This window comes from Adiantum capillus-veneris, chromosome 15 (genome assembly GCF_014529385.1).
Source record: "Adiantum capillus-veneris isolate H3 chromosome 15, ASM1452938v2, whole genome shotgun sequence".
NCBI classification, from domain to species: Eukaryota; Viridiplantae; Streptophyta; class Polypodiopsida; order Polypodiales; family Pteridaceae; genus Adiantum; species Adiantum capillus-veneris.
The window spans coordinates 53,166,015-53,238,103 of NC_140945.1; the positions used below are offsets into that span (position 1 = coordinate 53,166,015).

The window sequence follows — 72,089 nt, forward strand, 5'->3', positions numbered from 1 at the left end:
AAAAGATTATTAATACTTAAAAATGTATAACTTTTACCCTCGCACCTGGTCTTCCTTGTATCTCCACAACTCACAATTTGGCACAAAAACACACAGAGTTGAAACGCCTAGACTCATTCCTCCACATGGCCTCCCTTCTTGAAAAAGAGTGAGCCGATGTTGGAAAGTGGGAGCATCTTTAAGGATTTTGCCTAATTTTTATTTCTCAAAATTGTCCCTTCCTATGGCTACTAAAATGAGTATTTTGGTGATTTGTTCCTTTTATGATAAAATTGCAAGCCCAACTTGAAAGTGGGTCTACATTAAACTCCACACACGCAATTCCTTTTCTCCCTAGGCTACATACCAGAAGCTGAGATAGCTATGGCGGGGACGTATGAGGGTAGAGGAAGAAGATGGAGGGGGGTGCACAAGAGAACTTGGGGCAGGTGGCTTGCAGAGATCAGAAAGCCTCGAAGCACGCAACGCATCTGGCTTGGCTCCTATACAACTGCAGAGGAATCTGCACGCGCTTATGATGCGGCAGCCCTCTGCTTGCGAGGTGATGGTGCCTTTCTCAACTTCCCCTCCTCAATTTCTCCGAATCCTTTGTCAGGAATTTCACCACCTCAGGTTATGTCAAGGAGACAGATTCAATGGGTTGCTGCAGCCGCGGCTTCTGCCACGGCCACATGTGTTGCACAAGGCGTTCATGGCTACTCGAACATGCAGACCAATTGCAACATTCAACCAGCACGGGATAGCCCGGTGCATGCTGCCGTCACATCGCATCCACATGTTGTAGATGCTCCGGACACTTGTCTCTGCGGAAATGGAGTTAAAACTAGCCAGCTGGTTTCTCCTTGCAGTAATATTGCCGAGGAGAATATGATACTGGAAAGCTCAGTGCAAAGCTTATTATATCAGAAAATGCCAGCTGAAATTGGGGTGCTCCTAGCCCCAAGTCAAATTGTATTGCAACAGCGAGGCAGCTCTGTCATCATCGATGGATCTCAGGTGCATCCATCTCATGATGCTTCAGAGAGATCCTCATTTGACGTAGATTTTATGCACATGCTTCATTCCAACTCGCAGTTTGCCATTCCAGCAATGGCTGAGCACTTACGCCGCCGGCGTTTACACCGAATGGCAGACCACTCCTCAGGACTGCATCCAGATCTGCAGGGCATTTTCATCAACAGGAATCTACTAACGTCTACTAACATACTATGGCGGCGAAGTGAACTTGCCACGTGTCCGTTTCTGCGACATGAAGGCTTGACGACAAAATTTGAATTTGATTGCGGCAGCTCTACGTCAGGCTGTTGTGCGACGCTTTCAAGCCTAGAGGTGGCGGCTCTGCCTGGCTTTCAAGCCATCTTGCAAGTTGCAAGCTCATAGAGCAGTTGCCAATGACTCATATTCGGAAGCACGCGAGCTCATAGCCATATTTTCAACCACGAAAGAGAGAGAGAGAGAGAGAGAGAGAGAGAGAGAGAGAGAGAGAGGAGAAGAAGAAGAAGCAGCAGGTAATTGGTATTGTGTGTGTGTGTGTGTGTGTGTGTCTTCGACAGTTGCTCTCTCTCTCTCTCTCTCTCTCTCTCTCTCCCCCCCCCCCCCCCCCCCATGCATGTTGTGAGACACAGAGGAGAGCGTGCTATCGTGGCAAGCGTCGCACCTGCTGCTGTTGTAATATTGGCAAGTGTCGCAGGCGTATTGGCAAGTACTGTCGCAGGCGTGCCCACCTCCGGCTGCTGCTATCCGGTTGCTATTGCTGTAAGTGTCATAGGCGTATTGGCAAGTGTCGCAGGCGTGCCCACCTCCGACTGCTACTATCGTAGGCGTATTGGCAAGTGTCGTAAGCTACGGCGAGTGTTGCCATCATGTCAGGGTACGGCTCAGCATATCGCAGGCGTATTGGCAAGTGTCGCAAGCTACGTATTGCCATCATGTCGGTACGGCTCAGCGGGTGGAGCGGCACGTGAGTGGATCTCTCTCTCTCTCTCTCTCTCTCTCTCTCTCTCTCTCTCTCCACGTAGCATGCATAATCATGTCAGGGTACGGCTCAGCAGGTGGAGCGGCACGTGAGCAGCTCTCTCTCTCTCTTTCTCTCTCTCTCTCTCTCTCTCTCTCTCTCTCTCTCGCATAGAGCAGGTGATGGAGGCAAACTGCCAGCTTTTTGGTTCTTGCGTCGTTAGAGCTGCAAACTGCGTGGCATCATTGCGTCGGCAGAGCTGCAAATGCCTGTCGTCTTGCATCGGCAGAGCTGCAAAACAGTGTTGCTAGCTCTCTCTCTCTCTCTCTCCCCCCCTTTAGCGGGCAGAGATTCAATTATGAAATGCAAATGAAATGTTATATTAACGTATTCAAATTATGTGCAGGCAGCAAAAGTGCAAGTCTAGGCAGGTGGAGGGGAGGTGTGTGTACCGCAGCTCAACCATTTAGCCTAACCAGGTACCCTTTCAATCGATTGTGTGAGAGAGAGAGAGAGAGAGAGAGAGAGAGAGAGAGAGAATTTACAATGACCTAATTAATGTTATTAGATTAATGTTATGTTTTGTTTATTCACACGAAGAGAAAGGTTTATCGCGGTAGAAAATTATACACACGAGGAGTTGAACTCGAGAGGGCACACACACTTACCCACACACACACACCCAAGAAGAGAGTTTTCACGATATAGGAAACTATCTGAAGAGATCTTAAAGATCCAGCAGCAGAGAGTTTTAACGTCGTAGGACTCACAATTGTCCATAGGGCTTCACACACATAAAAACAAAGAAACAAAACATGCACACACCCACAAAGACAGATGGAAAGACAGAGAGATGAAAATGAACTTAATTGTAGGATATATACACGCAAACATAATACACACACAAGAACAAAGAGAGAGAGAGAGAGAGAGAGAGAGAGAGAGGGGGGGGGTTGAACTCAAGAGGGTTATAGCATTTTACTATTTTCATTAGCGCGCGCATACCCGAGAAGAAGAGAGTTTTAATGTCATAGGAAACTATCCCAACAGACCTTAAAGATTTAGCCGACTTACACACATACACGCAAACATACTACACACGCAAAAACAAAGAGAGAGAGAGAGAGAGAGAGAGAGAGAGAGAGAGAGAGAGAGAGAGATGACGAGGGGTTGAACTCAAGAGGGTTATACCATTTTACTATTTTCATTAGCGCGCACACACACCTTAAAGATTTAGCCGACGAGGAGTTAAACAAAAGACCTATTATTCAAGAGGGGAATGGCATAACCAAACTACCACACTTGGGAGAGAGAAAGGTTATACCATTTTTCTCTTTTTATTAGGACACACACACTCACCCACACACACACACACCCGAGAAGATGGGAGTTTTTACGATGTAGGAAACTATCCCAAGAGACCCTAAAGATCTAGCACATCTAGCACACAAGGAGTTGAACCCAAGACATGTTATTCTAGAGGGAAATGGCATGATCAATCTACCACACTAGGGAGTCCACAAAGGTTATAACCATGTCTTGAGAAGCGCGTACACACACACACACTTGAGAAGCAGAGAGTTTTAATGTTGTAGGACACAAAATTGTCCATAAGGCTTCAGACACGCACAAAGACACATAGACAGACAGAGAGATAAAAATGAACTCAATTGGAGGGTGCTTACACACATACATGCACGCATACTACACACACACAAACAAAGAGAGAGAGAGAGAGAGAGAGAGAGAGAGAGAGAGAGAGAGAGGAAAAGAAGAAGTCCAAAGAGAGATGTTTTGGTTAATGAAATCAAATCAAATCAAATATAGTTATGTTATAAAATGGAATGAATTTAAAAGATCAAAATGATTGTGAATGTTTTGAGTTAAATTAGGTTAATGTTTTGAGGTAAATTAGGTTGAGGTTAATGAAATGAAATGATTTGTTAGATCAATGCTAGGTAAATTGAAGATAGAGAGAAATAAATGAAATGGACCTATGCGACCAAAGTCCTGACAAAAATGACAGAGCGAAATGAAATGAAATGAAAAGGCCAAAGTCACCTATGAAATGAAATGATTTCTTAAATTAATGCTAGGCCAAAATGATCGATGAGACCAATTTGTTACAAAATTGTGAATGTTTTGACATGAACTTCGGTAAAAGGTCAAAATAACCTATGAGACCAAACTGTTACAAAAAATGTGAAGATAGAGAGAGGTCCTTGGTCTTATATTGACGTCTTCAAAAGACTAAACTATTACAAAACTGTGAATCTGATACCATGTCTAGGTGCTAAAAGACTAGAAAATACTACTACTACTAGAATCCATCCTCATTTGCACTCTAGATATTGAGAGAGTATGACATAAAATGTTCTGCTAATGTTTCCAAAAGGCCAAAATGATCTATGCTCAACCAATTTGTTACAAAATTGTGAATGTTTTGACCTAAATCTAGGTAAATTAGGTTATATTAACGTCTTCAAAAGGCCAAAATCAACTATGAGTCCAAACTATTACAAAACTATGAGTCTGACACCATGTGTGGGTGCTAAAAGACTAGAATAAAAATACTACTACTACTACTAGAATCCATCCTCATTTGCACTCTAGATATCGAGAGAGTATGGCTCAAATCCTCTGTTGTGCTCTCTGCTATGTAGCCCCATAGCTACATAGCGGTTTGGATCTCCATAGCTCCTGTACATGTGCTTGATCGAGAGTGAAATAAAATGAAAGGAATTGTTATATTAATGTCTTCAAATATTATTGTGTTGAATCTAATACAAAGTCAGAGTAACAAAATGAAATGACGAAATCCTAAACTGGTAGCCGTGAACTAAGCCGAGAGCGCGTGCGAGAGAGAGAGAGAGAGAGAGAGAGAGAGAGAGGGGGGGGGGGGGAGGGGGGGGGGGGGAGAAAATACACACACAGAGACAAAGAGTTGAAAATGAACTGAGTGTGAAGGGTACTTACACACATACACGCGTGCATGCTACACAACCACACACAAACAAAGAGAGAGAGAGAGAGAGAGAGAGAGAGAGAGAGAGAAGGAGGGAGAGACATAGGGAGAGTTAAATGTGAGTAACAATTCCATCCAAAGATGTAGATTTTAATGTCATAGAGAGGGTTTCCAAAGATCTCGGTCTTGATGTAAATGCCTAGAGCAATTCCAATAGACCTTACAGATTCTTCCGTAGTCTTAAAAATCAAGGCATGATACTCAAAAGAAAATCCTAAGAGAGCTTTCATACTGAACCAAGATGGTATCTTTGTCTTCACCCTAATAAGGGAGAGTTTTTTAGGGCCCTGTCTATGGAAGTATTAAAGGATCTATCTAATGATCGGCCCTCCAAATCTACCTATGCTATTCCAATGATAGTTAACATAACCAGTTCGTCACTCTCATATGAATAGTTTCAACAGATCCCAAGGATATTATAAGTGCCCTATTGTAAGAAATTCAAGAGGGAATTTGGACAATCAACATCTTCTTCTTAACAATAAGATAAAACACCTTATTGTTCTATTCATCATGCCGAGTTTGATAATTGTGGGAGGAGATGATGTTCCAAAGAGGCAAGGACTGATCTATTTTCCATATGATGCGAACTGAGGGCTTCTCTCCTAATGCATTTACATATGCATTACAGTTCAAAATAATCCATAGTTTGATCACCAAAAGGTGACCACATGGATAGAAGATCACATAAAACCATTATAGATTTCAAAAAGGGTTGGATAGAGAGAATAACACATGTGATTGAAAGATCCAGTACTGCTTCCGAATCCTATAAATGTTATATCTAGAGTGAAAGTGAGAGAGAGAGAGAGAGAGAGAGAGGGAGAGAGAGGGATGGGAAACAGATCTAGAAACAGACTTATTTAAAGAAACATATTGTAAAGTCAAGTTTTGTGGATGAAGTCCTAGAGCAACTACACTTACAATGTCTCTCTTTTTTTTCTTAGGAACTTTATGGCACCTAGGGTATCTGCTGGATGTTATGGTCATGGATTGGAAGCGATGGAGATAGTAATGGATCATATAATGATTCACTACTCTCCGGAAAACAAAGCTGACTTCTTTCAAAGCATTGTTTGAGATTTCTTTTCGGGTGTTACTATAGAAGAAGCTTGGAGAACCTACGACCGCACTTCCATGACTCGAGATGGGACACCCTTTCACCAGGTGTTTGTCAGAATCCAGAATGATCCCAGTCAATGGTTTCGCAACCTACGCCTTTTGCAGATTCGAGTAAAGATGGGATACTCAGATGCCCTCTACCTTGATTCTGAGTTAGATTGTTGTTCTATATCTGAAGTTTATAGCAAAATTAATGTGCTAAAGAGCATTGTAGGACCTGATAAGACAAAGAATCATAAGGAGCCTATTTTCAAGCGTCCCAGTGCTAAACGCTCTTTTCCCATTTTCAAATGTAGATGGGGTTAATCATGTATTGAGCAAAACTTTTATCTACTGAACAAAAGTGATTCATGAGCATTTTGGTTTATTTTCCACTTCTCATGCAATCCTTTGTTGTTTTTTACATCTAGATAGAGATGATGTATTTTTTTTATTCTAAAATAGCAAGCACTTAAAAAGTGAATATTCTACGAGGGTTAATTCTTAATTTACAAGCATTCAAACCTTCTCTTTGGTTGTCACATTTCCCTTTGCAACCACTGTAGTTTTTTGTGTACAGTAAAATGGAGATTAGTTGTGCCATTCCATTGGCTATTGCAACCAACGGCTTGATATCTTCTGGGATAGCTGTAAGTGCATCAGCGGGTGAAGTGGAGATAATGTCATCTCTTCCTACTATTCGCAATGTGCGTGCAGCAAAGAGAGTAGCTCGAAATGTCGGGAGGAATAGTGCACCTGCTAATGAACGGGAGAAACTTTCATCTCTCCGTATTCGAAACGTGCGTGCGACAAAGAGAGTTGCTCAAAATGTCGAGTGGAATTCGAACAAGCAAATTATTGAAACCTTGCTAGAGATCAAAGCCTCCTGCAATAGGATGGAGACAATGCAAGCCAATGTCTCGGATGTGGTTGAAACTTTAAGCTCTGCATTGGAGATTGAAAGTGGAATACTATGGAAATTGCGAGAAGAGACAAAAGCAGCAAACTTGCAGAGATTAGAGAGTGAGGCATACATGAGAGAAACTTTCCAAAGTTGAGGATTCTCAAAAGATGATATTAGCATCTATTGAGAATCTTCCAAAAGAGGCTTCTTAGAGTCAACGTGAATTAAAAGGACGAATGCAAGACAATAATCTACGACAAATCGTACCAGGATTGAGAAGTACGGTCAACAAGCTAGGTGCTTTGACAAAGGTTCAAGGTTCAAGACTTTCGGATATCCGAGCTACCTCAAATAAATTAAGTGCTTTGGCTAGATTAGTTCGACCAAAGCAACGTCAAGTTTTTCAACGACCTATTCCTACTCATCCTACTAATGGTAGAAATAGAAATATGTAATGTTTTGTTGTATCGCCATCAAACTGTTCTTTTTAATTGAGTCAAGCCATTGTGTCAATTGTATTTATTCCTACTTATGATAGAAATATGTAATGTTATGCTATATCTTCATCAAAATGTACTTTTTAATTGAGTCACCATCAATGTGTCAAATGTATTTAAATTAGAGGATATAGTTAGATGTCCCAGTCTATATTGATTTTTATTATGCATAAGAATGTTCTTTTAGTGAAAGATCCAAATTATATCAGGTATATTGTATTTATATGAGATCTATTTGCACCTGATTTCATAGATGGTATCTGGACCACGTATATTATCACTTGGTCATGCACGACGTAGTCGACTTTGTGATGATTCGCGAAAGGCAAGGCGCCAAATAGCACGGGAGAGAACAAGGCATTCACTACAAAGTACTATTGGAACTTTATTGGAGTGCAATCAAAGGCAAAGCATGCATGATGTACATGAAGGAAACTCTGAAGCTATGAATGTTAGGACAACAATGAACTTAGTAGAGGGAAACTATTCTAAAGTAGAAAAACACTGTTTGTCCATCCGCTTTGAATATCCAACATCTCTCCTTTTACATCACAACTCTATGGAACCAGTTCTATTCAAAAAGTGTGTGTTGCACAATTTAGGAAGCTTAGATTATGTTTGCTCCAAATGTAGAGAAAAGACCTGGAAGGACGAAAGAAAGACTATCCAAACATTTGTGGGCAAATATTGCTACTCTGATGGAAAAGTCCAATTACTTTCTTTGAATGAGCCACCAAATGAATTGAAAGATTTGATGAGCTCAACCACAACAAAAAGTAGCCAGTTCTTACAAAACATTCGAGGATATAATAATGCATTGGCATTTGTGTCTCTTGGTGCCCATATCGATGAGACTATTAATTATGGTGGGAGAGGTGGGTGAAAACATGTTAACCTGTCATGTTTTTTCATGTCCCGGACAATGCTAACTAGCACAATTTTGACATATGCTAACTAGTACAATAACTTGAGCTACATCTCCAAGATCTATCATATATGATATATCAATAGAAAGCACTTGAAACAAGGAATCCAAATGTACAACTTTCGACAAATTTTGATATTATTTGTAAAAAATTTACCGGACGCCCAACTTTTCGAAGATGTGCTAACTTGAAACTGCTAACTAGCACAAAAAGCGCGACAGGTTAACATGCTTTCACCCAGGTGTATACGCTTTTAAGGTTCATGGCTCTGTCTATCATAGCATTGGTTCTTTAGCACCAGCCGAAGGACAAAATAAAGTCCCACGCTTTGCACAATTATATTTTTTTGATACCGAACATGAGTTGAGCAACAGATTGCATCATGTTTCAAATTTAGATCGTAGTATTTTAGAGTGTTTACAAGTGATGATACATAGAGTAAATCTTTATGCAAATGCTCTACGATCTGCTGCTTCTTTGTCTGGAGATGCTATTGTACCCAATATGAGGATGGTTATTGTGGAGCATCGTTCTGATGGTTGGCAATATCTTGCTCCAAGGGGTTCTGAAGTTGCTGCAATTATGCCAGGACAAGGGGATGATAGAAATATTGGCTATCGCGACATTGTACTGAATTTTCGACACGGGGGTTTGAAAAGAATCTCCAGTATGCATCAAGCTTACATATCCTTATTGTATGTTTTATTATTTCCAAGTGGAGAGGATGGGTGGCATCTTTATTTACAGACTACCGATGGAAAAAGATTGAGTCAAAAGCAATATTATGTCTTTCGCTTACAAATAAGAGATGATACTGTGGAGTGTCTTCTTTGAGGAGGTAGGCTATTACAACAGTATGTCGTGGATGCTTATAGTACTCTATAGGAGTCACTGCTTTTGTGGATGCGAAATAACCAAAAAACACTTCGTGGTGAAGTGTACCAAGGATTGGTTGACATGGTTGAGGCTAGAGATGGCTTAGAGAGGGCTGAAGGTCAAAATGTTGGCCGTAGAATTGTTTTGCCTTCGTCTTTTGTTGGTGGTCCAAGATATATGTGCCAACTATTTCAAGATGCAATGTCAATTGTTCGTAGTAGGGGAAAACCGGATCTCTTCATCACATTCACATGTAATCCACGATGGAAGGAAATAGATGATGCATTACTATCTGGACAAAGTGTTGTTGATCGTCCCGATCTGACTGTATGAGTGTTTTATCAGAAGTTCCAAGATATGATGCATTTACTTATCAAGCAAGCCGTATTTGGGGAGGTGATTGGACATGTTTCAATGATTGAGTTTCAGAAGAGAGGTCTTCCTCATGCACATGTATTGTTATACTTGCATCCGAATATAAACCCATAGATACATTACACTATGACAAGTTGGTTTTTGCAGAGCTCCCTGACAAGAATGTGGTTCCATAATTATTTGATGTAGTGAGTCGTAATGTTCATGGGCCATGTGGTCCTTTGAATCCACGTTCTCCGTGTATGGTTGATGGTAAGTGTAGATTCAAGTTTCCATGAACATTTCCTACGTCTACAAATGTAAACGAAAGTGGATATCCTGTGTATATGAGAAGAGATGATGGAAGGTTTGTTACGTCTAAAAATTACAATTTAAATAATCATTGGGTTGTGCCTTACAGCCCTCTCTTATCACTAAGACACCAAGCCCATATTAATGTGGAGATTTGCTCAACTGTCATTGCCGTGAAATATCTTTATAAGTATATCTACAAGGGACATGATCGAGCCACTGTTGTCCTTCAAGATGGTGAAGGAGCTATTGATGAGATCAAGAGTTATCTCAATGCACGTTATGTTTCTGCATCTGAGACTATGTGGAGAATATTTGGCTTCGACATGCATAGTGAAAGGCCAGCTATTCAACGATTGCAAGTACACCTTCCATTGCAGAATATGGTTACATTTCAAGATGGTGATGATGTATCACATTTGCTAGATAATGAGCAAAATAGAAAAACTACCTTGACAGAATGGTTTGTTGCAAATCAAAATTATCCTGAAGCAAATAGCTTCACATATACCGACTTTCCAAATGGTTGGGTATGGAATAAAAGTCGAAAGGCATGGTCTCCACGACAACAGGGTGTTTCTATTGGATGAATGTATAATATTGTCCCTACTGCTGGTGAGGTTTATTACCTACGAATGCTACTCAATATTTGCAAGGGATGTAAGTGTTTTGAAGACTTGCGTATGTATGATGGTCACATCTATGATACATACACGGAGGCATGTATAACTAGAGGATTATTGCAAGATGATGAAGAATGGTCAATTTGCCTCCAAGAGGCATCTTTTTTTCAAAATGGAATGCAGTTGAGACAATTGTTTGCAATTATATTAGTTTTTTGTGAGCCACTTCATCCGGCTGCTCTTTGGGATAGATTTTGTACTGAATTTTGTGAGGACTATGTTTATACCCTAAGGATGCGTATTTCAGATGCAAGTGTGCGATTTGATGTGGCAAAAAATCAAGCTTTGCTTCATATAGAATGCTTTTTGCAACAACATGACAAGAGGCTTTGCGATTATATGTTGCCTACAATAGACTCAACATTGGTATCCTTAAGTGAAAATGGTGCTATGGCTGAAGAAACAATGTTCAATGTTGATGAACAGTGTCGTATAACAAATTATATGGAAGCTTCCTTAAATGAGGATTAGCGAGATGCATCTCACCAAGTGCTACAAGCTGTTGACACACATTCAGGGAAGGTATTTTTTCTGGATGGTCCTGGTGGCTCAGGAAAAACTTGCTTATATAATGCACTTCTTTCACGAGTGCGAGGAAGTTGTAGAGTTACTCTTGCATGTGCATCCTCGGGTATTGCAGCTTTGCTTTTGAGTAATGGAAGAACTGCTCATTCTAGGTTTAAGATACCTTTGGAGCTTCACTCTAAAGCAACTTGCAATATAAAGGTAAATGGTCAACTTGCAGAACTTCTAAGGAATGCAGCTTTACTTATATGGGATGAAGCTCCCATGACACATCGCTATGCATTTGAAACAGTGGATAGAACTTTAAGAGATATTATACAGCGAGATACTTTGTTTGGTGGAAAATTCATTTTGCTTGGAGGTGACTTTCGACAAATACTACCTGTTGTACCAAAAGGTAGTCGTACAGACATTGTAAATGCTTCGTTGTGTCATTCTCACATATGAAAATACACAAAGATACTGAGGCTTACCAAAAATATGCGGATAGTTGATTGCGGTTCAAATTCACTTCAACAAAGTTTTTCCCGCTGGGTGCTTGATATTGGCAATGGGGTTATGGATGATTGTGGAGACTTAGACAGAGTCAAAATACCTTCACAATGCTTCCAGGAAATAGTTTGGCAAATCTTCTAAGCTTTATATATGGAGATTTGTGTCATTTGCAAGATCATGCAACTTTTTTCAGAGATCGAGCAATACTTGCTCCACGGAATAAAGAGGTGGATTTAATAAATGACTATGCATTGCGAAGAATGCATGGAGATTGCAAAGAGTATCTGAATGCAGATTCAATTTGTATGTCAGAGGAAAACACACATTTATACACAGTTGAATATCTGAATAGCCTTACTCTTGGTGGTGGTTTTCCACCTCATGCTTTAGTCTTGAAAGAAAATGCTCCTATCATGTTACTGCGCAATTTGGATCCAAGACGTGGATTATGCAACGGAACTAGATTGATATACAAGCAATTTCATCATAAGGTAATTGAAGCAGAGATAGTTACAGGATCAAACATTGGAGAGAGTTTTTCTTCCAAGGATTGACTTTATTATTGGAAGCCATCAGGGACTTCCATTTCAAATGAAGCATCGTCAGTTTCCAACCAGGCTTGCTTTTGGGATGACTATCAACAAATCACAAGGACAAACACTTGGAATTCTTGGTCTATATCATGAGTCATCGATCTTCTCTCATGAACAGTTGTATGTTGCAATGTCACGTGTACGAAGTGCAGCTTCTATGAGGATTGTTGTCAATACTGAAAACACTCGAAGAGTTACTATACTCCAAACATTGTATTCAAGAAAGTATTACGACTAGCGAGCTCATAACAATAAGTTCAAATTGACATTGTGACTCTCACTTAAAGTCACACACTTGATGTTAAATTTTATTCATATCTCTTAGATCAAAATATTTCCCACAGATGGATCTCAACGCAATGCCTCCTATGTAGTGGGTCACATCATTGAATTCATTCGAGGTATTTATCTTTTTTTTTAAATTAGTTTATTAACTTGACCTATTATTTTCTTGAGAAGATTGGCTTATACATTGACTTAATCTGTTGAAGATCCACCGCAATGGAGGGAAAGAGTTCTTGTTATGTTTTTGGTGATCCTATTTGATCCCCGAGGGATTCACTATTAGCAATAGGGGGATGTCACCTGCGTACATCAAAATTAGAGAAACCCCCCTATGTACGATATCTTACTTGCTAACCTACCCCCCTACATACGGACAAGATACGGACGTTCTCGCAATGAACCATCCCCCCTCATACGGATTTTGTACGGAATGTAATGACCCACTATTTTATGTATACTAGTAACATAACAATTTTAGAAGCACATGCTTTTGCAAAAATACATGTTGAACTGCAAATGAGCAGAAGTGTACATTGTAGTGTATTTTCATTTGCAATAGATGTTAAGAGAACAAACCATGAAAAGCAACAAATATAATGAATACTGAATTAAAATAAACCAATCGTTTCAATGTAATTTGTAAAAAAAAAATAGCATTTGCCTTGTAAACTGATACACACTCAATCTCAAAACATATGATACTAGCCACCTACTTAGTAGGCGTCCCACATGGGATTTAAGACACACAGATGAAATGGATTGTTTTCTAAATAACAAATAATACACTCTTTAACGACCATGAAAAACTTCACTCATCAAATCAAAACACATTACAAAACAACCCATTAAAAGATTAATCTTTTTGAACAAAAACAATTACATTTGATACGAATGCACTTCTATGCTTAAGAAAAACGCAACTTTTAAAAAAGTACGATCCGTATTTAATTTTGAGTTTGTACATAAAATATAAATCTTAAAAATTTCACCAGAGTCTCCTTTGTACGGCAACCTCTTTCTCAAAAAAAATCAATATACCCTTTTCTTGGACTCCCACATGGGATTTTCATCATATGATTTCTTTTTCCAAAAAAAATTGTCCACCTCATCTTGGGCTCCCACTTGGGATTTAAAGATTATCTTACACGTCAAAATCAAACACATTTTCAAAAGAGTCAAAGTAATCTAACTTCAAAGTGGTGGTATGACACATAGACCCAAGGTATGTTAGACGTGTTGGAAAGAAACTATAGCTCAAGATAACACACCCGATCAAGCCATATGACCATGTGGGAAATTTAACTACATGTAAAAGAAACTAACGATCTTAAAATCTTTAACGCGTTTTATCGTAAAAAGAGACAACTACACATTTGGTAAAAATGGTTAGCTCAAGAGACCCAGTCAAGCCACGTGGATAGCTAGAAGAACTGAAGATAAAAATCAATAGCTCAAGATGGCACACCCGGTCAAGCCATATGACCGTGTGACAAATTGAGACTATATTTGTAATTATATACAAAATAAAGACGTTATGTATGTGTGACACATAAACCCAAGGTATGCTAAATGTGTCTATATTTGTAATTATATACAAAATAAAAACATTGTGTATGTGTGACACATAGACCCAAGGTATGCTAGACGTGTCTTGGCAAGAAACTATAGCTCAAGATAACACACCAAACCAAGCCATATGACCATGTCGGAAATAGAGACTATAGAATTTATAACTGCATGTAAAAGAAACTAACGATCTTAAAATCTTTAATGCTATGATGTCACACATCCAGTTTGAGATTAAGTACATCCTTTCTTGAGTTAATACAACAGTACCACCCAAAATTGTGAGCATCACTAACTTGCAAAATCTATGCTAGATTTCGAGCTTGCCTTGATAAAATTTGACAAAATGTGACAAGATTTAGTGTAACTACCGATAGATGCTTCAAACTATGATCTAAAAGCCAATTTAGTGCATCGAACAGACAACAAGAGGCTCAAGGAGTCAACAGCGTTGGTGACTGCAGTAGAAGAAGTTGAGACTCGGACGCCAGTTCCAGCACGTTGGAACGTCAAGACTAAGCGTCACTGATCAACACGTCAGGACTCGGACGCCATAGCTAAAGCCTAAGGGCATTGAGCATGCGAAAAATGAGTCATGACTAAAGTGAATCGAGAACTCACCCTACGTCTAGCAATCGCTTCGCTTGCAAGGTGCTCGCCTCCCATCGTGAGCGTCAACACAAACTCATCGCATCGTCATCATTCTTGCCAAAGAAGTCTGAAAAGAGAAAGCTTAAGAAGATGAGGCCCAAGGAAGCCGTTGAGAACGCGAACTTGTTGCGGGATGAAAAGCTCAAAACTACAAAACAAAGGCCTTAAAGCAAGCGGTCATAGATTTAACTAATAAGTAGAGAGAAGCTAGTTTTTTTATGAGATGTAGCTATAACAGAAAGAAAAAACCGTTGTTACAGGTATACAAGACACCATCAACCAGTTTGGTAGGATTAATGACACAATGTTGAAGACATTGAAGCTTCTGCCACTACAAAAGCTTGCATCATAGTGTATAGACAAACATCTCAAGCAGAGAAACAGTATACAGTTCACAGATCAACATTGATTGAAGAAAGATTTTGTGGCAAAGCCTTGCTAACTTGAAACAAATTTGGAATCCAGCATTGGTTGGGAGTGGTGAGCGTAGATCTAAAGCCAATTTCTATCAAGTGAGGGGGGATACTAGGAAGCTAGAGAAGTTAGAACAGCAACGGTGAAAATTTCACTTAAAGAAATCTGACAACCTTTTTTGAGGATAGATCTGAACATTGTTTTCAAACAAGATGATTACACAGGCTAGCTACATTGTCAAATATAAACAAAACTGACAACAGAATCATTATACCAGACATAAATGGAACTGTAACATCGGAGACATGGCAAAGAAGGCATGACGAAACAGTTTTTCACATAATAAAATAGAATAAAGAACGTAGAGTGAGATCTTAAAGGCACTCACCTTGAAGGCAGTTGCAGTTTTCAGCCTCTTTGCGGACAACGTCAAGGATAGAATCAATGAGCTCCGCACCTTTGGTGTAATGACCCTTGGCCCAGTTGTTGCCAGCTCCGGACTGGCCAAAGACGAAGTTATCAGGGCGGAAGATCTACCCATAGAGGCCCGTTCCAACATTGTCCATGGTACCTGGCTCCAGATCCATGAGCACGACGCGAGGCACATAGTGCCTGCAGCTTGCCTCGTTGTAGTACACATTCACTCTCTCCCGGTGCACGTCAGCGTCGCCGTTGTATGACCCCGTGGAATCAATGCCGTGCTCTATGCATACAACCTCCCAGAACTTGGTGCCGATTTGGCTGCCTTTTGCACTTGTTTGTGCATTCATAACTTCTGTAACAAGGAGGTATCCACCTCATAAACTCAGTCCAAGCAATCAGCCAAGTGAAGTCGCTCGATTGCAATCCCCGCATTGTAGAGCGACTCTTCCCTCCACTGCCTTGTTGGTCGCTATACGAATATCGTTCATCTGCTGCGCTGCCTAGTGTCCAGTGATTCCATCTTAGCCAGCAACAGCTAATGAGTAGGAACATGTGCATAATCACTCGCCAAGCAAAGAAACTCAAATGCAACGCGGCCTGGTGCTCACCGGAGCCCGCCCTCTCGCAATGTGGTGCGTGTATCACATTTGCCATCTCTTCCTTCCATGCCTTCTTGAGCACCACCGCACCTGGTTTGCAAAAACCACCGAAAATTCTGCCACCCTTTTCATTGCATCACCCTGTCGTAGTGATCTGGTCTCTACTACCCTGGCTATTCTCATGCACACTCATGTTGCACTCCCACTTGGTGGACAGCCAGCTTTGTCGAGGGGGAACCCATCAACCATCCATAGACTGCCCCAACATGCTGTTTCAACATATCTCACCACACGTCTTAGTTGCTCGTTGGCCCCCCAGCTCAGCCCGATATACCATGATTGTTGTACATCCCCGACCATTTGATCATGTTCCTAGCTGCCTGGTATGGTATCAAGTATGGTTTACCCGCCTTGAATCCTCTTGTAATTGGCCTCATCGAGGGGGAATCCAATGGCCATCTGTGGCCTACATTCGAACCAGCCCCTGCTGATCCATCTCTTCCTTCGCAATTGCTACCTCAGTGGCCCACTTATCCTGCATCAAACCTCACTCCAAAAATCAAACAAAACATAACAAATCATTGACTCACCATTATCACAGATGCAGCAAAAAGTCTTAAAAAGATCACCAACATCATCCTCTGCCTCTTCCCCATAGCCATCCATCTCCTCTCCAGCATTCAGATCATCTACTTCAAACTTTCCTCTCTTTCGTTCAGTTTGTCCTTGCCCCTCATCTTCATAATTATAATACTTTGAGCCTCCCATGTCATAATTATAATACTTCGAGCCTCCCTGAGGCTGATATTGTTGGTACTGATGCTGCCTGAAATGCGCTTCATGCTTTAAAAACTCCTCTCGGCGCTTTCCTTGTGCTGCTCTCAGTGATACCATCTTTTGTTGACATTGTTCTTGAATCTCTTTAATAGCCTACAATACCCCATGAAAGAATTTAGAATGAGTGAAGTTCCAAGCTCTGGCTAATACAACACTAATTAAAGCACAGGAAGTTCCAACCTGGCGATGCCTGGCATTCTCTTTATCCTCTGCATCATTAAGGTCCTTTGCCAACTGCATTGTCTCTTGCACAAACTTTCGCTCGAGGGCCTCAAGGGTCGAGGACATTCCCTGCTGATCAAAGCCGCGTCACCATCTCGACCATGATCATCCTCCTTAGAAACCCCCTTTGAAAGTGGCCTCTCGTCATATTGAAGGCCTTTCAAAACCCAAAACCGAGTTCAAAAGGGGAGAGAAAATCACAAAGTGCAGTATGCATAATCACCAAACGGCCACAGCCAGCGCCTTTCCTATTACTTACCTCCTTTAAGGCCGTATGCCATTGCAAAAGCATCATTTTCACACCTTGTTTCCCGCTGGCACCTTGCTTCTAGCTGGTCCATGCTGTTGTGTTTCTCATCATAATATGAAGCTTCTTGTCCTGCATAAGGTTGCATGTTTGGTTCATACTGAGTTTGTTGACTGGCAATGTGCTGCATATGAGATCTTGCAAGTGAATCTGACGAGCAATTATGAGACCCGTGTAACTTGCGTGCATTCTGAGGCTTCTGATCATCCTTTACATGACCAAGTAATCTCTTCACAGCATATACAACCTTGCCAACCATCACCCTGTTGCTCCCAAAAATCCACACAAAGAAGGATCCATTCCCAGCTGTGTCGACAACCTTCAATCAACATCCTGTATCCTTTTCAATACCCTGGACAGTCCTCCAGTTCCGATAATTCTTGGCTTGAGTCTTCTATCCTTCACCGGTATCTTTTCTACAATTTCTGTTTGTCTGCGATTGAGTCCCAAAGTTGAAGGACAACCCTGCAAATCAAAACAGACAGAAGGCATGATACGAGAAGCCACACTAGAAAAAGGCTTCATATTCAAAACTCCTGTTAACTAATACCCAATGAGAAAATAATGGGAATAATCTTCAGCATCGCAAGAAGTCAAGATAATTATCTAGCAAACGAGCCAGTAGAAAAATAACAGCAACAAGCATCTTCACTTACACAAACTCAAACTATTGTTACTTCTGTACTGAAGCTCTTGCAGGTGTCACCATATCCCTGCAGCTAATGTGCAAGAGAAACAATAACCCACCAAAAACCAGAGCTCTAGTCAAAGTTGCACAATGGTCGTATTGTATGTGAGGTTTACAAAGCTCTGCAACATGATTGACACACATGGTGCCATTAATAAGGGTGTCACTCTTCTCTACACAATCTCCAACGTTCTCCACAAATATTGCCCATGGAAATGCCATTATTGTTGCAAAGTTCTTCCTCTCATGTCAGAAAAGATGACATGCAAAGCCCTTGGATGCTTCCCCTACACGTGGGACAAGTGCTACCATTGGCCTGCTTATGTTGCATCAAGCAGCAGAAGCAATAATGGAAGTTCAAGCAGGGCATGATGAGTGTCACGAGGCTTATCCAAGCAAACAACACAGAGATGTTTCTCTCTCACACACACATAAATAGTGCAAGTGCATCGGAAGCCTTATTGGGTTTGTAGTATTTTTTGATGAAAACCTGTGTAGGCACCATTTCACTTCAGAGCACAAATAGACAAACTTTCCAAAAGACACTAATTGAGTCAGACACTGATGAAGGGCCATCCCATCACATGATGGTCTTAGGAAGAAGCTTCTGTCCCAATTCAATACATAGCAAAGGATGCAATAAGCCCACACTAGTTGCATCAAGGACGAATCTAGTTAATTTCATAGTCTAGCATGAGATTCACAAAGGCCAATCCATTTTTTGAAGAGCTAAACATAAGAGACACCATATCTCAACTGTCACAATGAATTAGAGAAAGAGAACCATGTCATCTATATTGAAAACCACCATATCGCCCATGACATAACACATGCAATCATAATCTCGACTATATCATCCCTGCTCAATGCTCCTACCTGCCTAATCAAAGACATCAGTCCCAAGTGTGGTAGATTGCTTTTTTGAGTTCTCACTTGAATAGAAATTCTTGAGTTCAAGACTCATTCGATAGACCTTTGAGGCCTTTTGAAATTGTCCCTATGATATTAAAAGTCTTGTCTACTGCTCTCACCACATAGACACACACCAAACATATAGCACATAGTCTATGTGTAAGCCTGCTAGTGTTGATGCCCTTACGAAAAAACTATGCTTCAAGCCGCAGAGTTGTAGTATAGACTTGTCAAAGATGGCCAGCAAGCAACACTTTGTTACTCCACAAAAGATTAGCCCATACCTCTGCCTACTCATTGTTGATTACTAGGAAAAAATTTAGATAATAAACAATTCTCCCCTGCGAATATCTCGATACTCCATCACCTATGCTTCACTTACCAATCATCATCAATTGTAGAAAGAATCGATTGTGTCCCAAGAAGAAGGGGGGGGCACCTTTGCCGTCCTTGAAAATATCCATGTTACCCTAGAAAGCATCTCCACCTTGCTCAGACTTGAAATGTGTGAGTGAGAAGGTCAAGTATCGTGATCGATTCGTAGCTCTTGCAACCTGCCCTACAGCCATGGTCTAATACAAAACAGTCAAAAACCTTTAATGAAAGATTAATCCACAGAGAGACCAGCTACACTAGACACGTGAGGTAATTCCTCTTCATTTGTGTTTGACTGTCTCTGATAGAGGGGTTGTGAGTTTCCAAAGGATTCAATACTGACATTGATGCGAGTGTGTAATCCAAAAGGAAAGTACTCCTATGTAGCCGGTTAAGCCTACTAAAATGCCATTCAGTGTAAGGCAAAATGCCTTCAATGAGCTCACGAAGATCAGATACCTGAAAAAGAATAGGTAGAGAAGCTTCATAAGTAAAATAAAGAGATGTGTTGGTTGAAGTTGAAGTAGCATGAACTCACCTCCAAAAACTCTTTTGGAGGAAAAGCATAAAAAATCTATGAAAGCACACGTTGAGCAACATGGCAAAACTTGGGTTTTGTGTTCCATTCTCGAACATAAGATAATAGTAAACGAAGGCGTTCTTTATCTAATTTTTTCAGAACATTGTGTACCTGCATCCCCATCTGCTTGCTCCTACAAAGCAATGCCAACACAGATATTCATGACCAAGGAATGAGGCCACAACATCAAAGATCAGCTTGAACCAACCTGAAAGCTCAGTAAAGACATTAGGAGCTTAAAAGGTCGTTTCAGCTCAAACGCAAGTTGCAATGCAGTTGCATAGTCAGTATTTGCTAGAGCACAAATCCTGATCTTTCAAGGTCTCTTCTTCCTAAAGAAAAGTAAAATTGATTAGAAATTAAAGCTTCACGACCACCTAAACTCTTAGTTGAGATGACTTGGCACCTCTTTGCGCAATGCCTCCTCTTCATCCTCTTGAGTAGAGTACATCCACAAGTTTATAGCTGAATCACTACCACCAGTAGCAAGCATTTCATCAGTTGCACAAACATCTAAAGCCCAGATCTACAAAATAATAGAAAATAAGAAGCTGATTTTCCTCAACTAAACTACTTATCACTAGTGATGCCCAAAAATTCAAACTACGAACATGCACCTTGTCCTCATGACAATCAAACGTGTTTTATGCACTCATTTGCCTTGATGGTCCACAATTTTAACAAGCCATCAGCTCCTACAATTAGTTCATAAATAGGTTCACTGAAACCTTATCATGGTGTACAATGTTGATGGTCTTCCACAAAACATTATCATGGTGCGCAATGTTGAAGATCATCCACAAAACATTATGCGCAATGTTGAAGTCCTTCCACAAAACATGTCAGAAACTACCTGCAGATATGATTTGCATTCCTCCCGAGAGAAAAGATGCTTTGAGTACACTGGCTGTGTGGCCTTCAAATGTTTTAAGACAAGACCCATCCAAGAGAGCCCATATGCGGACAGTTTTTTCAACAGATGCTGTTAAAACACATTGGTCCACATGAGAAAATTGCACTGACCAAATACCCTTTTTATGCCCACGCAGTGTGACACCTGGGACTAGCTCTAGAAGCCTCCATATGCGAGCAGTACAAAATAGCACCGACGAGTAACTGCAATACTGAATGATCCTTCCCCCCAGAAGCCAATAAAGTGATGCTTATGCAGAATCCAGACGAAGTACAATATCCTTATAACCAAAAAGCTCCTGCCTGTGCAGATTCAAGTAAAGACGAGCAGTATTGGCAAAAGCTCCACCATAGCAGTATTGACGAGCAATAAAGACCAGCAGAATGGAGGTTTTACCTGTGGAAGCTCCACCATAGACAAAGAAAGGGAATTGCAAATAACAGGGCTCTCCAAGCAAGCCAAGGAGCTATTTGATCTCGCTGTTATGTGCAGGGAATTGGTCAACAAGGTGCCAGTAGAGCATGCCTGGGGAGATCGTAGCTCCCTTTCATTCCCAACAAGTGCTACTCTTCATGTTGGGAATGAGAGATGGATTGCAGCTTTCAAAGGAGACGCTGCACGGCTACAAGTCCTACGACCCATCTCCCCAGCTTTAGAATTGGGACTGTTCCCTTCAATTACCCATCGCCAGAAGGGGATCAACAAGTAGGATCGAACCCTCTCCCTGTCTTGAGTTCGCATATTGTTACCTACTGTTTTCCCGCCCTCAAACTCTTCAGACTTGGGCTATGAAAACATGCCTGACCTTCATTTTTTGGTGGTAGGCGGCCATGCATTACAAACTAGCTGCAGTATATTTTTAAAAAACATTACCAAAATACCCCTCTATTTGTGGAAATTTCCAAAATACCCTTGTATCTATTTTGGTTGGATTGTTCAAGATTTTCTGATTCTTTTTAACAATTAAGATCCATTTTGGAGTGCTAAGCATGTAATTTGTCACAAATTACCTTGCAAAGGGGCAATTATGTCTAATAATCATGAAGAAATTCATCCCCAAAGCCTACGTAACATACCCAAATTCTAGTTTTAGCATCTTGTATCGATAGACAATCAGTCTTCTTACGAAAAGCTACAAATTTTCTCGTCTTTCAAGAAATTTAATCTCACAGCGAAGGGTATTTTGGGAATTGTGAAAAAATTGAAGGGCATTTTGGGAATTTGTGACAAAATATTGGGGGCGTTTTGGGAATTTTTGAAATTTGAGGGGTATTTTGGGAATTTTCAAAAATTAGAGGGGTATTTTGGTAATTTTCCCTTAATCTATACGGTCTCTCTCTCTCTCTCTCTCTCTCTCTCTCTCTCTCTCTCTCTCTCTCTCTCTCTCTCTCTCTCTATTTGCACGCAAAGCAACTTCTTTCTCTATGTGTCTTGCACAATTGGCTGGTGCAGGAAACACTGGCCGGAGGATTCTCCTTCCGTCGGAATCCCTTCCCCCATTATACCTTGTCAGCGTCGGTGATATATAAGCGTATCACATGACTAAGGCCCCCCCACTCAGGGAATACACGCGAGGGAAGCCTTCTGAACCTCATACAACAACAATATGGCAATCAACCCCAAGATATTTTACATGGGTAGTTGATAAAGTTCTAGTTGTCCTTAAGAATGACAACACCAAGGATCTAGATGAGAAGAAAGAGTTTGGAAATCTACTAAACAATGCACGCACATGCAAATCTTGCGAAACTTATTATAGATTACAACGATGGTTGTAAAGTTGGTATCGTGGGTGCAGGAGAAGCTCTTGATCATGCCATTGGTGCTGTTATTAAGTTTGCATACGAAGAAGAAGAAGAGAAGAGTGACTTGGATGATGTGCAAAAAGAAAACAATAAATAAAATGAGGGTGCAGATGTGGAGACAAAGGCCATGCAGATGGTGGTATTGATGATGATGATGTTGAAGAGGCTAATGAGGATCTGGATGTCCAAGATATTGATGCCTAGTGGTTACATAGAACAAGATTAGTCAAGTTTATGGTAGCATTGACCCCAACAAATTTAGAAGCTTGTTGAACAAGTCTTAAAGATGTTAGCTAAGGGAGAGGACAGGGAGGTACCATAACTTCTCATTGGTATAGCTATCTTAGTTTGCTAGTGGAGTAAATTAACCCTTTGAAATACCAAGAACAACACCCTCATGTAAAATATTCTTTAATTGTCTTGTTAGTGCATGTGTCTTATGGCATAAGCACTTAATATCCCTCCCCCCCCGTGGGGTAGGTCCCCCCTCCCTTATGCATACGGTAGGAGCATGAAATAATGGAGGGCTACCCCTATTGTATACGCTTATGTATGACCTCTAAAACCCCCCCTCTTGTACACTCACGTGATACCATACGAAAATCCATACTGAATCCCCCGGGATTTGATCAAACTCATATTATATTGTAATAGTTTTTATATATGGTATATTGATAGTTTTAAGCTTTTATTGCTCTACATAATTCATGGATGCCTTTGCAGAGATCACTCCCATCGAGGTTTTATCGTCGTAGGTGTTTATGAAATGCTATACTTAAGTAGAGATATGTCCATGGAAGTTCTTGGATACTACCATGTTGCCTTTTCTTCGAACCACGAGCATCGTCAAATTCAAGTTAATATTTGGTTTGTGAGTGACGAGAGGCCAGTCAATGTACAACGGGTGGGGGTTGCTAGAGACCGCACTACTCCATATCGATTGAGGATATTTACTCAAGTTGAAACACCACCCCGTATCTTGCAAAATGTATACAACATAGGTCCTTGGACTTATAGAATCCCTAATGTGGTCTCTCTAAGGCTACACTTTGAATAACTATTTTGTATTGTCTCTTTGTGAAGAAGTAAAATTTCAAAGTCTTTTGAATTGCTTTCATTCCTCTCTCTCTCTCTCTCTCTCTCTCTCTCTCTCTCTCTCTCTCTCTCAAATCCTTCACTAACACAAAATAAAGAAGGACATGATTCTCTATGGCATGATCGTCAAAGTATTCTTTATTCTATTTCATATTTGTTCCTCTTAAACTTCCAAATTTGTGTTGTTAGAGCAGAAAAGAATGGCACGATACATCGTGGTTTCGTACACCCTCAATGATGTACCTACTTATATTAGAGGTATGTAAATGTAAAATCTTATCTTTGTTACTTACTTTTACCATGAATGAGAACTTTTTGGCCTTTAATTTGTATGTTTATACGTGTAACATTTTTTCTAGATCCTCCATTGTGGAGGGGTCCTACACATGCTGAGGATATTCTTTGTATTGTCGAGGATTTTGAGATCCTTCGGTGCGTATAGCTTGAACTTGAATCCATATGACGTTAAATGTGTTGTGACTTTTTATGTCTAAATGGTTGGTTGTTATTTTCATTGCAGGCTTCAATATTATTGCAGACATTCTGTCTTGGCATTATATGAAGCACGATATTTTAGAAGTGTTGTAGGTTATTATCACATAGAGTTTGATATAGATGATATGTGAATCACTGTACAAGAGTTAGGTATGCAACGCTCTCTCAATTGCAACTTTTCATACGGTCCCTATGGAGTGAATGAATGGATGTTTAGAATCTATTCTTTGGGTGAATCACCTCGATGCCTCGGTCGCAGTGTTCGACGTGTCGGACCTTGGATCTTGAGAGTTCCAAGTAGAGTGTGTCGTAGGTTCAACTTCTCTAGCTGATCGAACACTTTGATCCATTGTTTATGCATTCTAAGTACCATATATTTTTTAGTTACTATTGGCTTAATCAAGTGGGCTTTTATCTACTACATAGGTTTGTGTGTGTGTGTGTGTGTGAGAGAGAGAGAGAGAGAGAGAGAGAGAGAGAGAGAGAGAGAGAGAGAGAGAGATTTGCGAATTGCTAATGTAGGTTAACATGGGTCATGATGTATTGGCTATTCTCCCAATACATATAAGGATGATTATATATTTGAAAGTTAAGGAAGAGTACATTTGTCAAGGATATGGTGCATGGTGTTGGTGGCATCATTGGGTGTATTCATATGATGATGGGTGATATGGAAATTGTGGATGGTTAAGCATTACACTATGCAAAGTGTCACAAATATTCAGCGAAATAAAATTGATGAGAGTCCTACAAGAACTATATATGGTTGATATTTATTATGTCAATGTTTGTGGTTGTGATATTCAGTTGCGAAAGATATATCACAATCACAAATCTTACATTTCGGATGAAGAGTTTGAAATTTTGAAACTAATTGTAAAGTTTATCAATGTGGTATATTGGAGTGATCCTCATCCGTCCAATTATAGAGTAGAATATGAGTTGTTGTAAACAAAAATTTGAGGTTGTTGTAAAGACTTTGACCTAATGAACCTCTTGACACTTTTTGGCATGAAAATTAGTAATTGTAGTGTTCGTATTGCGCTTATACTTTTCTAAAGTGTTTAAGTGGCCATGTTGATCATCTCTCTCTCTCTCTCTCTCTCTCTCTCTCTCTCTCTCTCACACACACACACACACACACACACACACACACACACACACACACACACACACACACTGTCATAATAATCAATATCTAATTCTCCTAAATGATTTTCTCATATTAAACTGATCATTTAATGTGGGGAAGTGCCAAGGGAGAAAAAGCTAGAATATTGGTTAAGTTAGCAGACCGGCCACAATAGGGATCCAAAGGAGGGAAAATAGGGATCCAAAGGGGGGGCCATCTGCAAAAGAGCCATGTGAAACAATGGGCCAAAAAGACCCTAAGGTTCAGCCCATTAAGACTTCCAAAATGCTAAGGTTCCAAAATTCAAAGGTTGTGTCCAAAGGTCAACCCTAGGGAAAATTGGATGCTTAGTGTGTGCCCTAAAAGTCTTTGCATATCCCTACATGGGAGGGGGCGAGCCCCAAAGCTAGGGGATGAGAGAGAAAGCCACACACACACACACAGGCTCCCTTTACACAAAGGGAATGAGGGACACATGTCAGCTCCCTAGGCCAGATGCCCACAAGGTGTGCCCAATTCCTATTGGAAGACCCTTGAAGTGGACCAATGAGAATTAAGCTAGAGTAAATCTAGTTTAATTAATTTAAAAACATTTAATAAAAGAAACCAATAAGAATTAAGTGTCCTAGAAGACTATTGGGCAGTCTCCCAAGGGGTCCAATGAGCATTCAGGAGCCCCATGGCTTGCCTGATTCCTATTGGCCAGGAGGCAAAGGGGTCCAATGAGAGTTTAGTTTAATTATTTAATTACCTAAAGCTCTCACAAAAGGGGAAAGGGGGACACATGTCAGAAGGCTATCACTTATGCTGCTTAATCCCTATTGGCTTGACCTGGGGAGGTCCAATGAGGCAAAAGCCAGACTTATTTAGCAGCTAGGGCTCGCCCAAGAGAGGGGGGGGGCTGATTTTTGCTTGGCATTGACACACACACTCTCACACTTGACCATGTGTGAAGGGAAAATACTCTATCTCCTCCCAAGCTTTAATGGAGAGCTCATCACCTACTCCAAGCTTGTGAGATAGAAGCCTACATCAACACTCTCTTGGCATGTGGATGCAAATCCAACCAAGAGCCAAGCTTCAATGCATGCTCATCTTCTCTACCAAGCTAATTACTAAGCTAAGCTATGCTAATATGAGTGATTATGTGAGGAGATGTACTTCTTTCTCGTAAGATACTTCTTTTTCCTCTCAATCTACTCTCATACCCTGCTAGCTCTCACCATCTTCGAAGGTGTGTGAGGTCTTGGGTCTGAGAACGGGGATAATTCAAGTTGTGTTTGATTAAGTGTTTTGCTTGGTGTATGAATCTTCCATCTTCATTGCACTAGCTAGTCTTGAAGGAACACAAAGAATTGTATTGTACAATGTCTCTCTTGATGGGAGAAACCATAATACAAAGCCTTTTGGAGGGGGGACCGGCTCCATGCAAATCCGGTCCTCAACTGTTGTCAATAGCTTAATTGCTCTCTCTTTTGAAAGTATTGTCGATGCTATCTAACTAGGTGTTATGCTTTTTGTTGCTCTCTCCACCCAAGCACTCTTGTAATTCTCATTAGGAATCAACTCTAATGAAATGCCCACTATGTTCATGCTAAATTCCGCTACACAAAAGATTTTAGGCCATTAAATGTTACACACACACACACACACACACACACACACATTTTAAGCTTTGAGTACTAATGTTGTCTTCTTTTCTTGCAACCAATTAAATGGCCCACAAAATTGTGAATATTTTTCCAAGTGTGAAAAAAATTATTGTTGATGCCTTTGAAGAAAATTTGTTACCTATTGAATGGGGATGGCAATGGGCATGGGAAGTGATTGAGAAAAACTACACTGTTTGGGGGTCATATGTAGATGAAGAGTTGGACACAATTTACATCAAGTTGCTTGATCCCTATTTCTTTTCCAACATTAGGCTCATGCTCTTAAACAAAGAGCTTGGGTTGATTCGTCATTACAAGGTTTACTTGAGCTGGATTCAAAAAATAGATTTAAGAGAAGTTTGTAGAGCTCCAAGGCAATATCTTGATCTTGTTGAAATAGCACGACTTAGAGTGCTTTGCAGATATGTTCCTGAGCCTTTTTGGCAATAATGTAAACTGGTTTTTTTCAAAATATGTCTCTTTAGTCATGTGCTCTTATGTAATCTGTGTGTGTGTGTGTGTGTGCGCGCGCGCGCAAAAAGGGTTAAATGTACCAGGAGTAGTTTAAAGGGGCCAAAGACAGAAAGTGTCAATCGTGTGATTGAGTGTCGATCGTGTGTGTGTTTTGGAGAAATGTATAAAGATGCACACACACACAAACACATACAAAGTGAGGTGGTAAGAGCGAGCGAGGACCGCCGGTAGGCGGGGCGCACGAGCTATCATTGTAGAATATAAGAAAGAACGAAAACACGTGGCTTATTCATGACCTCTAGATAGAAGAATCGAAAAATAACTAATTTGTTAAGGCAATTTCTTTCTAATATTAAATTTAAGGGCTCAAAAATCCATAGAGCGCTTTATATTATTATTTGCGAATAGGCCAACGACAACCAACAAGAGAATCTCCTCTTGTAGCGAAGTGCATCGAGAGCACCCTTGGTGGTTATTTGACACCGCTTTTGGTAAGTAGGACCCGATTTGTTGGGGCAGCTAGATTGGGGATTAATGTATATTTTTAGAGCATTGAGTAATGTATCTTTTTAGAGCATGAATGGATGGTTTTGATGCTTTGGTCTTAATTGTTGTAGAGGGATATTCCTTGATAGCTGAGGATATTTTATTTCATGAAAGCCATACTAGGATACTAGTACAGCCGGCCGCCTTCGGCGACCTCTCTCTCTCCCCCTCTCTCCCTCTTTATTGCGTGCAAAGGGGCTTTTTTTAGTTTTGGACTTTAGACTTCAAGTTGCAGATTGCGACACGTGTAAAGGCCTTCCCCTTCCGCCATATTATGTTAGTAGATAATTTGGGACTTTCATATTTTGTCATGTGGATCATGGGGAGGTGATGACCCTAGTGTCTCCATTCTCTAATGCTCTAGTTTAATTAATCAAGTCAATTTGTAGGCACGGCACACTTAGAGATTTACTTTAAATTCTATCTCATGGATGCACTCGTCATGCATCACTTGTTGGTGACATCAATAAAAAATGTGGGTGCATGCTGATGCCTACCTTCCAATATCTATAAAACACAGTGAAGACAATATAAATGTACTATGAAAATCTCAAAACGTTTACTGCAATCTTTTATCTTGTTTTGTAGAGAGAGAGAGTCCAAAAGAGGCTAGGCAAAGAAGAGAGAGAAGGACGAGAATACATTTTTTTCCCAGTTCAAATATTACCACGCTTATTATTGCGTGTATTGTGGCTAATATTTTTGCAAATATTCTTACGCTTATTATTGAACCCCGCCTTAGCGCTTCAACATTCTAATTTTGGTGTTTCCCTTTATTTTTCCTATGAATAAATATTAAAGAATATTATTTAAATAAATTAAAAATATAAAAATGATATTAAAACATGAAACAATGGCTATGTGGATAAACATGAATCTATGAAGAGGAAGCTCCGTCCTAGAGTTATGCACACGCCTCCATGTAAAGCAAGCACCGTGAGAGATGAGAAGCCAAAAATGAACAGTATCTTCTGCCGAGGCATGGGCACTACTTTCTCGGACTTTGCATATGCCCACATGAGTGACCTTCATGACATCCATCCATCATGTTTTGGATTGGCTCTCACAAACTGAGGTAGCCGATTCATCCCATTATAGCAAAACGTAGATAAGCATGTTTTACAAGCAAAACCCCTGGTCTTGTAGCTACACCCTCCAAGCTTGGAGATGGCTTGCTCTCGTGGTGAACCAGAAATCCGGTTGTTCAACAAAGCATCCTCGTAATCCTCGCGCTGTTTTCTCAGTGCCCCTTTGGATCCCACATCAATTTTCATCATGATAGAGTGAAGTGTGTCCACATTTTACCAGATGGTAGCACTTATGTTAGTCTCTTCAAGCTCTATCTTGCAGCAATGTGCAAGTGGCCTGCACTTTTGCAAGAACCTTCCTTATTCGCTTGCAAATGGGAGGAGGCATGCTTGACAAAATTAGAGGGAGAGAGTGAGAATGAATGAGAAAGAAAAAGAGAGTCGAAGAAAGCAATGAATGGGAGACACGACAAAAACTTTTTATACAAGAAAATATACAAAATGTTTATTAATCATCTTCGAAAAGATCTCTACAAGTAGCTTGATCTAAATCTAAACCTATGGCTCCTAAATCAATAAAGAGAAAAATTGAGTTGTCATCTGTGGATCCGCCAGCTTCATCGTCCTAGAACTCGTCATCTTCCATATCATCATCATCATCATGAAAATCATCATCGCTGAGATTGGCGGCGCTAGGACTCGAATCATCAATCTCTCTATCCCCTATCTCACCTTCATCCAAAGTAAAGGTGGAAGAGGGTCAAAGACGGTCTTCACTTCATTGCTGGAAAAATTGGTTCTTCCCTGAGCTGTACGGGAACTATAAACCAAAGTTTTGGTTGATGGATTAATGGGATATAGATGACCTATAGAAAAGAAAGGAGAAATGAGTGACATTGATATTATGTTGCAAGCAAATAAGGGTAAAGAAGATTTACACTGACCTGCTCACAATTGTGTGGCGGAACTAAGTTGTCATATCTCCCGTGTGATACACACTAGAGTCCACTGTGTAGATCCCATTCTCATGTCATCCAGAAAAATTCAAACCACTCGCACTCGAAGATAAAGGTATGAAAGGTTCTAAAATTGACCTTTAATATCCTTCAATAGTCCCACAGTGCCTCGCTTCATCACCATTTGTGTCAACAAAGTTTCCCATGACACCACTATCCATGGTGGTTCAACGCTCATCAATGTGGCATGTACAAAAGTTTTGTCCCTTTGACCACATAGAGATAAAGGAAAGGCACTATACAAGAGAAAAAGTTATACAGTTAACTGCAAAGATAAAATCAAATACAATGAATACTATATTTTATACTTTTGGTACACAACCTTGTGTATACTCCCATTCTTTGTCGGTGATGTCCTCTCCATGTGCCTTTGATTCGATCATTCTCTCAAATGATGCACTTGACAGTCCTCGAAAAAATGCTCTTTATTCAACCAAAAAAATGAACAACAATGTCAAAAGATTAAAATACTACTCTTGCACAAGATTCAATATCTAAATGAAACGAGGGAGAGGATAAAGAAGAAAGATAAAATTACCTCTTACATCTTGTGCCAATCATGGGTCTTTAATCCATACAATTGAACGCTTTCACCTTTTGTTGTCTTTGTGAAAGCTCTTTTAGTGACTTCATGTACCCCATGGGTGTGTGGATAGATGCAATGGAACCCTTCACTCAATCTAGCTCATCTTTGGTTAGGTTCCATGGGGCTTTAGGGAGCACAATATTCCCATTTGGGGCTCAACGTGGAGTACCGGAGGTGGGGAGTTGTTTGAAGGCCCTCAAATTATCCCTAGCTCCTCCTAAAGAGTCCTTTTTTCCCGTAATGTGGTCCCATAGTGTGTGCATAGGATCCAAGAGATGTTGTCTTTTTAAGTCCTTCCAATATGGAAGCCCTAAAAATATGGAGTACTTTGACATACCTTTTGGTGGAGTAGATGATGGAGGATCACTATTGTGATGCTCTTTCCAAATGTTGCCCAATCTTCCATTGTAACCTTTAGAGGTGTCTTACCATTTGTTGGAGACTTGTATTTGTTGTGAATTTGGGGCAGAAACGATGATTTTTTGAATAGATTACCTTATGTAAGGCATGTTGCCGCTCCGGCACCAATGATGGCCACATGTAGCATAGGTGTTGTGACCCGATGTGGAAAACCATGCATTCATATCATATTGCTAGAGAGGGAGCTTCAAAATTCAAATGGTAAAACTATAGAGAAGAATGAACATGACATATCAAAAATCTCTCAGAGGCGAGGATAGTCGTGCATGGTCCATACAAGGATATCGTGAACAATGCCTCCCTCCTCTCCTTTGGGAGTGAAACATCCACAATGGGGATACCCTTCCACAAATCTTCAACTAGGGTCTTGAGGAAGACATAAATATTTTCCACTTTGTACTTCATTGGCACAAGCAAAGAAAGAAGTATATTTTCCTTCTTACTAATCTCCATGGTGAAATGTTGTAGTTGATGTGATCACCACAAGCCAAGTGCTCCATAATGTAAACTTGGTGCCAAACACTGTCACTTGCCAAACCAAGCCTCAAATGACAAGGCTCTAGCCCGAACTTGGGCCAATGAGTCTTGATGTGCCTCCATGCATGTGAATTGATAGGGACATGGATCATCCCATCATTTGAGCGATGGTTTCCGTGTCACGTGAGAATCTCCATTGGAGACATGCTTTTAAACATGTGTTGGATCCGAGGGATAAGTGGAAATGCTTCAATATCATGCGGGGTAGGAGAGCCCTGCTCACACCGTCTAATAGCGTGCTTTCAAACACACGAGACATGATATAATGAGTGCATGTTCATTGCAATATAGTACACAATCGTTGTCGCAAGCATGGATGCACTCATACTCCACGCCAAGTGCGGTGACATACGATGTCACTCGTGGACGGCAGACGCTCCGGAGGCATGTGGTGATCTTTAGGAAGCATTTTGTCTATCAAACTATAATGAAACAAAACATACAATGAGGGGTCAATAAGAAGTTATAATCTTAAAAATGCATAAATAGAACCTACCCGAGATGTACATCTATACTTGCATTTCTCCAACCGGATCTTGCTTGTAAGTCGATGACCTCCAACAATGCTCAAAGTATTGAGTATTGGGAACCATTGTAAAGAGGTGTTTGGGCACTCCATAGCAATATGTAATTCGTTGCCTATTCTCATGTTGTCTTCCTGTGCCAACAAGTCATTCACCATGTCAAACATATGCTCATCCATCAAAATCAAAGTATCCCTGAGACATGTGTGGAGGCACTGTCAAAGTGGAGCTAATGCCACAATCACCTCTTGCCATGCCTTTCCTCAATAGCTCTTGCCGTTGTCTTTCATGCTTGTGTGCCTCTCTACCACCACCGAACACACACCAATGGGGGGAATCCTCAAGCGATGGTGAGGCTGCACTTCCATGTACTCGAGCACTTTTTTGAGAGCTCCAAAGCCCTTCACTCTCCACATGCTCCAAGGAAATGCGCCTCAAGGGAGGGATTGCCCATTTGCACTTGGTGCAATGACAATGTAGTTTTTCCTTCAACATTGATCACGCTCTTGGGGCCATTCAAGGGATCATGATCATCCCAATTTTTCTGCACACATGTGAAAGGGAGACTTGTTAATTCAAGAATTTACTAACAATCCCATGTGCTTTAAAAAAATGAACAATTAGGCACTGAGATTAGGTGTCAGCTATATTTTCAATAGAAAAAAATGAGAAATGACTAAAAAAATATTTTAAATAAAGCCCAATGAGTTAGAAAAGAGGACAAAACTTTAAAACATCACAAAAAGTACTAAAAATATAATTTTTAGAAAATGCAGTGAGTAGCAAAAGAAAGAGGGGGAGAGAAATAATAAAGAATGGTACTAAAGGGGGTGGAAAATGAGAGTGAAGATTTAAAAGGCTAGAGATAAGTTATCATGTAGTCTGAAGATAGCTTGGGGGGGTTTGCACTACCTCGGATACTTTTTTAGCCGTTTAAAATAGAACGCGGTGAAATTAGGTAAACACAGATGAAAGTACAATTTGCAAATGGGCATATTGGAAAACCAATGGGTTTAGTAGAGAATGTGATAGTCAGCTCTTGTGGAATTAGCTACCCGTACACTTTTGTCATTGCAAATTTTTGAAAAAAAACTAAACTATATTGAAATCATTTTGGGAAGACCTTTCATAAAACACGTACAGTTGAATCAAGATTGGAGAGACATCTTTATATGAAAAAACTTGGATCAATTACACATGTAAACATAAAGGATCATTCCTACGATGATGTTCAGAGAACATCAATCGAGAAATTATATTCAAAAACCTCAGTGGAGACTTAACTGTCGTCATGGTTACACAAAGATACTCCAATTTGGATGTGTGGAGCTTTTGAGTGTGATAGTTTACAAAAAAAGATTGTGTATTAGATCGAGAGGTAAAAAATTCGGAATACATACCAGGACCCTTTCCAAAAAAAAAAAAAAAACCATTTGAGCATATTCTTGTCACTACGGAAGTATGTGTTAACAAATACACACCCACCCAATTTTGAGATGAGGTGAGATACAACATAATTCTTATTTAGATGGTATCTATAGAACTGGCTTTGATCACTACTATGACATTGATGCAGCCAAAGTGTGTCGACCACAGGAAATGGCACAAGAAGGTATACATGCGCTAGCACGTGCACACCTAGGTAGTGAAGTAGGTATGAAGTGTAGGTTTGGCAAGAGAGGATTTGAAGTGTATGTCTCTAGAGCTTGAGATGTAGAGCATGTCGGTCATTTCAGATTGACAATCAATGTCCTAGTTGCCAAGATACAGGGCTTTGAAGTTTTGCCAGGGGCTAGTTCTGAGTCGGTTTGACTGCTTTGAAGAGCGTGCCATTTGGGATTTTTTGGGCCTTAACTAGGTTTGGGAATGTGATGTGCAGCATATGGAGTTGACAAGAGGTGACGGCTCCCCAATCATAGTGCTGGACATGAAGTTATAGCAAGTTGAAGTTTAACGATCGTGGCAACCGCAGTGGATCTGGTATTTTCTTGTCGTTTTGGAGTGCATCCTTCGAGGTCATGAGATAGTCCAAGTGCAAAGCATGTGGGTGAGGCGGAATGGTATCTGTTTATGGAAACTTGTGGCTCAAACATTTGATAAAACTGAGTAGGAACTAGGAGCAAGAAAAATTGGGAAAGCAAATGGTTTTTTGAATTTTTTTGAGCATGAAGCTTGTGCAGGTTGATTGTCCTAATGTTTCCACGTGTCCAATGGGAAAACCCACATGGAATTCTTGGATTTGAGGCTTGGGTCTATAGACGGTGCATCATGAGCTACATAAGCATCACACGAGGTGTGAGGGGAGCTCCTCTTAAGCTTTGATATGGTGTCCGTGTTTGAGTGTTGTTCTGGGTGCTACATGGATGGCGACGCTTGTGTGGGCGGTTGTAGTGGTTGGTGGTTCTAGTTAGTGGAGGTGCTCAACGGTGGTGTGCAGTGTTGACGTGGTGTGTTTTGGGGGGCTTGTCCCAGGTGGCCATTAAGGACCAACATTTTTAGTTGAGAAGTGGTTCCTTGGGCGTTGTCACACCGATGTGACAACACCAAGGAGGGCTAAGCGGTGCTTCACCTACAGAGCAAGAGAAAGTTTCCAGGTTGGTGGCTAGGTAGGGGATCACATACAAAAGAGATATGGGAGTAGAAGGTTGTTGATGTGTCGAGTCATGCAACAAATGCTAAATAAAGAGTGCCACTTGTATGTAATGCAATGGAAAATGCTAAAAGAGGCTCAAGTTACTGCATGAGCCAAGTTAAACCAGACTTTTCTTTGTTGAGCTTTGGCCCTCTTCTATAAGAGGAGATTTTTGTAAATTGAAAGGGTTATCTTCCCTACGGTTGTGCAGTAGGACCATGAAGTGTTTCTAAGGAAGTGGTTGTGGAAGCTATGGAGTTTTGTGGAGCCAAGAGGAATGCCAAATTTTGTACTGAACTTCATCAAGGAGTGTGCCGACTTGGAGCAAATTTGTGTATGGTCGTGTTTTTGTGAAGAGAACTTGTCATTTCCATGTATTGTGGTCGATTCCCCCTTTCCCCTTCTCTTCTCTGCTTGTGTGCATGTATTCCCCTTTGAGGTCTATTGTGCAAAGAGAGATTGAGAGAAGTGTGTGTGTGAGAGTGGAAGGGACTGAATCAGTCATGGCAGAATGATTGGGCGTGTTTGTGGTGTCACAACGAGTGTGTGCATATGGTCCTGTGCAAACAGTGGTTTGCGTGATGATTGTGTCAAGTTTGAAGGTGAACTCTAGTGGATTGGGGTGCTGTGTATATCCTGGGGGTTATAGAGAGGTGTTTGTTTGTGTTTTGGGTGTGTTTCCGTTTCCATCTTCTGGTGCCCCCAAGGAGGAGCACACTGATTTCTTTAATATGTTTGTGATTCAATATATGGCAGAGTTTATGTTTAATTTTAAATGGTGATGAAGATGCAGATGAGTAGTTAGCAAACTTTGAGCTGGTTATGCTTTTGTTTCGGATGCAAAGTGATAAAGAAAGGATGAAGATGGTGCCACTACTGATGCATTGACATACAAAGATATGGTTCGATGGTTTGAAGAGTGATGATCGAGGCTCATGGCAGGAGCTGGAGAGTCAATTTTTGAGCGGTTTTGAAGGGCGATTATTTCGGCAGAGGCTTGTACAAAATTGAATGTGGTACGCCATAACATAAGTAAGTAAAGAGTTTGTAGTTTTTCTTGAGAAGTTTGAAACCTGTTGGAGGCAGCTAGAGATTTCTATGAGTGTTAAAGACAATCAGTACCTGAAGTTGTCAAAATTTCTTGAGTGCTTGCATCCAAAGATTAGAGAAAAGGTGGAGTGTGGTGTAGACATCTGAGGATACGATGTACTTGTCCAAGATGAAGAGCAGAAAGGTGAAGTAGAAGCTAGAGTTGGGCTTGCTAAAGCCTGTAGAGTATGTGCCTATTGTGGTAACAGAGTGTTCTATTGTTCAACCAAAGGTGATGCCGGTTGTTTGAAGTGATGAACCTGTTGAGGTAATACAAGTTTTAGTTATGTTCCTTGGAGGTTTCCAGTTGGTGGTGAGACTATGCTGGTGGTGGATAGCTGTTCAATGAGGATAAGCCTTTTGTCAAAGAAAGAGAACTGATGTATAGTGGAGGTAGCGGATGCTGAGTACCAAGAGTAGTATGAAGATGTAAAGCCTATTTTTTTGAAGTCAGTGCATGAAGAGGTAGCAAATTGTAGTCAGTTTGAAGATACCAAGAGCCTAAAGGTAGATGAAGAAGGTGTGCAGAGCCATGTAGATGGTCAAGTCATTGGGGACTAGCAAGCAGATGAGGATGTGGATACGGAGTCAATGGTGATAAAGGTACAAGCTCAAGTTATGGGAAACAAGCGAGGATGAAAAAGTGGATAAATCCACATTCTATGGCAAGGAGACAGATTCCAATAATCATATGCTAGTAAGGGTAAAGTTTCTTATTGTCTATCTGATAGTATGGTGATAGGAAATGTCAAAGAAGAGAAGGTCAAAGTGTTGGAGTCAGTGGAGGAAGGTATGCAATTGAAGGTGTTGTGCAGCACCATGTTGATGACTTTTCTTCATGAAGGTAGCAGTGGAAAGTGATGTTGCAGTGCAATTATCAAAGTTTTGCAGAGAAGAGAAAATACGCATCCATGGATACCAGGTGGGCCTACAGAGTCGACCAGAAGATGGTGAGGAAGCATAAACCAAGGGGTTTGGATATTTCTCTTGTGCTCACGATGTGTTGGATGCTAACCAAAGGGAGGAGCATATGGAGTTACGGGTGGCTTGCAGGAATGGTGCAAGCAATTCTGTTTTGGGATTTAATGATGTCAAGGATGCCAGGATGAAGGCATGCAGGTGCTTGCTGATAGAGCGTTGGTCAAGATATAGGTGATGCGAGGGTTAACCCCTCTCCAAGAGGTGTTTCTAGTGGATGAGCCATGATTTGCTACTATGGTGGTTAGCAGAGGCCAAAATGGAGAAGTATTTATGTCAACTGTAGTGCTCTTTTGAGGGGAGCCCTACTTTACTTGGTTGGGAGGGAGGGTCAGGTATGTGTGTTTTGAGTGATGGTATACTTGGTGATGTTTGGTATGAAGTGGGAAGTATGTTGCAGGATGTTTGGAGTGTTGAAGGTAGGCCATGAGCAGCCTACGAGTACGATGGTATATGTGCTGGAGTAAAGCATTATGGGATGTAGCTACAGGTGGATGTGAGAAGTCAGTGCCAAGTGTTTGATCCACGTGGAAGACATGATGTGATGTAGGGGGTGGGGCAACCCACCTAAAGAGGATAGCAGTGTAGGAGAGATAAAGCCTTGTGTATAGATTGTATAGATGGTTTTGGTTTTCTCTCAATGTTTGCCAGTGTTTCCAGTTTCTAGTGGATAGATGTTTTGTGGTTGAACATAAATGTTCAACAAGGGGCCTAGTTAATGATGGTGCAGCCAAAGTGTGTCGACCACAGAAGATGGCACAAGAAGGTATATATGGTCTAGGAGGTGTAGGTCTAGGTACTGAAGCAGGTATGAAGTGCAGGTTTTGCAAGGGAGGATTTGAAGCGTATTTCTATAGAGCTTGATAAGTGGATGTGTCGGTCTTTTCAGATCAACAATTGGAGTCCCGATCGCCAAGATTGCTTTGAAGAGCATGTCATCTAGGAGTTTTCGGGCCTCGACCATGTTTGTGAAAGTGGTATGAAGAATATGGAGTTGAAAAGAAGTGATGCTCCCCAATTGGCGTCCTAAACGTGAATTTATAGCAAGTTAAAGTTTGACGATCATGGCAACCGCAGAGTGGATTTGGTATTTTTGGGTCATTTTGGAGTACATTGTTTGAGATCATCAGACAGTTGAAGTGCAGATCATGTACATGAGTTTGAAGCCCGAAATGAAAACGTTTTATGAAAACTTGAGGCTCAACCATCTGAAAATTGAGCAGGAACTAGGAGCAAGAAACTTGGGGGAGAAAATGTTTTTTTTTAAAGGTTTTTTCATGATCATGAAGCTTGTAGAGGTGAATTGTCATGGTGCTGCCATGTGTCAAGTGGGAGCACCCACATGCAATTCTTGGATTTGAGGTTTAAGGCTATATATGGTGCATCTTGAGCTACCACAAGAATCACAAGAGGTGTGAAGGGAGCTCCGCATGAGCCTAGATATGGAGTCCATCTCTGAGTACTGATGTGGGTGCTACATGCCGGAGGGCTACCACGGGAGGTGCTTCTGTCGGCGGTTGGAGTGGTTGGTGGTTCTAGTTGGTGGAGCCGCTTGGCATTAGTATGCAGTGTTGACGTGGTGTGTTGCTGGGGGCTTGTCTCACACGTCCATTAAGGGCCAATATTTCTAGTTGAGTAGTGGTGCCTTGGGCATTGTCATGCCGCCATGAAAACACCAAGGAGGGCTAAGCGATGCTTCACCTACAGAGGAAGAGAAAGTAGGTGGCTAGGTGGGGGATCACATGTAGAGAGAGATGGGGGTAGAAGGTGGCCAATGTCTTAAGCCATGCAAAAAATGCTATATAAAGAGTGCCACTTGTATGAAATGCAATGGAAAATGTTAAAAGAGGCTCAAGTTGGCTGCACGAGCCAAGTTAAGCTAAAGTTTTATTTTTTGAGCTTTGTCCCTCTCCTATAAGAGGAGTATTTTGTAAATTGAAGGGGCTCGGACGACCAAGTGTTGTCGAGGAAGCAACTGTTGAAGCTATGGAGTATGTATGGAGGCGAGAGGGTGGCCAGATTTTGTACTGAGCTCGTCGAGGAGTGTTCCGTCTTGAAGCAAATTTGTGTATGGTCCTGTTTTTGTAAAGAGAAGCCATCATTGCCATGTATTGCTGTCTTTTTCCCTTCTCCCTTCTTTTCTCTGCTTGTGTGCATGCATTTTAGAGTGTGTGTGGGCAAGTGCGCCCCCCCCCCCTCCAAGTTCTATTGTGCAAAGAGAGATTGAAAGAATTGAGTTGTGTGCATGAGTGGAAGGCGGTGAATCAGGTATGGCAAAATGATTGGGCAAGTTTGTGATGTCTCAACGAGTGTACGTGTATGGTTGTGTGCAAACAGTGGTTTGTTTGATGATTGTGTCGAGTTTGAAGGAGAACTCTAGTGGATTGGGGTGTTGTGTATATCTTGGGCTATAGAGAGGCGTTTGTTTGTGTTCAAGGTTTGTTCCCCTTTGCAACACCACTGATTAATTAGAAGAGAAAAAACTCAAGATTGAGGAATCAGAGTCTGAAAAGGAACATGTAAGGGACTAAACTGCTACTAAAGGGAGCAGAAGAAAACTTCTTAAGTTTTCAAATTAGCATCATAGATGCCAACGGAGATATCACAAAAAGTAGGAAACAAAATTTAGAAGGAAACAAAATCATAACAAAAAATAGAGGACTAAATTTAGTTCTTTATGATGGTGGATGCACAAGATTGCATCAAAGAAAAAATAACTCTGATCCTACCTCAGAGAAAAGGAAAAACACAGATCAACTACAAGAAAATCAAATAGAAACTCAGCAAGTCAAATGCAATCAGAAAAAGAAACCTCCAATGACTAAAATAAAACAAAAAGAAAAGTATGAGGAGTTGAAATAAACCCTAAAGAAGGTTTGGAGAGCTGAAATGGAATTGGAAAGCGATAAACCAAGGGCAATCAGTGTTTCTTTGCACTACAAAAGGTACACTTTGCAAGATCGACAAATACTAGTCAAGCAACCAATGAGACAACCTAAGGAACCGGGAAAATCCTATGAGTGCGTGAAAACTCCAAACAAATCAATCTCGCAAGTCTCGAGAAGACTCAAATCCAGCATACATAGCTACACATTTGTCTCAAGAGAAGGGAGAGATCCTCAATAGGACATGAAAGGAGTACAAGGATGTCTTCCTTTGGTCCTACAAAGATCTTGAAATATGTCATCAAATGATCCTTTTGAGAGATGATTCTAAGCCAAGTAGACAAAGATTGTACACCTATAATGAGACATTTGCTAAAAAGATAAAGGAAGATCTCAAGAAACTCAAGGAAGCCAAGGTCACCTATCAAATTGGGCACACTAATTAGGTATCACCTATTGTGGTAGTACCAAAAGAGAATGGAAAACTCAGAGTGTGTGTGAACCTCAAGAAGGTGAATTCAACTACCATATCAGATAACTATTCTCTTCCTATCATGGATCATGTTTTAGAATGAGTAGCTAGAAAAGAGGATTACAGCTTCTTGGATAGATTCTCGTGTTACAACTAGTGAGGGCGAGCTTTTTGAAATGGGGCCTCTAAACCCAAACCAATGGGCCTACCCTCACAAAATATTCGTAAAGAGGTACGCACACTACTTGAGGCACCACCTTCTTTTGGGAGTGGAGAAGGAAACCAATCAAAATAACACTTGCACTCACCCACTCAAGCAACACACTTTGAAAACCCCCTTACTCTATATACACTTTGGACACTTGAACACCATCAACGATTATGCAACCCAATGCCGTGCATCAAAATGAAATATGCAATTTGTGGAATAGCATTCACCTTCTCCCCATAAGAATACCCACAATACATCCAAACTCTTCCTCTCTCAAGCACTCATCAAAAAATCATGCGCACAAGACTTGCCTCTCAAACACACAAGAGAATCACTTACATCAAACTAACACACTTTGCATAGAGAGCTCATCTCCATCTATGCAATGCCGTGACACAAATAAAATCACCATGAGAGGTAGCCACATGCATATGTAATGAAGAAAAAGAGAGTTGGAGTGAGAAATTTCTTTAGACCAATTGAATAAGTGTGGAGAAACAAACCAATGGTAAATTGAGAATAGAACACTTACTTGATTTCTCGCACACCTTTTAAGGGGAGGACAGACGCTGGCTAACCATCACGAATTGCGACACTTGAAAGTTTTGAAGATGATTTCATGATCATTGACATAACCATGAGAGAGATCATGATGTATTTACAAGTTATTGAGGTGCTACAAATGATTTATTGGGTTGATGGAGTAAGAGATTGTAGAATGGAAAGAGTGGAGAATAGAGTTGCACTTCCTCCAAAGAGGAGGGTTAGAAGGGAGGATGTGAAAGAGGGAGAGTTGGGGTTTTCTCTACTATTGATCAAGAAACAACATGAAGTTGAAAATATAGGTGTGTGTCCTTGAGTCTCTCCAAGGGGGGCTATTTATAGTTGTGTAGGAGTGGGATTATGCTACACTTAATTAGAGTAAGTGATTAGACCTAATTAAGTGTCCTTTGACCACTCATTGAATATTGGACATAAAAGGGACTATTTATTCACCAAAAATATCATTTTAGACCGTGAAGGCTCCATAGGGGTGCATAATGTAGGTGGGCCCCACCATGAGGCCCTACGGGTGGCTCCTGTGGGGTATCTCAACTTGTCTGTCTTGGCATTTAGAAAGCATCTTTAGGTTGGTTCCATCACATGCAAGTGACCTTGAACACTCATTGCTCTTCTAGAAGATGAGTAGGGGAAAAATAAAATCTCACCCTCTTGATTTACTTGATTTACAGTTCCCTTTTGCTGTGAATCTGACAGATTTACACTATTTTGACAATAACTTTTTACCTGTAGCTCGGAATGACATGCTTCAAAAGGCAAAATTGACCTTCTCAACATGTTTGATATGAATTTGGACTATTCTTCACGCCCATGCACCAAGGAATTCGGTTTGGAAGGTCCACACTAGGCTAGGGAACCTTTTGCTTCCAAGTCTTCTTGTATGGGCCCTTTGCTTGTATGCATCCAAGGGGAATCATGCCTTTTCAAAAGGCTATGATGCTTAAACAAATAAAGGAGGGCCCAATATTATTTTCTTGTGAAAAGAATATACAATTGGAGTCTTTTTGAAAGGAGAGAAACTATATGTATATTCTTAAGAGATATTGGGCCACCTATGTAGGGGGCATAGAAGACTTGTAGAGAGGGACCATAATCTTTGGTAAAGACAAGTGGAGAGTTGATTTCCATGGGAATTTATCTATATGGGGTGGAAGATGGATATATTATTTTTCTACTACTAATTCACAAGAGGTAAGAAAGTTTGGGGGTATATAGTTGGTTATTGTATGCTTATTCTATTTACAAAGCAAAAAAGAAAAGGGTGGTAATATAAATATATGACTAAGGTGACATTTTTTGGGAAGAGTATAATGTATGTGTCGCCACAAAGGTTAAACGAAGAGGGGGAATTTACTCTAGATAACTTAATAGCGTAGAAAAATATATACACATATGAGGAAGAGGACGTTGAGTAGGCTGACAAATGTTGCAAAAAGATGGTTACCATTTTATGCCACTCACTAGTTAACCATATATCCAAAAGATCAACTTAAAACTTCTTCTACCATGAAATGGGGAATTTTTTCTTGCAGGGTCATGCCTTTTGGACTAATCAATGGACAAACAACATTCTAGTGGCTAATGAGCCATGTATTCAAGTAGTATCTGCAAAGTTTCCTAGAATTTCACATGGACGATTTTTGTGTGTATTCAACTAAATGAGAAAGCTATTTGAATACTTAAAGTGTGTCTTGGATAAATTCCATTTAGATTTGTTCAAATACTAAGAAATGTGTGTAGAAACTCTTTGGCATATTGTCTCAAAAAATGGTATTGTTGTAGATATGGAGAAAGTGATAATTGTTGAGATGTCTAGACCAACCACTATCAAGGAAGTTTAGGGAGCAATTGTTGGGATATGGAGCAAGTAGCAATAATATTGAGATATCTAGATTGACCACCATCAAGGAACTTTAGGCACTTATGGGGCAGTGTGGCTACTATTGTAGATTTATCTACACGTATGCAATCATTGCAACCCATTTATGGCCTCATTAATCATTTTGAATGGACGGAGGAGTGTAAAGAGTACTTTCAACAGCTTAAACAAGCTTTGACATTAGCATTGATATTGAATACTCGAGGCTAGAACAAAGTTTTCCATGTGCATTCGATGCTTCAAATTTTGTTGTTGGCTGCAAACTAGCTTGACCAAGAGAGGAAAAAAAGAATCCATTCCACATGCCACATTATTACAGATCTTTGTTACACCAACATGGAGTAGATATTTGGAAGAAGATATGACAAATGGGAGATTTCTAGAAGACATGAGCAAATGAAGACAATGAGTGATCAAGACTGAAGCAGTCAACTATCTGATGATTGGTCAGTAAATTTATATATGAGGGAAGGAACAATATGCTAGATTGTATGCCAATGAGAATGAATATCCTCATATCTTAAAAAAAGTGCACACTGGTCTTGCAGGAGGTCATTTCTCCCACAAACCCACCGCTAGAGCTGGCTTGATGGCTGGTATTTGGTGGCCAGATCTCTTTGCTGATGAAAAGAAATTGTTCAAACGATGTGAATCTTGCCAACAAGAAAAAACTCCAACTAGAATTAAGAGTATGCCATTGCAACCTATGATTGGAGCACGTGCATTTGCTAAGTGGGATATGACTGTTGGTCCAATACATCCATCTTTATACAAGACTCAAGTGCAATCCATTAGGAAGAATGATGCTTAAACCACTGTAGTATTCCTATATGAGTGTGTGGGTGAAATCATGTATAGGTGGACCGCTTTTGCCACTATATAGTACATGGTTTTTGGGGTTGAGAAAATGGGTGGTTTAGGCGTTTGAAACAGTGGGATTAAATTCAAAATTTATGGAAAAAAAGGGTTAAAATTTGACGTGTACTAAGTGAAAGCGCTTACTGGTTAATGATCACCTCAAGGTACTTTCAATCACTTAATGCAAATATTCTCTCGAGTCTCGTCCCTCCCACTCTGTCTCACTCGTTCCTCCCCCCTCTCTTTGTCTCACCCGTGCCATTCAGGTTTCTGATTCCCTCTTTCCTCCCTCCTTTGCGTTTCTCTGCTAGCCGAAGCAACAAGCAACAACATCACAACAATAACAAACAAATTTAGGAGTACTTTTTGCTGAGCTGGTCATCAACTTCAGTAAAAATCCCCTGCAGCAACAACAACATGTATGTGGCATCATGTAGCTTGAAGCATTCTAATTCGAATGTTGGTTGAATTTGAATGTGGCTGGTTTTCCTAGGTAGCATTTCCAGGTAGCATTGATCCATGTTTTAACATGCTTCATGCAGATGTAGAAGCGTTGTATGCTTGTCTCTGAATGAGTGGCAAGATAACCAAAGGGGGCTTGGCCTAGTGGTTAAAGTGAATGGGTGGGTGCGTAAAGACCTAGGTTCAACCCCTGGCGATATGGTCTGCCCTCTGTTGAGGAGGGTATTGCAAAATAAAAAATAAAAAATGTGTGGCAAGATAATCATGGATTGTAACTATTAATGATGCATGTGTGAGTTTAGAATTTATTTATGGAATGTATATGCATTGTGCACATCTAATTGATCACCCTTGTGAATGCTTTATAAAAATGCATCATGCAGCTTGAAGCATGAATGCAAATTTTATCAATTGTGTGTGCATGCTTATACGAATGCATCATGCAGGTTCAAGCATGAATGCATTTAACTATTGATGTTGTATCTATGTGGCATTTGTGATTTTTTCAGGATGAAGAACCAAGCTACAAAGGACCTTCAGACTCTGACAAGGGTACACCTAGGAAGGGAAAGAGCTCTACGCAGGAGTCGTCTATCAAAACAGGTTAGATGCATCATGCATGCATTTCTAAATTTCGTTTTATGTCTTGTAAAATTTCTGAACTTTTTGCACATGCATGCTACAAAAAGAACTTCCGAGTCCCCCAAGGGTACACCTAAGAAGCAAAATGTTCAGCAGGTTAGATGCAGGTATTTCCCCCATGGATTCAATTAAAGTGTTGCTTTATTAGGAAAAAGTAGTGTGCACACCACTAGTAAATATCAAGTGGGTGAACCCCACTTTTTATGGGTACAGCACCACTGATAGGCTGTGTTGAAGTGGTGCACCTGCAGCACCCTTTAAAGTTGGGCAGAAACCATGGTTGCATCACTACATAGTTATGATGATATGGTGCACCATCTCTTAAAAGTGATATTGGACCACTTTAAAGTGCTGGGTAGCACTAAAAAGAGGTAAGGCTCTAGTAAAAATTGGCGATACAATGGGTGCATCACTTTCCAGTGGAAAACCCTAACTATTTTGTGGTGAATCATCACTTTTAAGCGAAGCATCACGATGGTGCACCACTTTTCAGTGGTTATACACACTTTTAAGGTACCGAATAACGTTCTAGTTAAGAAGCACCACTTTCTAGTGGTGAATACCACTATAAAGTGGTCAACATCACTATAAAGTGGTGAACACAACTATAAAGTGGTGCTTCTTAACTAGAACGTTATTCGGTACCTTAAAAGTGTGTAGAACCACTGAAAAGTGGTGCTTCTTAACCTGAACGTTATTTGGTATAAAGTGGTAAACACCAATAAAGTGGTGTTCACCACTTTTTGTGGTTCAAATCACATTTAAGTGGTGTTTATAGTGGTGAAGACCACTATAAAGTGGTCAACATCACTATAAAGTGGTGAACACAACTATAAAGTGGTGCTTCTTAACTAGAACGTTATTCGGTACTTTAAAAGTGTGTAGAACCACTGAAAAGTGGTGCTTCTTAACCTGAACGTTATTTGGTATAAAGTGGTAAACACCAATAAAGTGGTGGTCACCACTTTTTGTGGTTCAAATCACATTTAAGTGGTGGTGCGTGATGGTCAACCACTTTCAGTGCTGTAGAACCACTTTTTAGTGATGCTTTACAAAAGTACAATAATCTTTAGTTCTGCATCTTTGCTAAAAGTGGTGGTTAAGTGCTTTTAAGTGATAAAGCTTTACAAGGAGATACCACATTCTATTGGTGTAGCACCACTTTTTAGGAGTGTAGCACCAGTTTTAAGTTGTGTACAACAATTCACATCGGTGTAGCACAACTGAACAGTGGTTCAGCCCACTTTTATGTGCTGGAGCACCACTTTAAAGTGGCGAAGAAACAACAAAAGGTGATGTATCACTAGCAAATAGTGGTGTAGTAGGACTTTTAGTGTTACCTAACCAGTTTTAAGTGGTTGAGAACCATTTAGTGCTACACCACCACTTAAACATTTTGCAGTACCACTGAGAATGGTGCAAAAATCATTTCAACCACTTCTTATTGTTGATAAAACAAGTTTAATTATGGCTCATCACATACTAACATGCATTCATATATGTTTTTACAGGGAGGTGGACAGTACCACGAGTGGCCTTATCCACTCAAACAAAATTTTGCTTCACCAAGGAAGATTTTCATACCGAATATGGGCTATGCTTGGTTGGCCAGGATCCGAAGCTCCTATGTGATGATGATTTCTTAGATGAGGAGTGGCTTAGGGTATGGCTTTACAAGCGCCACCAAAAGGAGAAGATGCATTTAAAGGGACTGAGGCCTGAAATGTATGAAGAATGTCTCCTGCTATACCACAAAGTATATCAAGGAGCTCCCCCAAACAACGAGGTAGGCGTGCATTTTGCACATGGATTTACGTGGCAGAAGTGCAAGGGCTCTGAAGATTCTGAAGGTTTATTTTCATGGACTGTGTATGCTGAAGGTGTTATCAAAATGTTACGCCAACAGAAAACTTCAAATAGGAAATTGGATAAATGGAGGTCCACAAACGGTCCATGTCTTGGAAGCGAGTGGAAATTTAATGCAAAAAATATGCCTAATTACACTGATAGTACTCGCACAGGCTTTGACTGGCAGACATACTCAGGTGGACATCAATTTTCAGGGCAGGCTAAGGAGGAATTTCTAAAGAATCGGGCCTTTGGCTCGATGGGAACATTTGGAACGTCAAATGTTTCCTCGACTACATTTTCTGCGTCAACGGCTGATGTAGCAGCTATTTCTAACATGAAGGCTAATGTTGCTGAAAAGTTAAAAGAGAAGCAGCAATGTCTTGAAGCAATAAAAATTTCTTTAGATCAATCAAAGACAAAGAGAGATGAGCAGGTTGGTTTGATGCGAGGCACCGCCAAAATCGTAGAGAGACTGAACAAGGATATGGAGGAACTCAAGTTGCATAAGGCAGGGCTTGCACCAAACGAGGAAGCAATGGCAAATCTTGAGACCTTGATTCAAATCAGAAAGGAGGCTCTCAAAGACATGGGACTTGATATTGAAGTGCACAATCTCGATAACCTAGGTGAAGAGGCAGCACAATTATAGGCATGTAAGCTTGATTGATTCACCTAGTAGTAGTTGATATTACTTAAAAGTGGTTAAACTCTAATTAGAAAAAAATGGCTAGAGACCATTTTATATGGTAAAAGACCACTTAAATGTGTTTATATCACACTCTTAAGTGGTACCACATAAAGTGATGAAGACTCTTAAAAGTAATGCACAAACACTTATACTGTTTTATAAAGTACGCAGTGCTATTTTTTTACAGGGTCAGCATGACACTTTGTTATGGGAAGTAGAAGTGGCGACAGGGCATCTTCGATTTGTGGAAACGATTATTAATTTGTTCAAGTCAAGAATGCCTATCCTTCCTATCAGGCTACCTGTTTATTTGGGATCGGACAATAGCTGTGAGCAGTTAGGTGATTGTGTTGCTTGTGGGATGTCTATCATGCAGACTGTTGTTACCGGTGTCTGCATGCTCCGGTGTCAACATCAGTATCACCCACTTTGTTTTGTAATTGCCTGTAAGTCTTCCGGCCAGTGTCTATTTCATGGATGTGAGGAACCTTTAAAAGATGCTTTGAAGCTGTTGGCACCTGGAGAGGCAAACATGGATGAGCATGTTGGTATAGGTAATCGATGTTTTTATACCTTATGATATGAAGCTGATTGTAGATTCATTTCTTGACCATTTTGTTTCTTTTCTCCATGTAATTGTAGAGAAAGATCCAATGGAAGGCATCTTTGGATCTCCTGTTTTGATGGAATTGGTAATATTCTGTGAAACATTCTTCTCTTTGAATGTTCACATAACTTAATATTGAGTATTATTACATTGTCTGCTATGTAGCACACTCCCAAGCTGGGTCATCACACAAGCCCAATATTGATAGCATGTGTGGTGGGTGCGGGGATAAGAATGCATCCTAGAAACAAGCAGGTGAAGACACTCTGGACCAACAAAAGGTAGAAAAAAGGGCTGAAAAAAGAGCAGATGTAGTGGGAGCTCAAGGTGACGCATCCAAGGAGTGAGTCGAGGTGCCTCTGAAGCCAGAACCTGCAATGAACAAGGACATAGAGGACGCTGAAAAATCATCTGAGAAGCCACTTTTTGGCAATGGAACAAGGTCCCATGTTTTGTTCTTTGCAATATTGGACATCTCCCTCTTCATAGCATGTTCCCATTGAACCTTATCATATGCAAAGTGCAAGAGCTCCCTCTCCTTCTTCAAGCAAGTAGAGGTTGAGAGCCTACACCAACACTCTTGGATATGGAGTGCAAATCCAACCAAGAGCCATGCTTCAATGCTTAAGATTTCCATCTCCCTCTTCTTCATTACTATGCTATTATGTATGCTAGCAACAAGAGTTATGATAAGTGAGGAACTAATTCTTTCTCCTACGAATGTTTCTTCGTCCTCTTCCCTACCCTCATTCCCTGCTAGCTCTCTCCACCTTCGAAGGTGTTTGAGGTCTTGGGACTGAGGCTTGGGATAGTTAAAGCTTTCTTCAAGTTTATGTTATGTTTGTGATGCATGAAGCTTTCCATCTTCATTGCATCACCTAGGTCACAAGGAACACAAAAATTGTATTGTAACAAGTCTCTCTCAATGGGAGAAATCATAATACAAATGCCTATTGGAGGGGGGACCGGCTCCACATAAATCCGGTCCTCAATTGTTGTCATGTTCTCTAAATTCTCTCTCTTGCAAAATTATTGTTCATGCCAAGTTAACCAATTGCTATGATTATGTTGCTATCTTCAATTATGTTCACCCACTATGCTCACAAAGTCATTTCTCAAAAGTACTCTCATTAATTTCCGCTACTCTCAAATTAAATAGGCCAATTTCATTACATTGGTATCAGAGCATTTGGTTTCTCTTTTCTTGCTTAAGAAGAGAGGTCCTTAAGTAGCCTATAAATGGTTGATGTTGTTAATTATATTAGGGTAAGTGGAACTGGGATCTATTATCGGTTTTGTTGAGCCCACTATGTGGGGGATGGTGCACACCTCGGGAGCTTTGGACTTAATAATGGAGTCTTTTTAGACTTGCCTACGGCTTTACCATTATTGAGCCATAAGAAGTCTGAAAGGAGCTAGCCCTTGGAAACTCTGCTATGCTAGACCTACTCCTCTACTCTCTATAATTAACCACTTCGAGCCGTGGGTATATATACTTAAGAGCCGATTTTCAAAGGCTAAGAGGAATGGCAACTAAGGTTTTGAATTGCCAAAGCATACACGAAGTACATACATAAATTTTGTTAACATGGCTGCCAATAATCGAGAGAGTAGAATGAACATTAATAGCTTTGATTTTGCACGTGAAGGTGCTAATGATGATGCTCCCATGTTTGTGAATTATTTCGTCACTAAGTTGCAGCAAGCTATGGGCAACCCTAGTTTGCAAGCCGAAGTTACTCAACAACTTCGTGCTTATGGAATTTCCCTTCCTCTCCAAGAGGAGAGAGAGCTTAGGAGGCCTCTTGAAGAGACCCCCAAAAGAAGACTCTCTCCCATTCGAGAGGAGGAATCCAAAGAGCAAGAAAGCAATGAAAGTTTAAGGTCCTCTGAAGATGTGGCTCCACGAAGACGGCGGTCTAGACGATCGCCCACTCCTCCCAAGAGGAAAAGATCAACACATAGTCCTTCTCCTCATCACTCTGAAAGGCAAGAGAGGAAACAAAGGAAGAAAAGGGCTAGGAAGAGGTCACCCTCTTCTCCTTCTTCTTTACCTTCCTCCTCTTCCGACGAAAGTTATGGCTATTCGCCTAGAGAATACAAGAGGGGAGGACATCGCAAATCATTTCCTGCATGGCAAAGGTCACAAAAGCTAAAGAAGTTCAAGGAGGGAGGAAAGAGTATCTCTTTTCTCACCTATGATGGCACCTTTGGTGCTACTGACAAAGTGTTGTCCTTCATCCAGCAATTTGATGCAGCCTTTGGAGACGAGGGCTTCACAGAGTCCTCCAAGCTACGCCATGTAGCTATGCACTTCCAAAAATCAGCTCGTCAATGGTGGGCTAGCCTTCGTGGCAATGGTGAAGCCCCGCAGACATGGAAAAATCTACGAGTTTCCATCATGAAGCAATTCCTTGCAAGCGATGCAAAAGACAAAGTGCTTACTGAATGGCGCAGCTTGAAGCTTCTCTCTCATGAGTCTATCCACAAGTACGTAGACAAGTTTTGGGATTTACATCTCAAGGCTACTGTCTTTCAAAAGATAGACTTTGCTGAGCAAAGGCAGCAATTTTGTGTGGGATTACCTGAAGAGATGGCCGAATACATCAACTCTCAAAGTCCTGGTACTATTAGCGAAGTAATCCATCACACCATGGTTGCTTCACGCATCAATTTCCATCAAGGGGCTAGATGTAATGTCAAGCCCATGGAAAACAAAGACAAAAATAATGCAAAGGGGAAAACCAATGTTCAAAATACTTCCCAAGTCACTTCCAGCAACAACAACAATCGGTCCAAGGAGAAGGGAGTTTACAAAGGTAAAAACAAACTCTCTCCTGAAGAGCTTGAAGCTTATCGCAAGGACCATAAGTGTTTCAAGTGTAGGGATCAAGGACATGGCTATCATTCTTGCCCCAAGAAGAATACTCGCAATGAGACTCCTAGGGCTTCCACCATCGAAGCTCCAAAAGAGGATGCTCATTGCAAAGGATCATCACTTTCCTATGCTTGGGGAAAGATAAGAGAGCATGATGCCTTCATCTTGTTTGACCCTGGCTCTACTCTTAACTTCATATCAATGGAGTTGGCCACCAAGTTGGGCATTCAAGCTTTTGAGATGGGAGATATAGTAGTGGCTGATGCAGCTTTCAAGGGACAACAAGCCTCCGTTACTCCCTTGATTAGGAAGTTGAGGCTTCATGTCCAAAGCTATGTCGACAAAGAAGACTTCTTCATCTCTACTCTCCAACATGAGGATGTTATCCTAGGGGCACCATGGTTTGATCGCATGGCTGCCAACATGAAGCTCCCTGAAAGGAGAATCTACTTCACCTACAGGGGAAAGAACATGTATATAGATGCTAGTGAGCGTGGTCGCACTATTCCACTTGTAAATCCTCTTGCTTTTGATAAGTCAATGAAGAGCTCAGTTTCTGTGTACATGATTTTTGTCAAAGAGTCTCTAAAAGATACTAATGTTTCATCAAATGTAAATGGTAGGAATCAACAAGAGTTAGACTTGTCTAATTTTCTAAAAGGATTCCAAGATGTGTTCATCGATGATATCCCTATGGACTTACCTCCAAAACGAGGGGATGATGACCATCGCATTGAGCTCCTTCCTGGAAGCTCACCACCTAACAAGCCTCCTTATCGAGTCTCACAAGCTCAACAAGAGGAGATCATGAGGCAAGTACAAGAGCTGGTAGACAAAGGGATGGTGAGGCCTAGTTCCTCTCCCTTTTGTTCTCCAGTCCTTTTAGTGCAAAAGAAAGATGGTACATACCGTATGTGTGTGGACTATCGAGAATTAAACCATATCACTATCAAAAATAGATTTCCCGTACCTCGGGTAGAAGATCTGTTTGATAAGCTAGAAGGCTCTACCTACTCAATAGGATTGACCTTAAGAGTGGCTATCATCAAATAAGGATAGTGGATGAAGATATCTTAAAGACCGCGTTTCGCACAACGTTTGGTCTTTATGAATATCTAGTCATTTGGCTTGACTAATGCACCAGCTACGTTCAATTGTTTGATGGAGAATTTTTTTAGACCATACCGCAAATTCACTGGAGTGTTCTTTGATGATATCATCATCTACTCCAAGTCTTTGGAGAAACATAAGCAACATCTCCAAGTGAGTTTTCAAGCATTGAGGGAGAACAAGCTTTTTCTCAACCAAAATAAAAGCGAATTCTTCCTTCAAGAGATTCAATACCTAGGTCATATTATCTCTAAACATGGTATCCAAATGGATCCATCAAAGTTAGAGGTAATAAAAGCATGGCCTAACCCAAGAAATCTACATGAGCTAAGAAGCTTTGTTGGTATGTGCGCATACTATAGACGCTTCATAGAAAAATTCTCTCAAGTAGCAGGACCACTACACGACTTAACTAAAAGAACGTTAAGTTTGTATGGACTGATAAGGAGCAAAATGCTTTTGAAAAACTCAAAGAGAAGCTTACTTCCCAACCAGTCCTCGTGGTTCCGGATCTCTCAAAGACATTTGAGGTCCAATGTGATGCTTGTGGTGATTGCCTTGGAGCAGTTTTGCTTCAAGAAGGGCATGCCATAGCATATGAGAGCCGAAGGCTCAATATTGATGAACGAGTCTTGGGCATTTATGAGAAAGAGATTTTAGCTGTTCTACATTCCCTAAACACATGGAAGCACTACCTATTGGGGACTCCATTTATCCTACGAACCGACCACCAAAGTCTCAAGTATTTCATGACGCAAACCAAGCTTTCCGACAAACAAATGATGTGGGAAAATTTTCTTTCGCAATTTAATTTCCATATTGCTCACATAGCTGGTAAACACAATCAAGTGGCCAATGCACTTTCACGAAGACCCAAAGTTAATGCGATGTCTATAGCTACTCAAATGATCTATCCTCTATGATAGATGAGTATGCTACGAGGATATTAAATATAGGAGCTTTTCATTTAGAGCTTTCTTTACAAATTTAGAGATTTTTGTGGGTAGCAAAAGTAGATGAAACCTTTTGCGCATACTAAGGTATATAGCTTTTCAACTAGGATAAAGTACATAGTAAAAAAATTGTCCTCTACATCTTTGTAACACATCCATCATGTCAGATAGAGATCCTAGAATGACCAGTAATTTTTGGAAAGGTCTCTTTGAAAATCTAGGAACAATATTGAATTTGTCTTCGGCCTATCACCCACAAACGGATGGCCAAAGTGAGATAGCCAATCTTACGATACTCGATCTACTCAAGACTTATGTGTCCTGAAGTAGATCAACGCTCACAATGGGAAAAGTACTTACCTCTTGTAGAGTATGCCTACAATAATACTGTACATACTTCTGCGGGAAAAGCACCTTTTGAGATCATTGAGGGAATACCTAAAAGTCCCTTGCTACTCAAAGTACATGGGAAGATCTTCGCCGCCGATGAGTATAGCGGTGACCTACAAGAATCTTTTCAAAAGATTAAGGAGGCTATATCCATCTCTCAACAAAGGCAAAAGGCTGCTGCTGATAAGCACAGAAGAGCCTTAATGTTCAAAGAAAATGATTGGGTCTTACTCAAGTTTCCTAAGGCTCGATTAAGGAAAACGACGGGCAAAAATCCTACGGGCCATCAAAAGTATTATGCTAAACTAGCAAAAAGATACTATGGTCCTTTCCAAATCTTGAAGCCCATCAATGAGACGGCTTATCAACTCAAGTTGCCCAACCATTGGCTCATACACAATGCCTTTCATGTAAGCCTACTTAAGCCCTACAAAGGAGAGCCACCAACTGAACCAATTATTGAAGACCCTCCCGAAGTTGAAGACCAAGAAGAGGTGCTACAACCCAAAGCTGTTCTTCGGCATGAAGACTAGGTACTACGACATGGTAAGATTATCCGACGGTATCTTATTAAGTTCAAAAATTATCCTTTTGAAGATGCTAAATGGATGCAAGGAATACAACTTAAGGATAGTATGAACCTTGTCAATGCTTACAATGCTACATTAGAGTAAGCACATGTACAAATTTCTTTTAAATGACTCATGTTTTTGTCTTATAAGACTAGTCCTCTTTTTAATTGTGCACAAATTTAACTAGTATGCATGCTTAGAATCATGTTTGTGATGACGACGTCTCTCAAACACCAAGTAGAATTTGTCACTCTACTTTGGGAGAATGAAATGGACTAAAGAGCAGACATGCTTGCGGCAGCTATGTCTCCCAAACACCAAATGGATTAGTCGTCCATCTTGGAAAGATGCCATAGGGTAAAAAGGGATCCTCTACCCGCTAAGTAAAATTGACTAATGACTAAGGCTTTATCTCTTCTACCTCATAATCGAGGACAACTATGATTTCAAGAGAGAGGTAATGTCATAAAATCTAATATCTAATATCTAACCAACCCAAATGATTCTCATATTAAATTGATCACTTAATGTGGGAGAATAAACGGGAACAAGTGTTAAGATATAGACATGTGCTTATAGATCTATCTCAACACGGGGCCAATGGTAAAGGGGCCCAAATGAGAGATGGTCTATCAAAGAGCAAGGCTAACAAATGGAGCATAAGACCTTAGGGTTAGCTTCATTGAAGACCTCAAATAATGTGTGTAAAAGGCCTTTGACCTTAGGTAAGCTAGGGCTGAGCTTGAGGCGCGGAAACCCGACCCAGCTCGAGGTGCTTATCCTGCTTGTCATGCTTGATGACTAAGGTGCTTGATGATTGAGGTGCTTGATGATTGAGGTGCTTGAGATGCTTGAGGTGCTTAATTATTGAGATGCTTGAGGTGCTTGACATGCTTGAGATGCTAGGGTTGCAATTAAGTTGAGAACCCAGCCCAAGCTTAAAGTGCTTATGAGCCAAGCTTGTGGTGGGAACTGGGCCTATGCATGAGGGGCTTGAGGTGTCAAAAAGTCAAATATTCACTCCCTACAAGGAGGGGGTGAGCCCTACATGAGGGGGGATGAGAGAGAACACCCACACACTCACACAAGGCATGCATGGTACAAAGAAAGCAAAAGGGACACTTGTCAAGTTCCTCCTCATGATGCCCTCATGGTGTGCCTGAAGCCTATTGGTTGGCCACCCAAGGGGTCCAATAATAATTTAGGAGGTTTAATTAATTGATTTAGCATTTATCTAGCCCTCTCTCTCAAAAGTGAAAGGGGGACACTTGTCTCAAGGCTACCCTTGCTGCTTGTAATGCCTCCTGCTTGTGATTGGCTAGGCCTGGAGGGGTCCAATGAGCTTCAAGCATGAGCTACAAGGGGGGGTCGACCCAAGCAAGCTAGGGGGTTGCTTAGGGGGTATACTCACCCACACACACTCACACACACTCTCATTGTGTGCCATTCAAAGTGCAAGAGCTCCCTCTCCTTCTCCAAGTAAGTAGAGGTTGAGAGCCTACACCAACACTCTTGGATATGGAGTGCAAATCCAACCAAGAGCCATGCTTCAATGCTTAAGCTTGCCATCTCCCTCTTCTTCATTACTATGCTATTATGTATGCTAGCAACAAGAGTTATGATAAGTGAGGAACTAATTCTTTCTCCTACGAAATGTTTCTTCTTCCTCTTCCCTACCCTCATTCCCTGCTAGCTCTCTCCACCTTCAAAGGTGTTTGAGGTCTTGGGACTGAGGCTTGGGATAGTTAAAGCTTTCTTCAAGTTTATGTTATGTTTGTGATGCATGAAGCTTTCCATCTTCATTGCATCACCTAGGTCACAAGGAACACAAAAATTGTATTGTAACAAGTCTCTCTTAATGGGAGAAATCATAATACAAATGCCTATTGAAGGGGGGACCGGCTCCAGATAAATCTGGTCCTCAACTGTTGTCATGTTCTCTAAATTCTCTCTCTTGCAAAAGTATTGTTCATGCCAAGTTAACTAATTGCTATGATTATGTTGCTATCTTCAATTATGTTCACCGGCTATGCTCACAAAGTCATTTCTCAAAAGTACTCTCATTAATTTCCGCTACTCTCAAATTAAATAGGCCAATTTCATTACAACGGCATGCTCGCAACCCAAACTTTCTTGTGCATAGACATTCAAGGAGCGAACTTTGAGGAATCACCATCATGAGAAGAACCATGGCATACCTCATCATCCCTATTTGTGTGATAGGAATGGATATACAAAATGACACCCACGTCTAGCTCGTTTGCCAATCGCTTAACTTGAAAGTGACATTAACAACCTTGCAAAAGCATGCCTTTACTAAGTGGTGAACACCTCTTCTTTTTTCCGTTTGATGGGCCGTGTGAGGATGCTTCGCTACCATCTTCATATGGTGCACCGTCTCCCTTTATTACACATTTTTGTGTATGAGATGATGTAGATGATGACTTTGGACCAAATGCACACCAGAACCTACCATGCAAACGAAGAATTCATAATTGCATTGCAATAACCCATCATAAAAATGTGATTAGAGGTTGATTGAATTTGGAGATGCACTTTTCGCTCAATCCATGTGTCGATAGTGATGCGTTTAAGTTGTTCCGGTGTACGCGTATGGTGCGTGCTAATCTTGAAAGATGTTGGAAAATCCTCGAACTTTGCCTCGCCAATTATGAAATTATTCACTCAAGACCATGAAATTTGAGCTTCACACATTTTTAGATACTTGGATTTCTCATTGTATATATAAAACCATTGTAGTGATGAAGAATTGAAGATACTGAGGTTTGAAATTTGTAGATTCATCTTGGATCGAGAGGTTGCACGCGATGGAATTAGCACTTCTAATTCACATGAACCAAGTCATAGTGTGGATGTGGGGGTAGAGTGAGAGAGAGAGAGGGAGACCCAATTTGCCCAAGCCATTTGCCCACTCCCTTGAGATGGACATTGTGATTTCTTTCTTTTGTGTGTGTGTGATCTCTTTACATGATGGAGGTCCCATAAATCACCCAAAATATTGATGGGTGTTTTTAGTTTTAATTTTTTCATTGTGTGTGTGTTCAATGAACACATGTGGTGTGTGTGTGTGTGTGTGTGTGTGTGTGTGAGAGAGAGAGAGAGAGAGAGAGAGAGAGAGAGGGAAACAACTAAGTCCCTAGTACCCAAATTTAATGACCATTCAAAGCTCAAGCCTATTCTCGGGGGGTGCACTATGTAATAATGTTAATGTATAACGCGAGTGTGATAAGAGGGGTTTATAAATGCAAAACTTTTAGGCAATTTCACTACGATACATTAAAATAAGGGATTTTTATATTCAATATTGGGAAACAAATTCTAAAATAAAGAGTTACTTTATTCATTCAAATGTGTTAAAAGAGGGGTTTTCTTAATACCCCACAAACGTACATTATATAGGGGGTATTGAACGGTGAACCCCTGAGAGCCTATTGTTAATAAATCTTGATAGATCTTAAGGTAATAAGATTGGTTGTGAGAATATTCCAAAGAGGAAAGGTGGCACCTGCAATAAAAAAAAGAGCACCGAGATGCTGACGCAATGACGTAAGTTGCAGCCTTGGCGCTAGCGAGTTAGGCGTTTTTCCACATGCCATGTCGGACTCGGTCTTGCATGTGTTGACTAGGCTTGTGTGGCTTCCACTTAAACTTAGAGTTCAATATCTAGACAAAGCCCGTTACTCCACCCCATGAGCCTCTGCAGAATTCCCTTTCTTCAACCCCTCTAGTCTTGCTCCCTACAATCAACCAATCCATTAATGCCAACCCTCACTAGCTGCTACAACCCTGAGTTATCCCTTGTGCATCGCTATCCCTATTGCAACAGTCCTAACTCTTGAACTAAAACTTAAGACTAGATTACCATGGTTTACTATAAATTAACCACCCCCCCCCCCCCCCCCCCCCCCCCCCCCCCCCCCCCCCCCCAAAAAAAAAAGAGTTTTAAGTGCAAAGCAACACAATAACAATGTGAACTCTTTGGGGCTCAAAGAGATTTGGTGGTGAGAAAGTAGCTAGAGTCCAAGGAGGATTTAAAAAAAAGGATTAAGGCATTAGGAAGCAACACGTAGTGGCTAGAGGCCAGATTTAACCCAAAAAAAACAAGACAAGCAACTAAAAGATACAAAAGGTGGTAAGTATAAGAAGTTCAACAAGATGCTACAGAAGGTAAACCAAAGTTTTCAAATTTAGGGGCTTGTTTCCAAAGGTGCAAGCTATCAATGTTGGTCAAAGTATCAAGGTAGCATCATCAGCTATATGAGCTACAGGAAAAAAGATTCATCTCTTAGAAGCTTTTTCCTTTTGAGGGCCAAGAAGGCAAGTGGTACCATGTTTGGTTTGGTATTTTTAGAGAAGTAGGAGGGCCAGGCGTTACTTCAAGATGATAGAAAACCAAAAATTTCTAAGCTTAGGGAGTCTCCACATTGTCAGTTTTGAATTTTCTTTTAAAATTTACCCTTACATATAGGCTACAGAGTCCCACAGTGAGATTTTAAAATTCAAATAACCATGCTTTTATGAAAAAAGACATTCCTGGTTTTGTGAATTAAGTTTACTCTGTTTTAGAACCATAATTTTCTGTGAGAAAAGACATTTCTTGTTTATTGAACTCTCTAGACCTTTCGTATGTTCTTTTTGTAAGATTTCATACAAAGAAGATTGTTGGTCCTTGGAGCAACTCTCTTCGTTGGAGGTACACGAGCCTAATATGCCAACACGGTGTCCCACCTTGGTAGGGACTATGTCTCGCATCAAGCGAATTGGCTTGCCCTTTCTATGATGTTTTGTCGTGATACCTTCAAGAGTGCGGCGGATCACTTCCTTCTTAAGATTCACATAGTCAGGGCAAGTAATGACGCTTGCTGCCTGGAGGGAAAAAAAAGAAACTAGTATCGGGGGAACATCTCTTTAAGGACCCTCTCTTCAAGTCCCTTGCTAGGAAGGCTCTGTGAAAACTGAAGCATGGTGTGGATGCAACAGACCCCCACACTTGGTCCTCCTTGGTGCATAACATCCAATCAACCATAAAACAAGCAAGGCCTCTACTGAAAAAGTCTCAAGAGTTCAGAAATATGAAGCTACAAGAAGAAGTGAAGGAGATCTCCAAAAGAGAGCAAGAAGAAAGAGATTTAGAGGTGGAGCACAAGAGATGGCTTGAGGCCAAAATGCTGCTTGCTAAGGTTCAAGTTGACAAGATAAAAAAGATCTGGATGCAGGCCAAAGAGCTTGTTCTCAAAGCCAACCTTGCCAACCAAGCTTATTTCTTTAGAGCTCTTAAGGTCAAACGAAAAAGGGATTCTGTTACTAGCAATTAGTGATAGAAGGGGGAAATGTAGTTAGAGACCATAACAGTGATGGCCAAAATCATGCTTGACCATCTTAGTCAAATTATTGGTCAGCCAGAAGAATGCTCACAGACAATCGATGAGGCCAAAGCCCAACTACTTAGTATCGCTAAGTATGGTGTGTTGTCAACTGATTCAATTTCTTACAAAGTTATTCGCAAACAATCCTTTGATATTCCTTAAAGCCAAGTGAGGAAATACTAAGAAGAGCTCGCAAGATTGTCCAACTATTTTCGATTACTTCTAGTTCAATGTGCAATATTAAGAAATCAAGATTGATCTCTCTCTCTAAAAATGACTCCTTTGACCTCGTGGAATGGTATGGGGATGTTATTAGTAAGGCCACTGTTTTCAAGCACCTAGGCATCGCCCTAGGGGTGGGCATAATGGATAAGCATAGATTTGATTGTTTATTGAACAAGATCAATAGAAAAATGAGCACCTCCCCTTCCATAGCACAATTACTATGATCAATGCTTTCATGATCCCTTACATTTCATTCGTGTCTCCACTACTCAAACTGAGCAAATCCAATTGAAAAGAATTTTTGAAGTCTATCAAATGATTCTTTTGGAAGAGCAAGACCTAAAGTGACAAGCCCTTGGAAATGAGGGAAATGGGAATGGATAAGAGACCAAAGAAACAAGGCGGCATTGGGATCATTGACCCCACAGTACATGAAAAAGAATTCTGTGCCAAATTAGTTATCTTGCTGATGGAACAAAAGCAAGAATAGGCTATCATGGCCTAGGATATTATAAACAAAGTAGAGCTTGCCTCTAAAGGGGGTAGTGCACGATAAGATTTTAGCGCCTCTCTGGACATACCTTAAGCTTGGTGGCAACACATGGGAACCTGCATGAAAGTATAGCAAAGCAGAATCAACATTGGAATAGGGGGATAAATAGTATAGATACTTCAAGGGCTCCTCTCTCCATTGGTCCCCCTGACTCTCCAAACTTAGAAGGGGTTCCTTGAACATGTTTTGGAGGTAAGTTTCTCTCCAACTAAGCAACAAAAGGATCTCCAAGCTTTCTCACCTTTGGAATGACAGAAATCTCTACTCGAAGGGTGTGGAGCTTTTAGTGCTTTGACATGATTTGGGTTTCTATGAAAGTTTTCTAATTAGTAACTCTTAGAAGTGTTGTATTCATAACCTTCATCCGCCTTTCAATCAGAGATAGACAAGACGGCTTGGCATTGTCCAAAAGATAGAATGCTCTTGCTTCCCAAGACCAGGATACCGAGAGGATACATATAGTGAGCTTGTATAGAAAGCGGATTGGTTTTCCGGGCCACTCACCAAAATATGGAAGAAAGATTGGTTGAAAGAGAGTTGGCAAAAGAGTTCTAGTGCCATCTAGGAGACTAAATGGCCTGATTACATGAAGTTCTTTATCTAGAAGTTGCTATAGGGAGCCATGCCTTTTGGGATCAAGGTTTTCACTAGAGGGATTGGTATTGTCACTTCCTCTTGTTTTAGATGGCTTCTAAGGACCCCCGACATTTGTTTAGAAAGTGCCTTTCCTTGCAAGGACTGGCTGCTAGAGTTTCCAAATGGGTACAAAAGACCTAGAAGATTATCTTCTATACAAATGACTTGAGCTTGGGAGGGCATAGTTTTGAAATCCAAGCCATTCTAGTGTGCACCCAAATCACCAAATTTTGTTGCCTTAATCAAGTTTGGAAGTTTAGGAACCTTCAGGTCTTTGAGGCAAAACTGTTTGTGGCTCAGTTGATGATATTTTGTGTATGAGCACTGAGATCATACATGTTGTAGAAGTTAAGAGAGGGATAATAGTGCATGTTAAAGAGTGGCACCATGCACTCAGTTTACTAGCCCACTCAGGAGGTTTTTAATAACACCCCTATTTTGGTTTCTATTGGGTATGTGTTCAAGCCCCTTATGGAATTGTTGCCCCTCAAGAAACATGTAATGCGCGGCAACATTGTATTCTTTTCTAGTTAATTTAGCTTCTCTCTCTCACAATTCTGAGTATAGAAAGAAAAAAAGGATTTCACACAAAGACCCCTTGTTAAGTCACCATATAATGGAAATTTTATAAGGTCTCAAGACTATTGTCCAAAGGAGATAGGTTGGTTGGTTGAGCACTCGATTTTCGTGACTTGGTCATGGGTTTGAGTGTGGCCAAGCAGCCCTAGTAGTGCACACAGACATTTGCTTTGAATTGCATGGGATTTGTGTGATTGGAGTGATTTTTGTTTTTTTTTTAAAATCAACACTATTCCTTCTCCTAAAATTTGTTTCCTAGTAAGCCCATATACCCCTTTGAACCAATCATCCAATGTCATGCCAGGTCAAATCTTTGATCACACTTATTTTGGCTTGGAATATTCCACAAATTATATTAAAGCAAGACAAAGTTTAATCTCTTGGTGCATGTCTCTCTTGTGTACAAAGTTATGTTTCCAATATGGGAGAGGTGCACGACACACATGCACATGCATAGTTTTTTGCAATGCACATTGCTTGTGGTTGCTCGCTTGACACAACACTGATGGGGCTCAGATCCTTCTCGGGGGGTGCACTATGTAATCATGCTAATGTATAATGTGAGTTCAAAAAGAGGGATTCTAAAATGCAAAAAATTTAGGCAATTTAACAGCGATACATTAGAATAACGGGTTTTTATATTCAATTTTGAAAAAAATCATAAAATAAGGGGTCATTTTATTCATTCAGATATGTTAATAGAGAGGTTTTTTAATACCCCGCGAACACACGTTATATGGGGAGGTACTGAACACTGAACCCCCTGAGAGATCCTTAACCACGCTGCAACATGCCAATAACTTGCATGTATGAGCGAACCCTCTAAATGAGCCCCACTACAAGAGAACAAACAAACCATGAGTTCTATCCGCTGCTTCCAACACGTGGTGCATCAATTAGATTGCCATGGTGATGCCTATACGTAGATCTTTCCCGATGGTATGCTGCTTTTGCGTGACAATGTTTCATGATTAATATCTGTAAGGGATAAGCACCTCCCCCAATGGGCCGTAGAAAACAAAGCACTCAAGGCTCAATGTGGCCCACATGAATTCAAAGATGTCCCTAAGGACTCTATGCTTGTTGAGGAAAACAATGTTGTGACTGATGTGGTGGAGAACAATGATGGTTGTTTAGGCAAACAAGACATTGGGCACCCTTGACACATCTACCCATGCTAATTGTTCCACCCCTCCCCTGCTTGAACACCTCAACTATATACTCGCTAATGTGGTCAATGCCTTTCAGGGCCAAGTCATGTTCCTTAACAATTCTTGCACACCATCCCGGCTTTCCTCATCACCTTCCCTTGCCTTCTTCCCCACTTTGTCAGCATGCTCCCTGAAGTATCACTTCTAACTTATCTTGTCACCCTACCCCTACCTCCTCAGCTTGACATGCCGGTTCACCCTTCTCTTTCAAACACTCTATGTGACTTCTCCGTGCATGCCACCATGCAACCTTGAACCATGAACCTCAAACACCCCAAGTTCTCTACCACACCCCCCTAGAATTTGGATTATCATTTCATGAATTTTGAAAAAATCTTTAACCTCAACACCCCCCCAACATACCCAAAAGCTTTTACACTTGTGGAGGCACTCCATATGAAATAAATTTTCAATACTTGTAGCTATGTTGGATGATAGATCTACATGGTTGTGATGGCATCCAGAGAGATATGTGAGACATTTCATGCATTGAAACTCTACTTGGAATGGCTGGGAAGACTACAAGAGCAATTTGGCTACTTTCGATTTGGGTCCATACTTACTATTTTTGGATAAATACAGTGTGCATGGCATTTATAGAGATTCTTGAGCCATTGAGTAGGACTATAGGAGTAGCTCTAGAGTCTTTCAATCCGGACATATACCTACAACAATAATGTGGCATGTCAATTGAAGATGTATAGCTCAAGATATGGCTAGTTGAAGAAAAGGGTGTACTTCGTACATTCTCCCCGAATTGGGTGAGTGTAGGTGGATGGTTGGAGCTTGTGTGAGTGGATAGAACTACAATATTAGGTTTACGGGGTATGTTGATTTTTTTTTGTATCAATAATTAGAGTATAGATGGCCAAGATATGAGAATTCAAAGTTTTTCCATGAGCCAGTTTTGTACCACTTTGGTCATCTTCAAAAGCATCCTATTAGAGGTTTTTTCAGACTTTCCACAGTCTAAAAAACTAGTATGAAGCAGCTAGCAAGAAGTGACAGCTCCTCAATTAGGGTACCAAGCATTAAGATATGCTTGACTCAAAAGTGATGGTTAGGAGTGGTACGGGGTGGACAAACGGTTTTTAATAGCCTTTGTTTGGAGCTGTGAAGATGTCATATGGAAGAGCAGAATGAGGATTTTGAGGTCTATGCTACAAGGATTTTTTATCTCTTTATCTGACCTTGGAGTGATAAATGGGGATGATTAAAAAGGGTGCTTCTTAAAAAGGTTTTTTGGATAGTGGTCTATTGGTCTTTTGAAGGACCTTGGAGGCAGCTCCTTGCGAGCTACCACATAGCACTAGGCTAAAACCCACATAGGTAACATGTATAAAGGAGTATAGGGTGAATTAAAACAACTCCACTAGCAACCAAATGGGGAGAGAAATCTTGTGAAGCTATGGTGCTCCCTCTCGTGGATGCACGACATTGTGGGCATTGTTTGCAATGTTCTTAGTGGTCCCTAGTGATGCATTGGCCGATGGAAATAATATTGTGGGGCCAATAGGCAGTGTGCTTAGGGTGTGTTCCCAAGCTAGGTGTCAAGGGATCTCCCTTTTGTTGGAGTAAGGTGGACTCTCCCCCATTAGCACCATGTGCTAGTGTAAGGGATGAAGAGCCCTTCCATAAGCAGTGAGAGTGAGATGAAGTGTTGAGTAAAGGAATCACCCTACCTCAGGGGATTCACCATGGAAAGCTTACCGCACCACGTAAGTGTAGGGGAGGGGGTGTTTTTTACAAGTGACATAAGCGTATAAGTTAGGGGCAAGACCCCAATAATTTATCTCCCAAGCTAAAAAATAAGGGAGGGCGTATCATTTTTTTTGGGGGGGGGGGGGGGATTAACCTAGGTTGATTGCTTGTAATGATTAGTCAGTGGTGTGCACTAGAACTCGAATGAATTTTGGGGATTTTTTAAAAAAAATTACACAACAAATTTTGCATCAAACCGATCATATATAAGGGTTGATTTGGAGTAGGTCAAAGGTTAATTTACACCAGCTTTGGATGAGTCATAATTGGACGAGTAGCCACAGTGCATGCTGATCGGGCACATAATTTGAAATTCAAATTAGGACACATTGAGGGTACATCTAGTTATCAACGGAAGTGGTTCCTTGGTACATTGCGAGTCGCTATGCTACACACTCATTAACTAGTTTTACTCTGTTAAATCATATAAAACCTAAACTCTATATATAAGATAGGGGTATGATATATTTCATTATTGATTGTCATATAAGCATAGAAGGGGGGTCATATTCCCTTATATGAGTCGTATATAGGGGTTTTATCAAAGTTGTCCACTCGCAGGTCGCATCCCGTTTTGTATATAGAGTGAATCCCCCGGTCACCCTACCAAGGATGGAGTTCTCATATAAGTTTATTAAAAAGGACTTGGCACTTGTCCAGTAGAATCCTCCTTAATACTTCTCAACAAATATTAAAGGCTGCCACCAATATGGCTGATTTTTTCTATGCTCTAAAATGATTTTTTACTCAGTTGCTATACTATTGAGACAATTTTCTTTGTGTCTTGCTGAGTCTTGGGGGGTGTACCTTTAATAAATATTCATGTAATGTGCATTCAAAGGGTGTTAAAAATACCCCTTTACTTACATGCTTAAGGTAACAAAATGACCCCTTTTTCTTAAAAAACTTACGTTTTTTTCCCTAAGATCAATTAAATTTTTTTTCTTAATATAATATTGTTAAAATTTTAAAATTTTAACAATATATATTTTTTTCTTAATATAATATTGTTAAAATTTTAAAATTTTGACAATTAGAAAACCCATTCATTTCAACTTACGTGGTAACTTATATGTCTAAGAGGTGAACCCCCCAAGTGCTGAGTTTTTGAGTTACTAAAAGTTGTCTTTTGTTGTCCATTGACACTAGTAGATGGAGATTGGAGCCATCTAGTTATCATTGATGCCTTTTATATATGTTTGATGGAATTTCCATACATGTATAGATACATACATGCATGCATATATATTAAAATTTCACTAGCATTGAATATCTTCATGTTTCCTCATGCTATAAGGAAATTCAATTTTAACTTGCCCCTCTATGGGCCCATCTCTTTCTATTACAAGATTCGTTGCAAGTCTATACAATTTACAAATAAATCTTGGTTATTTATCCTACATTTTAAACTATGTTTTCCCTTTTATAAATCTCCTCACACATTTGGATGCACATTTGCTACTCGATAAAAAATCATTGATAGGAATGTTATTTACATCATGGGTCTTTCTAAATTTTTAACTTGGTTTTGTGCACAAAAGTTGCATGGGTCTAGTGAGAACCTAGTCTACATTATGGACCAAATATATTTGCAAAAAAGTGATAATTTGACCACCACTAACATTGGGGTAGGCATCGTGGTAATAACTCTAGCAATTGTAGTTTCATAATCATAATACTAATAATGTGGAGATATGACAGCTTGACTCCCTGGATGAGAAACACTATTGCTTGTTGAAGTAGGTACGCGGCTATTAGACTCTATATCACGCGTGTTCACCAAAATGGATTTTAATTATCCCTTATACCCCTCTTGTACACATGAATCTGTAAATTTACAAGAAATTAAAATCTCTTCTGTTCAACGCACACTCTATGTTACATATACTTTAGTGAACTCCTTGGTGGTCATAGACTATGTGGCAAACATCTAAAGCCTATTTAACAAGTGGGTTCTCTTGTGGAGACTCACTTAGCATTATTATTTTCTACAGTCTACATTATGTATGTTCAACATTTCTTCTTTCCATTTCCTTATCATTGATGCCTTGTATATATTTTTAATGGGATTTCCATGCATACATACAAAGTATTTTACTCCCATGAGGCGAATAACAGTGAGTTGAACTTATCTAATGAGAAATTTATTGGATGAGTATATCAATAAATACACTCTATTTAACACATTTGATGATTTGGGGTTGGCACTAATATTTTGTTAGAGACAGTTATTACTGCTTTGTGGCTAGTTGTTGAAGAAATGCATGTAGTTTGCAAGAAAACCATTTTCTTTTATTTGTTAGAGTTATTGAGCAAGGCTATATACACTAAAACCTTAATGGGACTTCTTTAACCTTGATATGCCTATGGCTTCTCTAATGAGAAATTAATTGGATGAGTATATCAATAGATACTCACTTGACTAAGATCATACACTCTATTTAACACATTTGATGATTTGGGGTTGGCACTAATATTTTGCTACAGACTGTTATTACTGCTTTGTGGCTAGTTGTTGAAGAAATGCATGTAGTTTGCAAGAAAACCATTTTCTTTTCTTTGTTAGAGTTATTGAGCAAGGCTATATACACTAAAACCTTAAATGTGACTTGTTTAACCAAGTATGTATGGTGTTCTTAGGTTTACATGAAGCCTTGAAGGGTAATGTGATGCATTGCTCCTAAGTTTAGTAAAGGTTGATAGGTATTGTGATGCTATACTACCCATGAATCTTATCATGAAATTTCTAGTTTTCTTTCCTTTATTAGAGCTATTGAGCAAGGTTATATACACTAAAACCTTAAATGTGACTTCTTTAACCAAGTATGTTTGGCGTCCTTAGGTTTACATGAATCCTTGAAGGGTGATGGGATGCATTGCTCCTAAGTTTAGTAAAGGTTGATAGCTATTGTGATGCCATACTACCCATGATTTTTATCATGCAATTTCTAGTTATGGATGCTCATAAATATATTCATAACTTGGATATTGTCTACTTAGAATTTCCCCATATGGCTTGCTAGATAGCGACCTTCTTATATGCTTATGTTCTATTGGGATTATACTCTCTCTAAGTTGAGTTGTATCCCACTCATATGCCTTAAATTGGTTTGATTGTATGCTTTACTTAGAGTAGCCAATGTTGGGCTCTGTTATGATCTACAAACTAAGGGTTTGTTGGAAAGTATTTTGATTTTGGTAGAAAACTTGCTGCCTCGAAGTGATATCTAATTTTGGGAAATAAAGGTATGGCTTGACTATATATTTCAATCGATAAGAATTTCCTTGTTTATATGTTGCTTATAAGGGAGGATGACATAATAAATTCATGAATCCATTGCATCGTTTAGAGACTTTGTTTTGGTTGATATTCCTATCACTAACCACTTTGCTGTTTCTTTTTTGTCAGCAGTAGATACTTATTAGTATTTTGTCTCACATTGTGTTATGGTACAAAGGTAAGTTTTCTTATTAAGGGTTAAAGTTTTGTAGGGATTGGTTTATTCTGTGAGCGATGGTACTCCTCTGCACATTTACACGTGGAGTATATAATTTATTCACTTGCTTTATCAAATGATGTTGGTCTATATTATAGTGTATAGAGCAATGGCCTATCTATTGAAATGATGATGATTGTCTCTAGCCCTAGTAGATATCTACTTCTGGGTAACACATAATGGTATGGTATATGGCTGTTGAATGGGATTGACATAGTTTACAATTCATTCGGTTTCTTGACATTATGATTATGTTGTATTCCTTCACTAGATTTCATTCAAACTACTTTGCTTTATCACTGGGTTAAGATGATACTTCTCAACCAGCATGGAGGTCCTATCAAATTGGAAAAAGTTATGACAAAATTTCTATGGTACTAATGGCATCTCAAGCATAATATGTATGGCAGAGTGTCAATATCCACTCTTGGTCATTTGAGCAAAAGTCCTATAAGGTTAACACTACAAGTTTGACTATGTTTTAATAGCGACAACTATGATGCAAAGGATACCATGCATTGCGTGCAAGGCTGATACCACGACTAAACTCTTGTTTACATGACTCTTATGAATGTAGGTGAGGTATCCTATCTTTTAGTGCTTGGTTGTATTTGAAGATAATGACCTTGATGCTGAAGAGTTTGGATCTTTAATAATAATTTTTTTGCTCAATGTAATTTGTATCTATAGTTTCTCCTTCCAATATTTTGTACAAAACTGACCAATTAATAAGCTTTTTTGTACAAAACCCTAGTCACTTGTATTAAAAGGTTGGTCTTGAACATGTTTTCTATTCAATTGTGGTTATTGTATCATTAGTATATACATATACATACATACATATATCGTTATCATATACATATACATATACATATACATATACATACATACATACATACGTACATATATACGTATGACTTCTACCCCTTGCTTGCAAGGTTTCTATTAATTTATCTTTATCTTTACCTAGAATTGACATTAATTCACATCATGATTGAGGTTTACTTGCCTATCTTGGTCTTTTTACAGAGAAAATGTATTTTCCATTGCCATTCAAATATATTTTCACTTGACACGTTTTTCTACAAGGATTTGATATGATTACCTCTTCTTTTAGTTAGCATGATTCATGCCTATATATGTAACTTAACCTTCCTACTCTGAATTTCTCATAAGCAAGTCTGCATATAAGTTTTGAGTGACTTGCAGTAATGTGATTTCATACCATGTCAACTAACTTCTCTAGCCTATGATATATGTATGTACATGGGACTCTTAGGCCTAGGTTTTTCTAGACTTAGCATCGATTGGTCAAGACCATAACTAGAAACTTCCTTTTAACCTACTATTTAACTTGTTCCTATGCAATGCACAAGACAGTGGGAAAATGGCCCACTTGATGAAGGTCACCATCACATAGGGATACAATGGCCTCTATCGCATGATTCAGGTCCACATGATTCATCAAAGTTCTGTCAGTGGCTTGAGGAGTTTGTGGTGAGCATGTAGATGATGAGGGCACTGGCACAAAGGTTTTTTTTTAGTGGAATAATTGACTCGTTCATCTTTGTCTCTTAGCTAAGTAATGCTAGTACAGGTGACTCTGCAATCCTATACATGATTTCTTTTTTCCACATATGGTTTTGGTGATTTGTTGTTGATGACTTGGGCATCATGATACGTCATCCTTCTACGGGCTCGTCTAGATATGGCTACACTATTGGAGGTGAGTCTTCAGTATTAGACTCACTAAGCGTCATTTCAGTCTGGTTCCCCTTCTATATTTGTGATTGAGAATTTAATTTTTGGGTTGCAACAATGAAAAAGGGAAAATCAAGTTCTATAACAATTGTTTTTTTTTAGGTTAGCCATTTCTAGATTTCTAATCAGGTTCTTTGGAGAATTTATTCTTGACTTTGGTTAAATCTCTTTTGAAAGAATACTGTTACTTTCAATAACACCTTAATGGCTCTGGCTTAAGCATATGAATTTGGCCTCGTTTTGGAAGTTGAAGCTATATTTCTATTCTTAATGTACCTCTAATGTAAGCTATCAATCAAAGAGAAACAGAGGGCTTCCCCAACATGATCCATGTTTGGGCCTCATTTTGACATGAACCTTAGTTTGCTAGTTGTTAGTGCTATGTTGATACTAATCCCCAAAACTTTTTGAATTTGATCACAAAATCTCAAGATATGCTCAATTGTGTGTTTGAAATCCTTGGTTTTGTGATTTTTAAAATTTGAGGTGATTTTTGAAATTTTCTTGCAAACAAACTTTATGAAAGCAATGTCCTATTGATATAGAGTGTCACTAACAACATTATTGTAAAAATGGCTTTTTTGAGGTACATAGATTGTGATCCAATCTACTCAAACTTATCAGTTTGCTTCTACGTTGGATCAACTTTTAGATCTTGATCATTAAAATTTCAAATTTCAAAGTTATGGTCTTTTTTACCAAACTATGGTTTTCAGCCCTTTTTACCCTGATACTTTTAGTCCAATTTGATGGTGATGGTTCTTACTTACCCTACTCGTATGTGCTAGAAAGAAACATGAAACAAAAGTGAACAAAATAGTGTAAATTAAAGGTGTAACAAAAAATTAAATAGCACTCTAAAAGTAATGAGAAAATCAAAGAACAATTCTTTTGGCTATCTCATTTACAACTCTCTTTACCTTTCGAGAATAGATCTGGCAAGTCCCCAATTTATGTACTCCATCAAGTACTAGACCCACCTAGCTCCTTTATTCGTAGTGTAAATGGAACGGAAAGATAAAAATTTGGAAAAAATGCTCCAAATTCGCAATCAATCACTCACAATCTTAGCCAAGAGTGGTGCCAATGTTAGCAGATCCTCACATAGACGGACATTTATAGCATAGCTATCTAGCACTAACATAATGTCAATACTCAAGGAAGTGACTCAGATGGGGCACAAAGACTCTTTGAGGCTGTCAGTTCTCAAGAAGTGAACCTAACAAGCAAACACATCAACTCAACAAGAAAATCACCACTCCATGATTGAGAAATTTGCCTATTTTTTTTCTCATTTCTCACAATCATCACGCCATTTTGTCGACTAAACGGACTCGGATTGTCATGGAACTTTAAGGGAATCTTCACTAGGCTTAAAGGGACAAGTCTACAAAGTTTGATAGCATTCTAATAAGGTACATGGATCATGATCTATCATGATCCAAATCACAAAAACTACAAAAAAATAGCCCAAACAGGTTTCTCTAAGGTCTAACAACACTCTCCTTTGTCAAAACGTCAAAGAATAGTGATTGAAGCACTCAAATATGAGGAGAGGTGCCGTAAGTTTTCTTTCCATTGACATGCATTGAGTGGACCCAGGTGGGTGACATAATGACTGGGGCATTCTTTGAGACAGTGGGACCCCTTCATGCGCACACCACTGTCAGCCAGTTGAGGAGACTTGATGTGTCAGTTTCTGCATGTAGTTGCTATTTCCTTTTACCGTGACCTGCTGTCAGCACAACCTCAGTCAAAGCATCAAGATGCATGTAAAGAGCAGTTTTGGGCACATATGCCTTGTCTTGTGAGTGAGGAGATACGCCATAGTCTTCATCTATCTCTTTAGTTAGAGAAGCTCCATGCAGCCCTTAGACCACTTCCCCGGGGTAGAGGTTGGTTTGACTCCCAGTTTTTTCTTTGAGTATTGGGATTTCTTGGCTCACACCTTTGCAGCACCTTTTAGTACATCTTGCACACATGAGAGATTCCTGACAACATGAGTGAGGTCTTGATCTACCTCATTGACAAAGAGGGTGACTCCTTGGATGATATTCGATAGTGGTGGCCCATCACCATCCTCAATTGAGCCTACAAAATTCTAGCCAAGGCTCTAAGTTTGAGGATTCAACCACTTTTAGAGACCATTATACATGGGACCTAGACAGGTTTTGTCAAGGAGCATAGTATCTTCCTTGACAACATCTTCATATTTTGGGAGGCATTTGTCCTCGTGCACCTTCGCAATGAGGATCTGGTGATACTTATTTTCAATTTTGAGAAGGCCTATGACAAAGTTGATTGGGACGTCTTGGAGGGCACTCTACAAAGGATGGGCTTCTCAGATGCTTGGATCATAGGTATGTCATCCCTCTACAGACGTACACATAGTCAGGTGCTTTTGGCAGGAGAGGTAGAAGAGAGTGTTTCATGA

General features: G+C 40.1%; 1 protein-coding gene and 1 pseudogene across 2 annotated transcripts; one reads left to right on the forward strand and one right to left on the reverse strand.

Moving 5' to 3' along the window:
* Positions 1-352: 352 nt before the first annotated feature.
* Positions 353-6,843, forward strand: LOC147440667 (uncharacterized). The gene is made up of 4 exons (XM_086483559.1): positions 353-1,193; positions 1,650-1,960; positions 2,361-2,433; positions 5,927-6,843. The coding sequence occupies exons 1-4, from the start codon at positions 364-366 to the stop codon at positions 6,057-6,059; spliced, it is 1,347 nt and encodes a 448-aa protein (XP_086339685.1). The 5' UTR covers positions 353-363; the 3' UTR covers positions 6,060-6,843.
* A 7,427-nt stretch (positions 6,844-14,270) lies between these two features.
* On the reverse strand, positions 14,271-21,804 carry LOC147440668 (uncharacterized; annotated as a pseudogene). The gene is made up of 13 exons (XR_015184276.1): positions 21,414-21,804; positions 20,511-21,319; positions 20,313-20,436; positions 20,063-20,237; positions 19,532-19,983; positions 17,955-18,014; positions 17,502-17,855; positions 17,201-17,399; positions 16,817-17,113; positions 16,654-16,718; positions 16,274-16,352; positions 15,550-16,181; positions 14,271-14,814 (listed from the first exon to the last, which is right to left on the reverse strand). The product of XR_015184276.1 is annotated as an uncharacterized LOC147440668 (transcript).
* Positions 21,805-72,089: the final 50,285 nt, after the last annotated feature.

Bases quoted from the DNA above. Each gene is read 5' to 3' on its own strand.
- LOC147440667 (XM_086483559.1), top strand. From the start codon at position 364: ATGGCGGGGACGTATGAGGGTAGAGGAAGAAGATGGAGGGGGGTGCAC. The intron at 1,961-2,360 runs GTGAGTGGATCT...AATTATGTGCAG, and splicing joins CTCAGCGGGTGGAGCGGCAC to GCAGCAAAAGTGCAAGTCTA. The intron at 2,434-5,926 runs GTACCCTTTCAA...TTTTTTTCTTAG, and splicing joins CAACCATTTAGCCTAACCAG to GAACTTTATGGCACCTAGGG.